The 72,089-nt window shown below is 39.9% G+C and overlaps 1 protein-coding gene across 2 annotated transcripts; it reads left to right on the top strand.

Annotated features, from left to right (window-relative positions):
* Positions 1-25,158: 25,158 nt before the first annotated feature.
* On the top strand, positions 25,159-64,980 carry rxfp2a (relaxin family peptide receptor 2a). 2 transcript variants are annotated; one of them, XM_030745515.1, is made up of 22 exons: positions 25,159-25,287; positions 25,422-25,544; positions 34,073-34,216; positions 37,887-37,970; positions 38,503-38,608; positions 42,128-42,199; positions 42,456-42,527; positions 42,958-43,029; positions 43,589-43,660; positions 51,053-51,127; positions 51,511-51,582; positions 54,238-54,309; positions 54,664-54,738; positions 57,684-57,755; positions 58,050-58,121; positions 58,251-58,480; positions 60,275-60,420; positions 60,969-61,064; positions 62,157-62,325; positions 62,588-62,806; positions 62,973-63,202; positions 63,307-64,980. In XM_030745515.1, exons 2-22 carry the CDS (start codon positions 25,490-25,492, stop codon positions 63,325-63,327), a joined length of 2,226 nt encoding a protein of 741 aa, XP_030601375.1. In that variant the 5' UTR covers positions 25,159-25,287; positions 25,422-25,489; the 3' UTR covers positions 63,328-64,980. The 2 variants fall into 2 exon arrangements, with proteins under 2 accessions (XP_030601375.1, XP_030601374.1); XM_030745514.1 differs by having other exon boundaries at positions 62,973-64,980.
* Positions 64,981-72,089: the final 7,109 nt, after the last annotated feature.

Below are 72,089 nucleotides of genomic sequence, written 5' to 3'. Positions count from 1 at the left end.
GCATCTGCAACTTTGTTTGTGTTATTTGTAATTTGTCCATTTATCTTAATTTCTAGAAGTTGTTTCCTTTTTATGTCCTGTCCTAAAAGTTTTTTCAGTTGGTTCCATATTGTTTTAGAATCCCCTTTTGCATTTTCTATTATAGTCAAGAAAAAATCTGCTTTAGCCTTGCGTATGGCTTTAACAGTTTTATTCCTCAGTGTTGTGAACAGATTTTTAGCACTAACTGAATTAGTTTTAATTGCATTTTTTAACGCAAGATCCCTCTCTTTCATTAGTTTGAGTATGTCAGAGCTCATCCAGGGAAGTATGTTTTTCTTGTGTTTGTGTTTAACTTTACAGCTAAAATCTTTTATTGTTCTCTCAATTGCAACTATAAAAGATTCACAGTCCATTTCACAATTTGTTCCCAGCAATATGTGATCCCAGTCAATCTGCTGGACAGCACTTTTAAATCCTTCCTGTTGGTTTTTTGGAATTCCAACATACTCACACTTTCTGACAGGATGAGTCCTTGTGGCCTCTTTTGGCCACAAGGATTAAATTGTGGTCAGAAAGACCAACTAACATATTATAAGACTTAATGATTCTCTCAGGTCGGTTGGTAAATGCTAAATCAATCTGGGTGCTACTTGATGTGGTGATTCTTGCGGGCCCTTTGATCATTTGGACTAGATCAAATTTGTCAGTTATTTTTTTAAGATTTTTTCTACATGATGTGTCTTCCCAGTTTATGTTGGTATCCCCCAAAATAATGGTCTCTTTGTTTAAGTTAGATTCTTTCAGTAGATTTTCAAACTTTTCATAAAAAGTGACACCTGAAGAGGTGGGGGAGGGGGGGGGGGGGGGCGATATATCACAACGATTGTGGAAGACATTTGTGGTGCTAGTATGATGTTTAAACCCAAGCATTCCAAATCATGATCATTCATCCACATAATTTCCTGACATTGAATATTGTTTTTTATGTATATCATGACACCACCACCCTTTGCTCCTTCTCTGTCTCTTCTGAACATATTATAGCCAGGGATGTTAAGTGCTGCAGAGGGAGCATTTTTATAGAGCCAGGTCTCAGATAGACAAAGATAGTCCAGATTTTAAGATTAAGATTAAGATAGTGTTTATTTGTCACATGCACAGTTATACACAGTACAATGCACAGTGAAATGTATTTTGTACCTGCAACCATATATACACACACATATAAATAAGAAGAATAAAAATAAAAAAAAGTAATTCACACTATACACTATACTCTATATACTATACACTATACACACTTTTTAAATTATAATATTTACATTGTGCAATAATGGTCCAGTTAGGGCTCAGAGTTGAGAAGACGGATGGCATGTGGGTAAAAACTCTTCTTCAACCTTTCAGTCTTAGTCCTCAGGCAGCGGTAACGCCGGCCTGATGGGAGCAGGGAGAAGAGAGAGTGTCCGGGGTGGCTGGGCTGTTTTAGGATCTTCATGGCCCTCAGCCTGCACTGCTTGGTGTAAATGTCCTGCAGGTTGGGGAGGGTGGTTCTGATGGTCCGTTCTGAATGAACCACCCTTTTTAGGGCCATGAAGTCCTGCTTGGTGCAGTTTCCCATCCAGGTGGTGATGCTCCCACGCATGATGCTCTCGATGGTGCAGGTGTAAAAGTTCCTGAGCACCTTGAGTGGGAGCTTGAAGTCTCTCAGCCGCCTGAGGAGGTAGAGACGCTGTCTGGCCTTCTTCACAGTGATGTTTATGTGATGAGTCCAGGACAGGTCCTGTGAGATGGTCACTCCCAGGTATTTGAAAGTGTCCACTCTTTCCACCTCAGCACCACTGATGACAAGTGGATGGTAGTCCCTCTGCTGCTTCCTGCTGAAGTCCACGATCAGTTCCTTTGTTTTGCTGACGTTGAGCAGGAGGTGGTTCTCCTGGCACCAGTTCTCCAGGCGGGAGACCTCTCTCCTGTAGGCTGTCTCCTCATTGTGAGAGATTAGTCCCACAACAGCAGTGTTGTCAGCAAACTTGATGATGATGTTGGACTCTGACGTGGCCTCGCAGTCATGGGTGTACAGTGAGTACAGCAGAGGGCTGAGCACACAGCCTTGGGGGGATCCAGTGTTGAGGGTGAGGGAGGATGAGGTGAGGTGACCCACTCGTACCACCTGTGGTCTGCTGGTCAGGAAGCTGTGAACCCACCTGCACAGGGATGGGCCCAGGCCCAGGTCCAGCAGCTTAGAGACCAGCCTGGAGGGAACTATGGTGTTGAATGCTGAGCTGTAATCTACAAACAGCACTCTACAAACAGCATTTGAGTTAAGCAGCAGGTGATTAACTTGTTCTATTTTTGACATGATGCTTCTTATATTTAAATGTCCACCTAGCAGACCTTTAGGCTTTGCTTTAGTGTCCCAAACTATTTTTGAGTGATTAACAGTTTGAAAGAACTCCCACTTCCGGTGTTTGGCTATTCCTGGATTGAGCCACTTCCTGTTTACGGTCGTTGCCATGGTGACGGAACGACCATTCAGAAAAGTTTGTTGTTGCGTGTCAGGATCATGCCTCCCGCTTCCATGCGAGGCCACGGTTGTATTGCGCAGTTGTCCCACGGACTCTCGACTGAAGCTTCTTCCCGACGCACCAACAGACACCCTCGGAACCAGAGTTTCCCCGACAGACCGTCCCGGTACCGCGCCATCCACACCATCGCCCTCGTCTCCCCGGACAGACAGCTCGGCCACAGTTGACAGCGGGCATAGAGGAAGGAGAGGATCAGGATGTTGTGCAGAGGAAGACGGAGATGTACCTGAGCATACCTGTAAGGTAGGAGCGTCGCGTTTGTCCTCTACGCGTGGGTTAGCCTCTCTTGGCGTCTCGAGGTGGTGCGGGCCCGGGCATGGGTGGATGTCCCCGGATAACATCAAACATATGGCGATAATAAGTCTAGTTGTGTCGGTGTAGTTGATTTAGTCTTCTTGGTAAACTTATTGTATAGTGATGGGTAAACCAACGTCACAGCCAGTGTGTAGGCTCCATAGCCGGTGCTTGCCTTTGCCAGTTCATTGTTTTTTTGTTTGTATCCCAGATCCTCATATTTTGACGAGTTGTCATTTAAATGAAACAATGGTAAGATGTTACCAACCATGTTGACATTTTTTTCTACACCTGATGCTGAATCCTCACAGAAAGACTTGAAACTTCCTAAACAAGTAACTGAACAGGCAGCGCATAGTGTTGCTGCAACTTCAGTAACCCTCTTTTTTTTTTTTTTCTATCGTCTACTTTAAAAAATGGCGTGATAATAACATCTTTTGCTGGAAAGACATTCCATAAGCTTTCAAAACTTCTCTATCGGGATTTGCTCCCATTAAGTCAGAAGCAATCATTGAGGGCAGACAATAAAAGTTGGCCAGTGCCTTACTCAGTGTTCCAGATGTTCCCAGCTGTGTTAACTGTGGTTGAGGTTGGGCTCTGTGTGAGCCACTTAAGTACTTTCACACTAGACTATTTCTTTCGTGACCTGTATTTGTTCAAACTCCTAAACCCATCATGTGCTTTTGCTGCTTGATTTACAGTGTCACAGTACACCAGCACTCGTATTGTTGACATCAGCCTGGCGTTTTATCCCCATCTGCATCGACTCTCTGCTGCTGTGACATCAAAATCAGTGGACGTAGCAATGTTAGGGTTATTCTGCCAATGCAAAACAGGAAGTGATTCAAAAATAATTAATAAATTAAGCAGTAGGAAGACAAGGAAGATAAGATAAACATGCAATACCAGTCAAAAGTTTGGACACACTTAGTATTTGATATTTGTAATTATTCTGATGACCAGGATTATTGATAGATGGTCAGCATCCACATTTTCTCAAACCTTAACTACATTAGTTTGAGTAAGGGTTTTGCTGCTGCAAAGCTGCAGTGGTTGCATGTCAGCTCTGCCTTTTTGCTTTTCTTTCATATTATAAGCTTTGTACTGTGTGTGATTTCAGTGTCTCCATCTTTGTATTTATTAATTTTTTTCTGTCAGTCAGGAATTTTTCAGCAGCACAAAAACCTATGTTGCTGTGCAAAGGCATGCTGTTGTTTGCAACAAAAGGTTAAGGAACAAATGTAGTCCACCCTGAGAAACTCATCTGCTGGCTATTATCATTAAAGACAGCACATTACAATCCAACTCAGAGGAGACCCTCGGGCATACCCAGAACCTGCTGGAGAGATTATATTTCTTGTCTGGCCTGGGAACAGCTCAGAATCCCCCGGGAGGAACTGTTAAGTATGGCTGGGGAGAAGCATGTCTTGAATCCTCTTAGCCTTTCACTGGCCTTGGACCTGAAAATGTCTTTTATAGATGTTTATTTAACATATTATATCTAAGTATCATAGTTAAAATGTTTGACTGGTCAACAAACAGATTCACAGACTTTTACAGTGAATGGAGCCGAGGTATGTTAGAGGTAGATTTTTGAACAGATATCTTTTTTTCCCCCTTCAGATCAAACTGGAACTGGCTTCATGTGTAATTTAACAATAAAATTCTTGTAAAAAATGCAGTAAAGTTGCAGTTTCACAAGTATCATTCTTAAATGGCTTATTTTGAATAACTGCATATATGTCAAAAGCTAAATAAATCCAAAAAATTAAATAAATGTAAAAACATGTAAAAATATGTTTAATTTGCTATATTTATTTTGACTATATTTACACTGTGTCAGAAGTGCATTTCTTGATGACACATTCACAGATTCACAGATATTCGGCAGAATAAATGGCTGATTATGTATACTGTGCTTTATAGAGTTCATCGCAGACAATAACATGTCTGTGCAATTCACATTAAGCTCTTAAGAAGCTTGAAATTTAAGGGTGAAAAAAAAGCAAATAGAAGTGTGAGACAGAGGGAAACAGAAAAGCTGGGAGTGTTTGTGATGAGCCGTGTACAGGAGAGGGAGGAGCTGCAGAGAAGAGATATTCATGTAGGATATCTCATAGATATTCTTATAGGTATTCATATAGGATCCAAAACTACATAGATATGATGAATACTGACATTCACATGAGTTTCAAACCTTTAGCTCTACATAACAACTTAACTGCATAGCTGTTTTCTGTTGTAGCTGCAACATTGTACACAAGGATTTAATTTCCTCCATTTCATTTTTAGTCATTCATACATTAATCACGACACAGTTTCTAACAGAATAAGATGAGGAGGTGGTGAAATTTTACATCCAAAAGGTCCAAGGGTAACTTCACAATGACATCACAAGTCTCTGGCCATTATTAAACTCAAACATTCAGGAACAGAAGGAGAGAGTGTGCTTTTTTGTCAGATGCTAATTGAGTGATACCGATCTTTTAAGCGAGTCTGGACGACAGTCTGGATATTATTGGCAGAGGCATGCGACTGCAAGGAGATAATTCTGGCTTTGAACCAATGAACCAGATCCCTCTGGATACGCAGTAGTACATGCTTCCATCAGAGCGAAATATGAGCTGAACAACCCATGAATTTCCAAATGTTTGAAAACAGCTGTTGTAACTAAAACTCTGATTTAGTTAGCTGATTTATTTGAAGGTGGTAATTTGATGTCATTCACACAACTTCAGACTAAATGCAGAATACAGCATAACCAGGTTTTTGGTTTTCTCCAGGTGAGATATTTTATAAAACCAAATCTTATATTTCCAACAGACCAGCCAATAGAAAGCCCACTCCACAGCTTTCATCTCAAATTTAACTGAATTGCCCATAATAGTAGTGATAAACTAAGCTCTACTATATAAATATAGTTATGGTATGAAGACTTGTGTAATTTGAAGTGTAATTTATGTTTTAATGCTGTAAGTATGTATGTGCAGTCCATTTTTATTTTATAGCTTGTGTCAGTATGTGCTGAAAAGCTCATTGTTAATGTAAAATCAATAAAATATAAGAAAAATTTAAAAAGCCATCTCTGTCTTTAATTACTTCTATCCTACACAAACAAGATGAGTGGGTTAAAAAGGTTGGACAGTCTTCTATTAACCATGTAATGCCAAATATATCACATTTGACTTTTTGTGAGTTTTTAAGATCTCTATATCATCAGTGTGATTTTCTCCCCCTGTGAAAAACCTATATAAATTGCACAATAGATTTTAAACAATAACCACGGCTGTAACAAATATGATGAAAATTAAAGCTCATATATGCAAAATGATATTTATTTTAAAAAATTTGCGAGAAGTTTCAATAAATACACAGTTTTTTTTTAAAAAAATGAAATTTTTTGGCAATTGTTTCATGGTTCAGGCTTTACAGGGTTAATATTCATAGGCTACATGTAGGCCGACATACTCCTGTGAGTTTCACACCACATAAATTTACAGCGCAGCGTTCAGGAATGAAGCTCAGACTGTTTCCATCCATATGTCAGTCATGATAGTCGATATTACTTGACACAGAAAGAAAAATTGAATGAGAAATTAGCTCATGGAATAAAAAGGTTTCACAGAGTGAATTACAGGCCAGTAAAGGAGACGTGCTTGTATAGCATTTTGAGATAAAGAGGTACAAAATATGCTCTGTTTGACACAGTGTTGTTTTCTTTTTCAAAAAGCTGGTTTGGTCTGGTGTCGCCTAACACTGAGACTCATTATCGGGTAGCATGTTCCACATTCCTTACTTGCGATTGTCCCCCTCCCTCTCTTCTCCTTGTTTTCCACTGTCTGCGCACTGCACGCGTATACTTTTAAAAGTTGAGCTGATAATTAACAAAAGCATTTCCGATGTTCCTGTAAACTGAGAACAGATCCCAAAGAAAGAATGCGGTCACTCTCTAAACAGTCATACTTTGGACTCACAGGCATGATGACAAGTCAGAGCAATGTCACTGTGTTGGTTGCACCACCTAATGTGACGCGACGTTGATTTGACAGCTTGTGCCTCTGGCTGAAAAGTACAGCGATGTTAATTGTTAAGCCATAATGACGTGACTGCAGTGCTGATTTCATGACATTATTCACGCTATGCTATATGAAATCACCACTTTCTGGCCAATCAATTCTCCGGAAAATAGCGTCACCATTCCTGGAGGATCCTTTGGGCACAGATAGCAAAAGAGCAGATTTTTGTGTCTGTAGTTAATATCTTGCGTAGATATTTAGATGTTGCTAAGAACAGTAGATAAGTGTGGAATGATGTGACGAATAGCACAGAGCACATACCTGCCAGAAACTAATAAACGAATACAACAAACTAATAACAGGCCCTTCATTATGAAAATGAAGCACCAGCACTAATAATTTTCATTACCTACTGTATCTGTCGATGATATCCTCGGTGAATCATTTTGTCCACAAAATATCAGAAATATCAGAAAACACTGTTATCATTTTCCACAGTCCAACATAAAAGACATAAAGCATCAAATGCTTTTGCATTTGGGGTTATTGCTTAACAGTTAATAAAAAAATTCTATCTGAGCATTAAAAATCTGCCTTTTCTCAATATTCAATTAACTGACTAATCGCTGCAGTTTCACAGCACAGTGAGCTGTTATGAGTGCAGCCCAATGTGTGTCCTTTTTAAAATGTGAGTTCCTGCACCTGTTTGTAAGCCTGGTGTACAGTATGTATGTAATTTTATTGCATGCATTGTTTTGTTTTCTGCATTAATGTTCTTCAGTCACCCCACCGTCCTCAGTGTAACCTTTTTTTAAAGTAAGATCTCATTAATTCTCAAGAATCTCTGCAGCTTCCTCAAAATATAAAATAAGTCTTCCCGTACTTGCTTTTCTTCGGTGATGAGCAGTTACGATTCGTGATAAGAATCCCTTATTTTGTTGAAGGACGGAATGAGGGTACACCAAAGAACTGAATAAAACTAGAATAACTCCTCGCATGAAACGAATACCGTGTCAAGATGTTTCGTTCACTGAGACATTAAGGCTGGAAATTTATGAGAGGTTTCAAAGTGAAAATGTCTGTGGCAGTGTGTCCCACTGATTCTCCAGAGCTTTTGACCGGTGACATTTGAAATAGAATCAGATATATTAGCGGAGTTAATAATCCATGATGCAGTGTGCAGAAGAGAGAACCAGGAGTTCCTGATAAAATGCCAATCTGCTGCATGGATGCAAAGCTTCTCTCTCTGATGCTGCACCCGTGTTTTTGCCTCACTGCTGATTTTCCAAGTTTGGTATTATAATCCATCCAGCTGCACGTGCACATGCCCCGTAAAAGTTCAAATTATATTTAACCGGACTGATAAAACGTAGGTGTCATTTGTGAATTACAATCACTTGTCTGTGGCCACTTATTTATTGCATGGCTTAGTGCTGGGTGTTCTCAGGGGAATAACAAATGATATTATCTATATGAATACCAGGTCCACATGTTATTTAGGGTTTACTGATGATGTGATTTTTAGGCCATTTTCACAGGTTCCAAAGTAACTGGACAAACTAACAATTTTATATATTTATAAATAATTTTAAATATATTTGTATATTAAATATAATGGTAAGTAGGGCTGTTTTTAATATGTGGATGAAAATACTTTGCAGTCAGCATCACCAAATACTGTATTTCCTCTCTTGAGCTGCTCTGACAGGCCTTTACTGCAGCTCATTGCATCTGCCTTCAGTTATGTCTTCAGTAACTGAAAAGCACGCTGTATGAGCAGGAGATCAGCTGACTGATTTGGCCAATGAAGAACATCCCATGCCTTTGCCTTGAGAACCTCTTGAGTTGCTTTTGCCGTATGCTTTGTGTCATTATCCTTTTGTACTGTGAAGCGCTGCACCATCAGTTTTGAAGCATTTGGCTAAATCTGAGCAGAGAGTATAGCCCTGTACACAGAATTCACTCTGCTGTTTCTATCAGCAGTCATATCATCAATAAACTCTAGTGACCTGGTTCCACTGGCAACCATGCATACCTGTGCCATAACACTGACTCCACCGTGTCAGACAGATTCTTGAATGTGTCTACTAATTGTAGACTTTGACAGTGATACACCTTCCTCCTCAAGAGTGTTCTTGACTGGGTTAAATGTTGGTTGCATTCTTTCTTTTTAAGGATGTATCAGATTGACCACAATGACTAATTGAAAGAGTTAGTGCAATGCTCTTGTTAAACCCCTTGAATTAAAGCTGAAAGTCTCCACTTCAATGATATATTGATTGTTAGATTTTAAACTTCATTGTGGTGTTTTACAAGGGAAAACTATAACATAAAAATAACTATAATACAACAAAACTATAATATAACAGTGTAACTTTATTCTTCCCTCAAAATAACTCAATATACAGCCATTAATGTCTAAACCAGCGGCAACAAAAGTGAGTACACCCCTAAGAGACTACACCCGTAAATGTCCAAATTGAGCACTGCTTGTCATTTCCCCTTCAAAATGTCATGTGACTCGTTAGTGTTACTAGGTCTCAGGTGTGCATAGGGAGCAGGTGTGTTCAATTTTGTAGTACAGCTCTCACACTCTCTCATACTGGTCACTGAAAGTTCCAACATGGCACCTCATGGCAAAGAACTCTCTGAGGATCTTAAAAGACAAATTGTTGCGCTACATGAAGACTGTTATATAAGCTGCACACAGACTACTTTTCATTGTGTCAAAGTGTCATTTTGTCAGTGTTCTCCCATGAAAAGATATACTTAAATACACTGCTCAAAAAAATAAAGGGAACACTTAAACAACACAATATAACTCCAAGTAAATCAAACTTCTGTGAAATCAAACTTTCCACTTAGGAAGCAGCACTGATTGACAATCAATTTCACATGATGTTGTGCAAGTGGAAACAGGTGGAAATTATTGGCAATTAGCAAGACACACTCAATAAAGGAGTGGTTCTGCAGGTGGGGACCACAGACCACTTCTCAGTACCTATGCTTTGTGGCTGATGTTTTGGTCACTTTTGAATGTTGGTGGTGCTTTCACACTCGTGGTAGCATGAGACGGACGCTACAACCCACACAAGTGGCTCAGGTAGTGCAGCTCATCCAGGATATCACATCAATGCGAGCTGTGGCAAGAAGGTTTGCTGTGTCTGTCAGCGTAGTGTCCAGAGGCTGGAGGCACTACCAGGAGACAGGCCAGTATACCAGGAGACGTGGAGGAGGTCGTAGGAGGGCAACAACCCAGCAGGAGAACCGCTACCTCTGCCTTTGTGCAAGGAGGAACAGGGGGAGCACTGCCAGAGCCCTGCAAAATGACCTCTAGCAGGCCACAAATGTGCATGTGTCTGCACAAACGGTTAGAAACCGACTCCATGAGGATGGTATGAGGGCCCGACGTCCACAGATGGGGGTTGTGCTCACAGCCCAACATCGTGCAGGACGCTTGGCATTTGCCAGAGAACACCAGGATTGGCAAATTCACCACTGGCGCACTGTGCTCTTCACAGATGAAAGCAGGTTCACACTCTGCACATGTGACAGACATGACAGAGTCTGGAGACGCCGTGGAGAGCGATCTGCTGCCTGCAACATCCTTCAGCATCAGTAATGGTGTGGGGTGGCATTTCTTTGGAGGGCCGCACAGCCCTCCATATGCTCGCCAGAGGTAGCATGACTGCCATTAGGTACCGAGATGAGATCCTCAGACCCCTTGTGAGACCATATGCTGGTGCGGTTGGCCCTGGCTTCCTCCTAATGCAGGACAATGCTAGACCTCATGTGGCTGGAGTGTGTCAGCAGTTCCTGCAAGATGAAGGCATTGAAGCTATGGACTGGTGCGCCCATTCCCCAGACCTGAATCCGACTGAGCACATCTGGGACATCATGTCTCGCTCCATTCACCAACGTCACGTTGCACCACAGACTGTCCAAGAGTTGGCGGATGCTTTAGTCCAGGTCTGGGAGAAGATCCCTCAGGAGACCATCCGCCACCTCATCGGGAGCATGCCCAGGCGTTGTAGGGAGGTCATACAGGCACATGGAGGCCACACACAATACTGAGCCTCATTTTGACTTGTTTTAAGGACATTACATCAAAGTTGGATCAGCCTGTAGTGTGTTTTTCCACTTTAATTTTGTGCGTGACTCCAAATCCAGGCCTCCATTGGTTAATAAATTTGATTTCCATTGATTATTTTTGTGTGATTTTGTTGTCAGCACATTCAACTTTGTACAGAACAAAGTATTCAATGAGAATATTTCATTCATTCAGATCTAGGATGTGGTTTTTGAATATTCCCTTTTTTTTTTTGAGCAGTGTATATGCAGACATGGGAGGCGTGTACTCACTTTTGTGATACACTGTACATATACATGATGTATACAGCTGTCGTTAAGCCAAAGCTGAAAACACGCACAGTGACTGATAAATGCAGCTTATTTCCTGCACGGGGATTCTGCAGCAGCAGTGGCAGACATACTTGCTCTTTAAACTAGTCGGCGTGGCAGTGGTCATCCGCCACCTGCATGCAGACTTCTTTTAGCTTCTTTTCGGTCCTTCTCGCAATCTTGTTGACTGCCTCTTGCTCCCTTCAGTGGAGAAGATAGTTTAACATTTTGTAACTGCTCTTAAACAGGATTAACCAGAATGTTCATTATTTTAAGGAAGAAGAGGATGCAGTAAATTCTCACCTTGCCTCCTGCTCCAGCTGTTCTTCCAGCTGTGCTATTTTGGCCTCCGGGGAAGTGATGGAGGCCTTGAACCTGTTCTTCACAGAACCCACAGCTCCTTGTTTGGCTGCGCTCTGAATTCAACCCTGTAGTCAGTGTCCATGGTGCAGTAAAAATCTGCACTGGAAATACAGAGAATCCAAGTGCCCCACTATCCTGGAGATGTAGGCCAAAAATGGCATCCATAGATTAACATGGTGAAAACAGAACTAACCCAGAAGAACAAGATAGCTTATTATGAATTTCGATTAAACACACCTCAATGACCCTCATACATTTTTGGGAGAATGTTGCATGGACTGATGAGCTGAAACTTGAAGGAGTGGGTGGAGGGGGTCCTTGGAGGGAGCAGATTCTTTGGTAATTCAGGGTGGCTGGGCATGATTGAGGAAAACACAACTTCTGCTTTTTCCCCAAACATTTATGAAGGGCAGTGTTGGATTTGAGCTGGAATGCCCAGAAATTGTTAAACTAGCTGAATCTTAATCTGCTGAATCAGCTAAAACAACTGAAAAGAAAAAAAATTTAAAAAGCAAAACGTCTCAAATTCTCAATGAAGTGCAGAAATTGAACTTAATTTCCTGAATGAGTTTATCCATCCATCCATCCATCCATCCATCCATCCACTTTCTGGGACTGGGTCACGCGAGCAGCAGCCTAAGCAGAGAAGCCCAGACCTCCCTCTCCCCAGCCACCTCCACCAGCTCATCCAGGATCTACTTTGAGCCCCTCCCAAATGGCTGCACTCCTCACCCTATCTCTAAGGGAGAGGCCAGCCACCCTTTGGAGAAAGCTCATTTCTGTCCTCTGTGAATCACCCTTTATTGTGGTGCAGTGTTAATTTCGTTGACGAAATATTTTCATCATAGTTTTTGTCAACAACCCTTTCAGTCTGGAGTGACCCCTGGGAAACCTGTCACTGTGCCCAGACGGCCAGTTGTGATGCCCAAGCTGAAAAAGGAGAGTCAGAAACAAGACATGACCCCGGCACCACAAACACAGGTATACATAACACCCAAAGACAAGCCAGTTCATCACTTCGACTTTGGGATACCTGTGAAGTACATCCAGGAGGCTGTGAGTAACAGCTCCCAGTCTGGAGTGACCCCTGGGAAGCCTGTCACTGTGCCCAGACGGCCAGTTGTGATGCCCAAGCTGAAAATGCCTCCCAGACCCCAGCCTGTCACGGCTACAGAACCCCAGCTGTGTACATCATCTGTTGCTGGGACCTCCGACTTAGGTAGCTAGAAGCAAAGAAGCAAAAAAGGCTGTCTTGCTCAAAGAACAACAAACTAACAACTAGCCCCAAACGGTCGCAGCAGATGACCGCCCCTCCCTGAGCCTGGTTCTGCCGGAGGTTTCTTCCTGTAAAAAGGGAGTTTTTCCTTCCCACCGTCGCCAAGTGCTTGCTCATAGGGGGTTGTTTTCACTGTTGGGTTTTCTGTGTAATTGTTGTGGGGTCTCACAATATAAAGCACATTGAGGCGAGTAGCCTCAAGGTGTGGCTTTATTTTATAAGGTAAAGAACCTACAGCAATTACACAGAAAACCAACCAACCAGCAGCAAAAACAATAATATTCACATCAGTAATGCATAATTCTTGATGTGATTTGGGGCTAAATAAATAAAATTGAACAAAGAAACAGCAATCAAAAAACAAAGACTATCAAATTAAGTGTATAAGATTTTAAATTCAAACATTAATAAATCAATTGGGCAAAAAAAAAAATTGTCTTGTCCTGTCTTGTTTTTTCTGTCCTGTGATTAGCGTTGCATTTCCTGTTTGGGTGCAACAGCTGAATTATTTGCAGCAGCTGCTTCTTTGAGGGGCAGTGCTGTTTACTCACTGTCAGAGGCCACGAGAAGATCATCTGTAACCTTCACTAATGATGTTTCTGTACTGTGATCACTTCTGAAACCTGACTGAAACTCTTCAACAAACCATTCCTCTGCTGTTGATCAGTTTCAAGGATTTGTGAGAGAAAAGGAAGGTTGAAGATTGGCCTGTAATTAGCTAAGACACCTTGGTCAAGTGATGACTTTTTATGTAATGCTTTAATTATTGCCACCTTAAAAGCCTGTGGTTCATAGCCAATAGGCATGGTGATGGTTTGGAGGAAGTAACTGTTGAAGTTAACTCAGAAAGATCAGTTGGAGAGAGTTTAAATAAATACCAGCAGTGCTGAAAGCAGCCAAACAAGTAGACATGTGGTTGAGATGGTTATGAATATTTTTTTTCTAATGGTTAAAGTTTTATTTGTGAAGAAATTCACAAAGTCACTAGAAAAAATCATTTCCTGCAGAAAATGCAATGTGAATGCTGAAAAAAAAGAAAAGAAAACCAAAGCAATGCTATGTGGTTGCATAATATTGTTATCTAACTGTGCATAAAGTGGTTGCAGTTTATCCACTTCAACCACTTTATGCACAGTTAGATAGTTTAGTTTAGTTAAGTGGTTCCCAACAGTCTGAAATATTCAATCATTTTTATCTCTGGGCTTTTAATGAAATCATGTAAAATGTTTAGAGGTGAAATCTCTCTGTGGTAGAAGTGCAGGAAAAGGGTCATCCAATCTTTAAATGAACCTACACTATATTTCCAAAAGTATTCACTCATCCATCTTAATCACTGAATTCAGGTGTTCCAGTCACTTCCATGGCCACAGGTGTATAAACCAAGCACCTAGGCATGCAGACTGCTCCTACAAACATTTGAGAAAGAATGGGTCGCTCTCAGGAGCTCAGTGAATTCCAGCGTGGTACCAAGCAACAAGTCCAGTCGTTAAATTTCCTCACTACTAAATATTCCACAGTGATTGGGAATGATAGTTCAGCTTACTCAGCATTAGCAAGTAATATTCACATACTAGGCAATTTTAAGTAATATGAATATTTTTTTTTGGGCAGCACGGTGGCGTAGTGGTTAGCACTGCTGCCTCACAGTTAGAATACCATCTGGAAGGCCTGGGTTCGATTCCACCTTGGCCCAGGCCTCTCCCTCTCTCTGTGTGGAGTTTGCATGTTCTCCCCGTGCTTGCGTGGGTTTCCTCCCACATGCCAAAGACATGCACTTACTGGGGTTAGGTTAATTGGCTAATCTAAATTGCCCATAGGTGTGAATGAGAGCGTGAATATGAGTGTGAAAGGTCGTCTGTCCCTCTGTGTTGGCCCTGCGACCTGTTCAGGGTGTACCCTGCCTCTCGCCCCATGACAGCTGGGATAGGCTCCAGCCCCCCCCCCCCCCCCCCCCCCCCCCCCCCGCGACCCTTAACAGGATGTGCGGAAGCGAATGGATGGATGAATATTTTTATTTCTAAGTAATATGTATATTTTTAAGTCGAATCAAAATCTGGGTTTACAGTGTGGAGACGCATTCTCTGGAATGATGAATCACTTAGTTCCAGTGAAAGGAACTCATAATGCTTCAGCATACCAAGACATTTTGGACAATTTCATGCTCTGAGTTCTGTGGGAACAGTGTGGGGATGGCCCCTTCCTGTTCCAACATGACTGCACACCAGTGAACAAAGCAATATATAAACAATAAAACCTGATAGAGCATTTTTGGCATGAATTTGAGCAGAGACTGTGACCAAGCCTTCTCACCCAACATTTCTTAACATGATTGGCCAGATGAGGTGTCAATCAAAGTGGGAGGGTCCAGCCTGCCATATAAAATGCACTACTGCCCTGGCGGCAGGACGTGGCCAGTTAACAGGCTACGACATGGGGTTTCCAGAGCCAATAATAACCAGAGGGGGTCACATAGTTTTTTCAGGTGATTTTGGTGCAGCCAGTTAACAGGTTAATGCCTGTCTGCGATACAGAATATCCCAATTCAAAGCAACGAGAGATTAACTAATTGTGTTTCATGATATTCTGCTCAATTTCAGCAACACAGCTTGAAAACACTGTTTATGATCGGAGATTTCATTTACGCTACACGAGAGTGCGTTCACCTGCAAAACACAGTGGATGCCAAGGGGACTGAGGTTTGAGAAAGTTTGGCGATGACAGAGAATGCGTGGAGGTGGTCATCAGTTATATTAGTGTACAGTGTGTGCAAACATCCCAGTTCCTTAAAAACTGAAAGAATATATTCCACATTGTCAAGTGCTCCTAATTTCTGCCTTATACAGGTGGGCAACAGTAAAAAAAGAAGAAAAAAATTTTTATATATATATATATATATATATATATATATATATATATATATATATATATATATATATATATATATATATATATACCAGCAAGAATTTAAAACTATTTTCACCCCTGCTCACAGCTAAGAAGAAATTTACAGCACAAAGTATGTAGACGTGCTCATTAGGAATTTGTCATTAAGCTAAAAGGAAAACTTATATTAACAATATATTATCAGTGGAAAAACTCAGCCAGCCAGTACAACAACAATAAGAACAGAATCAACCAGGACCCCCAAGAATAATTTACTGTATATAATGATAAAATAATAATAATATTCGCCAAACTTAAGTCTTCTCAAAGCATTGTTATATGATTGTCTTCTAAAGAAAAAAATAGATTATTACATTTCCAACTAATTTGCATATCCCGTAAAATAAACATTGATAAATTTCTTTTATCCAAGTTGCAGCTTTTAACCTAAGTATTTAATCTGGTAACTCTTAGTTTTCATTAATTTCAGTAAACATTATTTGTGTTGTCTTTACATGATGAAATCAGCTGGAATCATTTTGACCCCAATATAAAATTATTGAAATAAACATACAATCATCTCTCCTGAACCAACTCAGCTGGCTCAGATCAGCGCTCACACTCAGCTCTTTCTTCGCCACAACATACTGGCACAGTGTCTGCATTAGTGCACCAGTCCATCTGTCAGTCTCACTCTGCGCTCTCTCCTCACTTGTAAACAAGACCCTGAGGTCATAAACTCGATCTGGGGCAGCAACTTGTTTCTGGCCCAGACTTGGCACTCCTCCCTTTTCTGGCTGAGACTATGGCCTCAGACTTGGAGATCCCAAACCACTTCACACTCAGCTGCAAATCACCACAGTGTAGTGGTAAGTGCCTGATGACATCATCTGCAAAAAGCAGATCCTGAGACCACAAAATCCAACATCCTCCACCCCTCTGCTGTGTCTAAAATTCACTCTGTAACTATTATAAATAGAATCTGCGACAAAGGGCACCCCTGATGGAGAGCAGCATCCACTGAGGGACTGAGTCTGACTTGTACAGGGACTGGAAACAACTAAACACACAGTACAGGCAGTTATAGTGCACAATTTTCTTCATGCTTTGTGATCCAATAATAGATTACACTGCAGTGGGGAATAACAGTCATTCATTACTTCTAGGTTAGACTATTGTAATTCATTATTATCAGGTTGTTCTAATAATGCTGTGAAAAGCCTTCAGCTGATCCAAAATGCTGCAGCTAGAGTGCTGACAGGGACTAGAAAATGAGAGCAAATTTCTCCCATAGTGACTTATATTTTCACTCTCTATGTGTTTATACACCACTCCACATTTATTCATTAGTTATTAATCTCTGGATCTCTTCCACAGCATGTCTTTTGTCCTGCCTCTCTCCCCTCAGCCCCAACCACTGAGGGCAGGTAACTTATTCCTGTTAAAAGGGAGTTTTTCCTTCCCACTGTCGGCAAGTGCTTGCTCATAGAGGGTTATTTTGACTGGGTTTTCTCTGCAATTATTGTAGGCATTATTGAGGCAATTGTTGTTGTGATTTGGTGCTATATAAATAAAAGTAAGTTAATTATAATAATCTTTATGAAGGAAATCCATAGTAACTACATAAGGTAGCTAAAAAGTGCCCAACACCACAAAAAAATTGAAAACTGTTTTTTTTGTATCTACATATTATGCTAGATACAGAAATGAAGCGCATGTGTGGTGTGGCAAAAGTAATTTTAGTGTTTTGTGTTTTGTTGGGTTTTTTTCATACTTGCATGTTTTTAAACACATTTATTGCATGCTTTTATTGTTGGGTTTTAATTCCTGCCACATCAATCAGGGCAACACCTGCTGGGGCACCTTGATAAAGAGTGAAGGAGCAGCAGAGGGAGGTGCAGAGAGGACACAGAGAAATGGAGAGCATATACTGAGGTAATGGAGCTGACCCAAGTGAAAGAGGAGGACCGGCAGAGCTGATACACCAATGGCAATGGGAGAAAACAGCAAGGGACTTCATAATGTGGTGAAGGAAAAACAGAACAGTGTTGCAATGGCCATACTGTAGGGAAGTAAAAAAAAAAAAAATGAAATGCATACATGATGATTTGCTGGATTCCAAACTTGCCCTGTTTCAATTTTATTTTTAATAAATTGCATGCTTTTTACTTACTCCTTGGTTGCCTCCCACTTTTTTTTTTTAATTAAGCTGCCCTCTGCCTAATTTTAAATGAATGATATTCAAATAAACTGCCCCTCTTCCATGTAACACATGGAGTACGTTTTGTTGTTTGCACTTTCTACGTGATTTTTGCAAACCCATTAGAGGAAGGATTCAGCACTCTGGGGCACATTGAATGCATAATATGTAGATCCTCTGGTTTTATATGCAAAAAAGAAATATTGCTCTATTTTTTGTGGTTGCAGTTGTACTGGCATCTAAAAGCAGTTCACAGTTGGTTCCCTGGGACCCCAGAACATTTGTATTTTTAAAAAGCGCTAATCAAAGCAGACATCATTGGGAACAAAATGGCTGACAAATTCATGAAAAATTGGAATGATAAAAATAACAAATATGAGAAATGTAACTAAAATATACCTTTGGGGTTTGCATGGACCCAAGTCAGTATGATGAGGAATAAATGGAAAACATGTTTCTTGCTCATGTTTATTGATGCAGAAATCAGCAGTATTAGTATAATATTCAAGAACAGTGTGTGGAATAACGTACACACACACAAAAAATCCATCCATCTGTCCATTTTCTTTTGCTTATCCGGGGCCGGGTCACTGAGGCAGCAGCCTAAGCAGAGAAGCCCAGTCCTGCCTCTCTCCAGCCATCTCCACCAGCTCATCCAGGGGGACCCCGATGCATTCCCAGGCCAGCCTGCAGATATCGTGCATGTCCTGGGTCTGCCCCGTGGCCTCCTCCTGGCAGGACATCCCCGGAACATCTCAGCTGATGACGCCCAGGAGGCATCCCAGTCATACTGTATGCCCGAACCACCTCAACTGGCTCCTTTCCAAAAAAAAAAAAAGTCTTTGAGAAAATTATAGGGAGAGGATTCACTGTTGTGCAACACATGATTTGAAATTAATGGCAGTAATAAAACACTGCATTCCAAAGTTTAATGCATTTGGCATATTCATCCATCACCGCACTTCCCTTATAAGTCAGAGAACCCAGGAAAAGGTGAAGACCTGGTAGAGTATTAACGGTGGGTGAACTTCACTCTTGCTTCTGCCGTATTGTGATCCAGTTGTTGCAGCTCAGGGAGGGCTTTGTCAGCGCGTTTCTGTCATAGTTACAGGACTGAATGCACACAGAAGGAGAACCCCAAAGTCCATTGCACGTTTTTAAGCTCTTCTATTCTGACAGGCTCGTCTGGCAAAGAAACAGGTTAGTTTGTCTTTCAGCACAGGCACAAAGGCAGAAGTTACCAGGGAACCACCAGCAATTTGAGCAGTTTGCCAGAATTGTTAAGCTTGGTTTGAATCCTGTTTCCTCTTTTTGTTTCTTTCAGGAAGAACTCCACAAAGGTGGAAATCCAGCAAGGAATCAAGAGTTTATCTGGCCTTTTATCCACAGGATTTAGTGAGCTAATGATAGACAGGCGTGCTGGCTTCACTGAAGGCAGGAACACCCCGTCCCAGGGTGGGGCCGAGCACCAGGGCTTGACCCTACTCTACCAGAGAGAAAAAGAGACAGAGAGGAAGCAAAAGGAGCAGGTCTGCTGGGGGCACTATAGTTTCATCAGTTTTCTTTGGTTTCAGTGATTTGATCTATTTTCTGGTATTTTCTTTTATTGCTTCAGCTAGTATGCGCTGCTCCTGCCTCTATCTGGGTTTTTTAAATTGAGTCCTTCACCATCTGGAACAAAGACTGTTTTAATGCAGAGCATCATAAATGAATGTCTTCTGAACGTGCCCGAAGCCTCTTCAGCTGATGTTTTGGACCTTGGAAATTTAACCTTCTATTTATTTTCTTCTCCAAACTCCTACTTAATGCATTATGGATGTTCAGACAAACATTAGAAGTCTGGGTAAACAATCACCTGCTTATACTCCTACCTGCAATCAACAGATATCAGCACAGATCACCCATATTTTAACTGTATGAATTCAATATTTGTAAGATAAGATGTGTCTCAGTTTCTCACTTAATATTTGCTTTTCTCACTCCCTCTGTTAACGAAACACAGAGCGCCGCGCTCCAGAAAATAAACTCTAGTTTTGAAGGTTTCCACTGTAACACATTAAAAACATATGGCAGCTGTAAATTAAAACAAAACTGTGCAACTGAAGTATGAAAAAAGGTAAGAGGTTTAATTTTGCTTGCCGTAAAATCAGAATTTGGGTCCCATTTGCTTTTGACTTGGACTGCTCAGCCCTGTTGTCTCACTGGCATTTTGGTTTGCCAAACATGTTTTAGAAGAAATGTAAATTCTCCCTGTCTTTATCAATTTTGACAATATTGAAGTGCTTAAACCCACTAATAATGCTGTGTCTCTTGCTTAATACTCGCTGTCACTGCTTCTTCCTTCCTTACAACAGACTGAGTTCTTGAACATACCCCCAGAAACCACTTAATATTTTACTGTGACATGATTTTAGCATTTGTCTTGAAACATATTTGCTGTAAACAGAGCTTTGAAGAACATGGTTTGCTGGGAGTAGGAAGCCTTGCCTTTGGGATTTCAGAGGAAGTTAAAAAAAAGATAAAACACGCAGCTGTACATCAGAAGAACTGGACTTCATTAATGAAGGGAGTTGGTAATTTTTTACTGGGCCACTGAGACCAGTTTTTAATCCATGTCAAAATATTTGTAAAACTTAGAAGCCTAAAAAAGCCATTTTTACAGTCCATGAGAAAAGTTTTTTTTGGTTGCTATGTATGTCTCATTCTTTGCTTATTCAGGTGCTCCCTACGCAGGGCTGCAGTCATAACAATTCTCACTCGACCTTTCTTGATGGTGCAGAGGAGCAAAGCTACCTAGAATTGCACTCTGTAGAAATATCCATTAGCTGGAAACCTCTTAAGGAAATAAAATGGTTTTGAAATGTATTTATCACAGAAGAGTGCGTTGACAATGTCCAGTAACAGTTGTTTGCTTCTTGTCCCACCGATAAAGCGTTAATTATCAAAGCCCAAATCCTAGTTTCTATTATATTTTGTTTTTGGGTGCACTGATTATTACTAAGACTTGTTTATACTGATTTTTTTTTTGTCATGCAGAGACACAACAATGGCACAGAGGGATGCCAGCAGACACACAGAGAAAAAAAAAAACTAAATAAAACAACAACAAAACAGACACGATGGTGCTTATTGATTTGATCATGCCACACGAAGCCCCTGCTTATAGTTGTTGATAGTAAATTATGTTGGATGAAACATGCCGGTAAATTCGTGGGTAAGATGAAAGCTGATGTTTCCAAAGTGAAAAATTTGCAATATTTTTGACACAACAACTGATTAGACGTGTAATCCTGGCTTTGATATGGTTTATTGATATGTCTACAGCTGAATGATCGTTTAATAATCAAACACATTGCTCTTTGGTAGGAAAACGAAACATTGTAACAAAGCATAAATGTCCAGGTTAACTCTTAACACAGATCCCTGTTTTGTACTGTAAGACGTTTGTTGTGGGTCACAGTCAGAATCTTATTTAGGGCTGATCTCACAAATGTAACCACTTCATTTTTCTAAACACTGTTGTTTTTGTAAAACTGTGGTTGAATTATTCTTCCTTGGAGAAACAGATCTGTGAACCGGTGCTGTGGAGAGCAATGATCCCATGTTAGAAACAGGGAAGAGTTCATCTTTATGGTCAAGTCCCGTGTTTAAGAAATAAGCAAGAACACTTAAAGATTCTTTGCAGAACATTTGTCTAGAAGCAGCTCAGAGAAACATGCTTTCACAAACACAGAGCAAAGCTAAGTTCCTTTAAGCTAAATTAAATGCGCCAACATGACCTCACATAACTTAATGACTGGCAAAACTTGATTATTTATGTTATTCTGGTAAAATTATATAATTTTTTTTTGCCATACTTTTAAAGAAGCAATAAAATAAGGCGATTGTGTTGTCAATAGATATAAAAAGCATAAAATATATGAAAATCTTAAATAATTGGGGTTTTTTTCCTGTTTACTTCATTATCAGTAATTGTCTCTATTAAATTCTTAAATAATTTGCATTTGGGGTCTTTCAGAAGTCATTTCTCAAACTGAAGTTAGAAACAGTGTTAAATAATCTGCTCTATTTCAGTTTTTTTATGCTTGTTTTGGTTTTCTTTGTTTGTTTGTTTTTACTGGATATCCTGGAATGAGGAAGAGCGCACTGCTTTCTGCTCTCTCATGCTCATAAATCTTGATGGATGCGGCACTTCCCTCAATGAAAAGCAGAAAACAGTCTCCCCCTCCAGCTGTTCTCAAACTGCTCCTGAATATGAGCTGACATGATAAGCCCTTTCTAGCCCTTTGTCGTTCCAAATGAAATCCACTGCAGATGGTGGTGAGGACTGATCTCTGGTGAAAGTTAATTTGGCTGTGTTAATTCTAAATGGATGGCAGATGATTTTTATTGTGCCTCCATCCTCTGTTTTTTGTTTTTGTTTTTTTGTTTTTTGTATAAAAAAAGTTTCACCCAATTTTCTGCCAAATGCTAGAAAGCAGCACAAGCTTCAAGGCTGAATGTGATTTCGTGCGTTGATATATTGAATTCATGGGAAACCAAAACTAAATAAATGACAGGAAATAACTTCAACCAGTGAGAGTGATAACAGCAAAGACCAAAATGGAGCCTGAAGTTGTCTAAATGATCTACATTGTATCATATCATATTATTTTTATCACTCACTTGACTTCTTCAGGTGTGAAGTAACAGCACCATCTTTGAAATTTTATGATAAATGAACACGTACTCGTCTGAAATGTATCAAACTGTGCTTTCTGAGAAATCAGTGGGAAACTGAAGAAAAAGAACAAGAAAACAGAACAGCTATTTTTCAATCCTGTCATCTCACGAGGAGCATCCAGAGAAAGGTTACACTGTGCCAACTGATTTCCTGTCCCTCAGCGTCATAGAGGGAACATCCAGCACATAAAATATCTTTATTTCCAAAATATTCCTCGATCACAAACTCTGAAACTCCAGCTGGTCCTCATGAAGACAGATGCACAGTACACAAATATACAGAAACAGATTTCACCACATCTGAGGCTTCCAGGAATATTAAGCTACAGTTTTTTATTGGGGGAAAAAAAAAATCATCACAGGGTGCATTTTCTGAAGAGGTCATTGTTGTGTCATGGAGTGCTGTCATCACTGTCTCTTAACCACTGTGCCAGTTTAAGTACAAGTCACTGTTGACCTTAAATACAAGCTCTTTGACCCTGATATCAGTAAACTATCAATTAACATTTAAATATGTTGAACGTGTTTCTTTTGTTCCACTTTCATCCTAATATGGAATATTTTGTTCTTGTAAATATTAGGGGTGGGACTTTAACGCGTTAATTTCGATTAATTAATTACAGGGAAAATAACGAATTGAAAATTTTAACGCATTTTAATCGCACTTTGCACCGTGGAACGTTTCTCAGTGCACGAGTTCCAGGTATACAGATTATATCGACGCACAATGTCCAAATTCAGGGGCCGCATCGTTCGAAGCATAGACATATATACTATATCTATATATACTATGTATATACGTCTATGGTTCGAAGGACCCGGCCCACGTCCTTCGCAGTCCACGAAGCCCGCAAAGGCCGGAAGTGAGCGCAGCTAGCCTTCATATCAGCTGCCCTCACCTCTGCTTAGCTTATGTCGCCTAGCAACGTGAGTGCGAAGCACAGCTGTGTAAAAGCAGCTGGTTACATTTTCTCCTTTTTGTGGTTTATTTTAATTATTTTATTCAAAATAAGCTGTTACAACAAGCATGACACATTTCAACATCATAGAATACAGCTGAGCGAATGATTAATTTCCAACTATATTAAGTGAGACATTAATGTTGAATAAAACTTTATGATGCTTAACTTTAATTTCAGGAGTTTGCTTATCACAGGAGCACTTCCACCCTTCGTTGGTCTGTGTAGTAGACTGGTGAGAAAATAAACAAAATTTTGAAGTTTAAGCTTAGGTATATTGATTCATTCATCAACCAAACTTAAATTAATATTTATCATGTTCAATATTTAAATGTGATTAAAATGCGATTAATTTTGATTAGTTAATTACAAAGCTCTTAATTAATTAGATTAATTTTTTTAATCGACTCCCACCCCTAGTAAATATTTTAGAAATGTGTAGAGCAGAAATATACACATGCTCACTCATTCAAAATAAAGCATCCAACTTTTAATCATCTTAACTTCAGCGCCCCGGACACAGGCCAATCCAAACCCTCCACAGCAGAGACCAGAAAAGTTTTCCATGTGTCAGTGGGTGAGGAGATCAGCTGCCCTCTTTCAGACACACTTGGTACAATCTCGTTACACAAAGGGAAAAACAAAGAACAATCACTGAAAGGAGGAAACTAAAGGCAAAACTGATTACACAGAGTACACAGCGGACAGGTCGCACTCACATTCACACCTATGGATAATTTAGAAACCCCAGTTAACCTAACCTAACCTGTCTTTGGACTGTGGGAGGAAGCTGGAGTACCCAGAAAAAAACCCACACAGACATGGGGAGAACATGCAAACTCCACACAGAAAAGCCCCAGCCAGATAGTGGATTCAAACCCAGGACCTTATTGCTGTGAGGCAACAATACTAACCACCACCACCACCACCACCATCATCATCATCATCATCATCAAGGAGAGACTTCCTGTGCACAAACTGAAAAGGGAGACATGAAAATCCAGAACCTTGTTAGCAGGTGAGGCTGAGACAGAGACTCACCTCCACTGTGAATTTGGTCGTGGTGAACATTAATTTATTAAATTCAACTTTGTAATACGGGGCTGCAGGAGCAGTGAATGACCAACAACCACATAACCACACAATGCACACACTGGTTTTTGCACACTGAATAAAGGAAAACTGCAAAGAAGTCTCCTTCTGGTGAGAATCGGGTATTCTATTAACTTCTAGAATTTCATATTCATTTTTAATCAATTCATTACAATGGAGTCACGTTGTATCTTAATTTTATTTTGACATTGGGCTTGAGTCTTGCGTGGCCTATTTTAATCATTTTAACCTCTGGTGAAAGGTTAGGTCAGAGGTGAGGCTAAGTGGGAGCAGGCTGCGTCATGGGGGTGGGGCTAATTTGCAGCCGTGCATATTAAATAAGGCAAAGGTGAAGATCTGCACGTAAACACGAATATTTGATCTTTTAGGGAGGCTCTTAATCTTCATCCCAATAAAGCCCACCCACTGGGAGAGAGGGGCGATCTTCAGTGAGCTCCGGGAAGTCCAGAGTAGTGTGAGGATGTATTTGAGCACCAGCTCGCTTTAACTTTGCACGGTACAGGCTCAACCTAATAATCCCAAGCCTTTTTTTTTTTTTTTTTTTTTTTTTTTTCTAAATGCCAAATGTCGGATATGCTTTGAGACACTGATCGGACTGGGACTTCTCCTGTCTTATCTGGTGAAATGCAGGTTCGTAATTTGGTCTGAGCCATCGCAGCCGGAGCGACGTGGGAGTGGGAAAACTTCACAGCCTCAGGATGAATATACCTGTCATCATGTTGCTCATCCACCTGACTCACATTCAGATGAAAGGTAAAGATACAGGGCGCATAACATTTTAACAGATGCAACAGGCAATTTATATTATTTATTGTATTCTAAAACTTTTCATTTTAGTTCAAACTGCCGCAGCAGGTCAGACGGACACGAATATCCATTATTTACAGTGTTAACTGCAAAAATTAATTCATGCGCTCCACAGAACCCGCCACATAAGTCTTCTGGTGATCTCATGTTATTACTATCTTGCTCGCTCGCAGTCTGTTTCACGCTTTTTCACCTGAAAAAGCGTGAAACAGACTGCGAGCGTTCATTTGAATATCACCAAAGTCCGGAGACAAACAAAAGCTAGAATTCAGGATGCTCTTCGGGGACTGTTAGGTCTGAAATTGCATTATGGACAGTTCTAAATAACCGACTGAGACCACTGTGGAAGCTGTATCAATCAGTAGTAAATATGAAATAATTATAGATGATATTATCTTACATTTTGCAGACCTTTCTTCATTCTCTTGCAAAGTGAAACCGTCCATGCTGTCCTGTGATTTGATGTTGAAGGTGGAAAACTGCCACCCCGCAGGCCTGTTTACATTTCCTCCACAGCCTCTGGCTAAGACACTCACCTTCACACCTCCTACTGCCTCAGAAAAGTTTCTTTGCATGAGCTTTTCTATATATTTCTCAATGCAAGGGAAATGAAAACCGTTACTGTGAAATGCAAGCCAAAGCACTGATCTTTGATTTTGCTTGGTTTGTGTTATACTGACTGGATTTCACCACAATTAACTGCTAATGTTTAGTTTTATTGCTTATAACACATCTGTATACAATCACCATTTACAAATATCAAAAGAAAGAAATTATATAGATTTTACACCATAATTTTTCTTAATTAAAGGGGGAAGTTAATAAAGAACAGAGATAACATCGTGGCAGAGGCATGCATGAGCCAGTACGTATCAAACAAGAGACTACACCACATCCACACTGCGGGACGTCTCAGCTGCATTTAAATATTTCACATAGAAGAGTTTATTTAATTCATGTTTATTAAATGAACCACTTTAATGCTTTAGAGTTTACGGCTCAGTCATTGATCAATAAGCAGCCACAGATTCAGAAAACTGCTAACAGCACAGGTTGCATGATTCCTCATATTTTTGAGAAAGCTCACCTGCAGCGCAGATGTTTCCAGTTGTGAGATCACAGAGGTTCAACTACAGACAATAATTCAAGAACAAGAATTCAGCCAGCCGTAAAGCTCATTATGATTTTTACATTTCAGTATTTTGGGCTCATTTAGGTTTTATCAGTGTATGCTGACAGATTCTTATATTGATCTGTCAGCATAACCTTATTAATCAGAGGTTCCTCAGCTTATTTCAACATCATGCTCATTTTTATGCTGTTTGACTTTGTTAATATCTGTATTACAATTTATGAAAATGCAGTCATCATCATTTAAGCATATTAAAGCTAATAATTTATCCATTGGTTACTGCATATATACACTTGAGGTGAAAAGACAGCAGCAAGGCAGGCATGATGTCACTTTTTATTATTTCTGCGCTGCAGTCTCCATTTGCGACTCCTCGCTGCCTCGGGCAGAGGTGTGAAATTAAATCTATCTTTATGGTTACAGGAAGACTCTCGAGACATCGGTAGACTGATTCTTTTCCATGATTGTCTCGGTGGAGGTGGAAACTTTGACACGCAATCTTAAAATAATTACATTTCAAGTGAAGTAGTTTGCATCTCTCTTTCTGCATTTGTCATACACAAAAATGGAGCAGCTTATGGACCGCCTGATGGAAGTGACCCGTAATTCACCCACCAAACAGCTAATTTACTTGGAGCTGGGTGTAGAGCAGGAGTGTGCTGCATTTTCTTTTCTCAGAGGTCATACTGACATACATGAATTAAAATATGATGCACACAGTGATGACTTATATTAAGCTACATGAATTTTGGTAAAGTAAGTCCTGGTTTCAAAAACAAAAACGTTTTGTTTAATAAGACTATGAACTTAAAAGAATCCATTAAAATGCTAAATAGCTTTTAATTTTTTCCACATGCAGTGCCATGAAAAAGTTGCCCCCTTCCTGATTTCTTAGTTTTTTTGCATCAGTTTTTAAAGGATGATTTATTTAATAAGGGGAAAAAGCTGCCCAAACCCACCTGCACCTGGAATTGCCCCCTTGTGAAAACATGAATTAACTGGTATTAACACCACATTTTTCTGGAAAGCTGAGTTCAGTTTCATTAACCAGACTCAGGCCTGATTACTGCCAGACCTGCTGAATCAAGAAATCACTTAAATAGAGCCTGTCTGACAAAGTGAAGCCGGCTAAAAGATCTCAAAGAGCAACAGATTATGTCACGATCTAAAGAAACAGCTGAGAAGCAAAATTATCAACATCTATCATTTCTAATGCTTTGGGACTCCAGCGAACCACCGTGAGAACCGTTATCCACAAATGGAGAAAACTTGCAACAGTGGTGAACCTTCCCAGGAATGACCAGCCTACCAAATTTCTCCAAGAGAGCATCAACGACTCATCCAGGAGGTCACAAAAGAACCCTGAAGAGCATCTAAAGAACTGCAGGCCTCACTCGGCTCAGTTAAGGTCAGAGTTCATGATTCAACAATAAGAAAGAGACTGGATAAAAATGGCATCCATGGGAGAGTTCCAAGGAGGAAACCACTGCTGACCAAAAAGAACACAAAGGCTCCTCTCACATTTGTCTAAAAACATCTGGAACATCCCCCAAACTTTTGGGAAAATATTCTATGGACTGATGAGACAGAAGTTGAACTTTTCAGAAGGTTTGAGCCCCGTTACATTTTCATAAAACTAACAGCATTTCATAAAAAGAACCTCAGAGCAACAGTCAAACATGGTGGTGGTAGTGTGATCATCTGGGGCTGCTTTGCTGCTTCTTGCTGTTATTGATGGATCCTGAATTCTGCTCTCTACCAGAAAATCCTGAAAGAGAATGTCCGACTATCAGTTCTTGCCCTGCAGCTCAAACTCACTTGAGTTATGCAGCAGAACAATGACAGAAACACCCCAACAGGTCCACCTCTGAATGGCTCAAAAAAACAGAATGAAGGTTTTTGGAGCGGTCGAGTCAAAGTCCAGACTTAAATATTATTGAGATACTGTGGAATGATCTTAAACAGGTCATTCATGCTGGAAAACTCTCCAGTGTGACTGAATTAAAACAATTCTGCAAAGAAGAGTGGACTAAAATTCCTCCACAGTGATGTGAAAGACTCTTTGCCAGTTCTCACAAATGCTTCATTGCCGTTCTTGCTGCCAAAGGGTGGAACAGCCAGTTATTAAGTTTAGGGAGCAATTATTTTTTCACACAGGGCAGGTAGGTTTGGACAACTTTTTTTCCCTTAATAAGTGAAATCATTATTTAAAACTGCATTTTGTATTTACTCAGTTTATCTTTGGCTAATAATAAAATTAGTTTTTTATGGTCTGGTTAGCACTACTGCCTCACAGTTACAATGACATCTAGAAGGCCTCTCTGTGTGGAGTTTGCATGTTCTCCCCATGTCTGTGTGGGTTTCCTGCCACAGTCCAAAGACATGCAGATACTGGGGTTAGTTTAATTGGTCACTCTAAATTGCCTATATGTGTGAATGCGAGTGTGACTGGCTGTCTGTCTGTCTGTGTTGGCCCTGTGACAGGCTGGTGACCTGTACAGGGTGTACCCTGCCTCTCACCCTATGTCAGCTGGGATTTTTTTTCAGGTTGGTTTGTTGCAGGATTTCAGGCGCCAGATTGAGATGGTTCATGGTTTGGTTCTGAGCCTTGAGCAATATTTTTCCTATGTGTGCCCATGAGAGTTTTTCTTTCACTGTCAGACCAAAGTATCTGAAAAGACACAACAACAGCAACAGTTTAGACGTACTGAAGCAGGCATTCGTGAAAAGAAGGTGTCACAACCACATTTTTATTTTAAGAAGTTGCTGTGAAATCGGTGGCAAAGAGGATTCTGCACCAAGAGGCACAACTTTTACTTTGAAGGAAAAAGGTTTCTGTTTCTGGTTTGTGTCACACTCAAACTCAAACACACACAAACTATGGGCAACCGTGGCAATCTGTTCATGCAATCACAAGTTTGGTGCAACACCATATACCTCTTTGTGCACAATTTCACCTAGCAACAGCAGGCAGCCTCCAGCAACCATTTGCTAACTGGTTGGCGAATTATCACTTTTCCCTTGTAACCAGTGGTTACCAGGAAGTTAATGACAGGTCAATAAACTTTAGCGACTGCCAGAAACCTCCTGCAATCACTCGCAACTGGTCAGGGAATATTCACTTTTTCCTAGTGACCATCCTCGTGGTTGCCAGTAGGTTACCAACCAATCTCCAGGTTTGTGTGACTGGGGTCTTACATGTGGTGCATTTTAGCCAAAATCAGATAAGCAGGGATATCAAACATGAAGTTCTCTTATAATTTGTAATTCCAGAGCCCAGAGGCAGTAACAGAGAAACCCCGGTAAGCATAATTCTAGGCAAGAGGCGGCTACTGACTACTGACAGAGGTTTTTGGGAGGATGACTCAATGACCGGGAAGCAAAATATAACACTGACTCATTTAGTTTTCAGGGGGTTTACATCTGTATTGTGATAACAGTGAGAGAATTTCAGAGTGAACGTCATCATTTTTACTTCACCATCAGTGTTTAATATGGGGCTAGTTAATGCATTCGTCTTATATACAAAAGATCCTCAGTTTGAGACTTTGAGGAGAGACAAACTCTGCCTCGGGGGTCATAAGCTAGTGAACCCCTAGTGCTGGTCCCAAGCCTAGATAAATGGGAGAGTTGCATCAGGAAGGGTATCCAGTGTAAAATCAGTGCCAAATCAAACATGCAGATACATGTGCTGTGGCAACCCCTCGAGAAAAAAGGGAGCAGGCAAAAGTACCTCATCAGTGTTTAATTTTGACTATAATTTCAAAAGGCAAACATATAAGATTACAAATGATTCGTACAGATTCCAAATGTTTCTGAGCTGTTTTAAAAATTTGATGGCCTTTCAAATTCCTGATGAGGAAAACATTTCAAACTGAACAAATACCTCACTGCTTCTTTGTCCTGAGGACTCAATCTGTTCATTTTCATGCATGACATGGACCGAAGGTTATTACCTCCACACGTGTGTGTGTGTGTGTGTGTGTGCGCGTGTGATTCTGTCTGTAAACACAAAAGCTCAAAATGTTTTGAATGAATTCTGATAAAACTGTGCAGAGGTGCAGAGTGGGGTCATGCTAACAATTCATTAAAATTTGGCTTACATCCACCGAGGTCTACAAGGTCAACTTCATGATTTATTGGTCCAAAACTGACAAAAAGGCATATAGGGAATGATATATGGGGATTATCATATCATTTACTTTGGACCTCTGACCTCTTCTTCAAGGTCAAATACGGTCAAACTTTCATAAAATGTCTTTAATCTTTAAATCTCTGCTTAAAATTCTCCTGCCTTTGTTTGTATTGGCAACATTTAGGAAATGATACTGGTATATGGGGTTATAAATATCACATTATAGTTTACATCCAAATATCTTGTCACATTTGACCTCTGACCTCACTTTTACATTTCACATCTGCCTTTCTTTCAAGTTGCCCCCAAAATGTGTTCTATCTTTAAAGAAGGTTTTGTCAAGAGAGGGAGAATGAGCTGCCTGTTAGTCAGAAATATACTGTAGTATAATATTATATAATGAGCTCAAGTTATTCATGTTATTTACAAATCAATGCCTATTATTATCATATACATTACATAGTCTTACGTAACATTTGTGTAATCAGAGTAAACACCTGTCACACTATCCTTATTACAAACATCTTAAAGTGCGTTTAAAAAGAACAAAGAAAACAAAATGAATATATAGAAAATACAGCACTAGTCTTTTAAAAGAATCCTGCTCAGAGAGTGCGCTGCCTTGGTGGAGGTTTGCGCTCTCTGAGTGCTTCTTGTATTGTAGATGTTCGATGAACTGTGATCACTGCCGTGACAGCTTAAACGGTTATTGTTCACTCCCGCTGTGTTCCTCTATATGGAAGTCAGTATGAAAAGAACAAAACAAAATTACACTGAGTAATGAAAAGTCGCTCAGGAATGAAAATGTGAGTCACAGAAGCGCATGTTTTTTTTTTAAGTGTTTGATTTAAATGTTGAAACTTTTAGAGACCTGCTTTGATTAACCAAGAACGGGATTTTGAAATGTTCCCATGTGTCCGCGAGAAAAACAATTTTTTATAATGTACATTTTAAAGCAGCTATAACAGATACTCTTAGTGTGTGTGTGTGTGTGTGTGTGTACATACTGGAACATTTAGCAGCTTACAGAGCCAGATGTGTCTCTCAGGACTTGGTAGTGACTGAAAACAGAAATAAAAGATAATTAATAATTATATGCAACATAGCCAAAAAAATAATTTATTCCAGGTTGAAATGTTGCATATTTTTTGTGAGATAATGACACTGAATTAGAAAATTACATCAGGATAAAGAAGAGCGCTCTCACTTCCCGTACATGTTGTCTCATTCATTTTAAAACGTATTTAGTTTTTTAACAGTTTGATTCCTGATTATGAGCAGCATGAACACGGTGACGCTTTGGCTTGCTTAAATATTCTCAGTAAGTGTTGCATAATTATACAGCCCCTCATGTCCACTGTTGATTGTTGTTTTACACAGATTTTACACAGTCTGATGGAGCAGATGCTGCTTCTGCAGCTCATTTAATTCCTGTCCTGCTGTTAATTTTGCTTGTTAAGCATTTTAACAGTGTTAGTGTCAGACCTAAATAAATTCCATGAGTATGATGAGCAAATGTATGAAATCTGACAGCTCTGATGTAAAGCTGTCACTGTAGAACTAAATGAAGGCATTATTGTAAATTATATTTATGTGTGAATTTACTTAGTTGGGCTTAACAGTCTTCTCCCACATCACATGTCAGCATTTCAGTACATTTAAGCATGTGGAACTGGTCAAGACAACGAGGCAGAAAGGTGATTGAAGTGACTCTGAACATGGCATAGCTGTTGGTGTTGGTGTGAGTATTTCAGAACAACCCGCTGGAATTTTCCCACACAACCATCTCCGGGGTTTACAGAGAACGGTCTGAAACACAGAAGCTATCCAGTGAGCGGCAGTTCTCTGGAGTCTTGTTAATGTCAGAGGTCAGGGGCGCATGGCCAGATTGCTTCAAGCTGATAGAAAAGTATAAAAAAAAAAAAAAAACACTTGTTAAAACCAAGATATGCAGAATAGCATCTCTGACTACTCAGTTAAGAACAGGAAAAAGAGGCTCTAATTTGCACAGGCTCACCAAAATTGGACAACAGAAGACTGGAAAAGTTGGCTGGTCTGATGAGCCTCCGTTGCTGCTGCAACATTCAGATGGTTGAATCAGAATTTGGCATAAACAACATGAAAGCATGGATCGAGCCTGCTTTGTATCAAGGTTCAGGCCGCTGGTAGTGTAATGATGTGGGGGTTGTTTTAAACTCCACAGCCCACCTGTGTGTTGTTGCTGACCGTGTCCATCCATTTATGACCACAGTGTACCCATCTTCTGATAGCAGCAGAATAATTTGCCATTTCTCAAAGGTCAAATCATCTCAAACTGGTTTCTGGAACATGACAATGAGTTCACTGCACTCCACAACCAGCAGATTTCAATCCAACAGAGCACCTTTGGGATGTGGTGGAACAAGAGATTCACATCATGGATGTGCAGCCAACAAATCTGCAACAAATATTTTTCCCATAATACTTGAAAACAATAGAAAAAGCCACTGAGGACACTGTATATTTGTATTAGATTACTGGTGAAACTAATGAAGAAAAAAGCACTTAAAGAACTGAATGTTTTCATTAGATGCGAGGAAAAGGTCTGTATTTAGTAATACATGCTTCATTTCTACTGGCAGCAAATAAAAGAGGGATTTCTTTCTGGTTTGTTTTATAGTACTTTCTGCTAACTAAAAACTTATGTGGGTGACTCACAAGACTGTGACATAAATGAATTCTCTGCTCAGGCACAGTGGTTTTTATGTGTGGGACACAGTAAAACACAGTAACAGTAATGGCAGATATTTGAATTATTCAGTCTAGTTAAACTCTCAGAGACATCTTTGAAAGATTCATTAAGGAGTGTTTTGGATTGTTTTTACAGTATTAGGTTACTTACTTACTATGTATGATTTTAAAAAGTACACAGATATTAAGAGAAAAATGTGTGAGTTGTGAGTTTTCTTTAATCCACTTGAATAAATCAGGCATTTTCAATCAATAGTGAAAAATATTTTGAGCTGCACCCTAAATTTTTGCCCTGAGCTACATGAGCTGTGCTTGTCAGTCTCACAGGTATCAGTGTGTATGTCAGATTATGCAGAGTGGAAAATTAATGTTAAGCTAATTTTTATCGCTTATTTTCAAAGATCAAATTTTGACATTGTTGGAGAAGCACTTGGATGGATTCACTCGTCCTTTTGTTTTCCTCTCTCTGTCCCTCAGCTCTGGAGACCAGCATGGTGGAAGGAGAGGCTAGATGCCCTCTTGGTCAGTTCCCGTGTGGAAACATGAGCGAGTGCCTCCCTCAGGCTTTGCAGTGTAACGGACACAAAGACTGTCCAAATGGAGCTGATGAGAGGCAGTGTGGTAAGTGTGTGTGTCTATAACAGTGGGGGTAAACAAAATGGCCTCAGGGAGTGTTTCAGGTGACCAAGCCAAAAAAAAAAAAGTGATAAAAATAATGATTTATGTTTTTAAAAACACAAGTTATTGTTGAGGTTTCATTTCCTAAACGAGCTCAATGCAGTCTCACTCATAAAGGTTTCTGCCAATCTCACAGGTTACTGAAACTAGATATTTATGTAGGTTAAAGCACCTCATATTACACTTTCACTTATCAGCTTACCCTTTTCACTGATCGCTGGGAGGGAAATTTTTATTTTGTGCATCTAAGTCAGTGAACATCTTAAAAAGACTCATTTGGCATAAGCCAAACGCAGAAAGCTAAAAAATATTTCTCTCACCACAAGTGTGGATTTCACAGATGCATCCACACTATTGAGTTCTACATATAACACGTATTAATAAACACAATATGTACAAGGAAGCAGAAACCACTTTGAACACATTTTACTGCTTTGGTGCAAATGAAAGAGGGCAGGTGCCACAGACCATTGCTCTCTCTGTATCCCTGATTTTTCTCTAGCTTTGCTTTTTTGCTAGTGTCCGTGTGACTACTGATCGCACAACCTGCACCCCATTAAGTTTTCACAGGTAGTTCAGCTCCTCCAAGATGGCACATCCATATGTGCAGTTGCAAGAATGCTTGCATGAAAATGTCTCCCAGCACAGTCTCAAGAGTGTGGAGGAGATTCCAGAAGACCGGCTGTTACACAAGAAGAGTTGGACAGGGCTGTAGAAGGGCATCAACCATGCAGCAGGACCGGAGCAATGCCAGAGTCCTCATGTGCATATTTCTGACCATGACCATGGCATTATATCCTGATGTCACTGACCCACTGCCACTGAGTGTCATAATGCAGCAGTGAAGTAGCCCATGATATGTGCAAGTGCTGGCTTCTGTTTATTATACAGTGATAATTAAGGGTGACATACTCCTTAAACAAAGGAAGAGTTTTTTTCATCCTTCTGTGGGTCTCCAGACCCAATGGAGCCTCGCTTTCCTGCAACCTTTCAGGATTCCTGGAGTAATCGCCACTGGATTATACTTCTCATGACAGTCTTCCTGCAACTGTGAATCAACTGGCAGGGCATGGGCATGAAGACAGAGTAACATTAATAACCTCCAGAACATTAGAAGAAGATTAAAGTACTTGAGCCAAGTCTAATTTTCCAAATGAAACATTGTTTTTGCCAAGTTCTGTTTCAAATTATCATTCAAGACCAGGCTCATCATCTGCTGGATATTACCTCTGTTGTGTAAAAGGATACTTTAAATGTTACCGCAACCACTGAGAAAAATCTATTTCTTCTAATTAGGAGTCAAGATTTGCTACGCCATGCAAATATTTGTCCGTCATTGTCAATTAAAATGCCGATGTGTTTGTAAGTATTTTGCAAACGCTCACTAGGATGCTCATTATGGTATTAGTCCTGCAGTAAACATGCTCGAGTATTTTTTTTAAAGGCCAGCATTAATCATTTCAAACCTTTTTAGAAACACTTTCATTTCTGCACAGCATACTTTTCTCATCACCCAGGTCGAGAAGGAGCACAAGTTAGTTTCAGTCTACGATGGCGTGCTAGCTAACAGAAACCCACTGCGTTATGTTACTTCTGCATTCTCCTTGCCTGCCTCACCAGCACGCTATGCAACACTGCCATAACGACAACAAGGACTGAAGTAGAAAAGCTCACTTTATGCTCTTTATGATCTTCAGCTTCTTCGTCATATTTTGTTAGGAAAATGGGTGCAGCAGTTTATTGAACCACGTGCGTGGAAATACAGTGTAGAAGGCAACAACAGAGTTAAAAAATCAATATTTGATATGATTGCCTTTATTCTTTTACACAGCCTGAACTCGCTTAGTGAAGCTTTCTTGTAATTTCTTCAGGAATAGCATCCCATTGAGTGTTTTTCTATCCAGGTTTGCTTTTACTGAGCAGGCAGTGTGCAGATCTCCAGCACCACTGGATAAAATGCAGTCCAAGCCATGACAGAGCCTCCACCCTGTTTTACAGATGGCTGCAGATACTCACTGTTGCACCTCTCTCCTGACTTCCTCTGTATAAACTGCATACAAAACGTTTGTGTGTTTGCAGATATTTGAGAAATTGGAAATGTTGCATTTGAAATTATTCGCCACTAAAAATCATTACCCTCTCTATGCTCGCTCTTCTCGTGTAGCCCCAGCTAGAAGCTGAAAAACTGCACCTTATGGACATCAGCACCAAAACCGCTGTTCCTGATCATTTTGAATGATGCATAAATTATATGTTTTTGCCTCTTTGTATGCAATAAATAATGGATATACTGATAAGATTATCCTTTATGTGGTATTTCAGCTCAAACCCATTTAATAACTGAAGGTGAGCAGTGCTGGGAAATAAAAACTTCCCTCAAGGGCGTTTAAAGTAAGGAGCCTGTTTTGAACATATAAGGAGTAAAAAGTAGAGATATTTGTAGATTAAAATGTGGGGATTAAAGTTGCCAGAAAACTACAGATATCTAAAAATTCTACTCTGATAATGTTGCATACCTCAGCTTCTCTACAGCCCCGTTCCACTGAGAGTATTTGTGTTGAGGCTTCTACTGTTTCTGAAAGACATGACTGTTCATCTGCTGTAGATTTTTTTTTATGCCTGACACTTCTTCTTTTGTCCGCCACTTATCCAATTTATTCAAAATTACTAAGGGCACACTGTGACAAGCTGCTAGTAACAAAGTGCCGAAAGATTCTATTTAACTAACAAGCAATCCTTGGAAAATGGTCAGGTACAAGGACCAGACTGAAAATAGATGAAAACGTAACCAATGTCCAAAGAGAAAAATTGAAAGCCCTTCAGAAAACCTGGAGAATTATTGCTTAAGAAGCAAAATATTTTTTAAAAAATGAGGGGAGGCTTAAGACTTTTGGACAACACTGTAATAATGATGGGCATAGTTTACAATCTAACAGAGAAGCATCCTAACAGACACGTTTTGTTTTTGCACTATAGCTAGCTCAGCTATGGTATATAAGCCTTTAGAGTTTATTTTCAGAACAATCCAGGATAAAATAGCTCCACAAAGTAGCTCAGTTCCATAAAACTGAAAATATTGCTCCACCACTTCTGCACCTCATCAGCATTAATTCTTCAAGGCCGCTTCTGGTCTGCGTTCACTTAAAGTCTCCAGTATAGCAACAGGGATGCTTTTAAAATGTTTTTAATGATCCAAGGATGTGTCAGGTTATTTGGCATAATATGATGCTTGTGTTCTGGTAGTGGCTCTATGATGAGGTGGTTAACACAAACCGCCTTACATGCAAAAGATCCCTGATTTGGGACTGGGAAGAGACACAAACCCAGCATCGGGGGTCAAGACCTAGTGTACATCTAGTGCCGGGCCTGAGCCTGGATTGCATCGGGAAGGGCATCTGGTGTCTGTGCCAAATCAACCACGTGGATCCATCCACTGTGATGAGATATTTTACAATAAGGGAGCAGCTGAAAGTACCATAATACCCATGTGCAGATGATTTTAATTTATTAAGTCTCTTCTGTACTTTCATTACCAGTCAAGTGATTTTCACTGCATGATTTTTGCATGTCTGCAGGCTACAGATAACTATTGCTGTTTGTTTGGTTTTGGCAGGGGACAACATTGGATGGGCAGATCTTTTTGGCCGCGCACTCCAGAAAGCCAGTCCTGTGGACCAGCGCTTCCTCAATGAGTGTTGTAAGTGTGTCTGTGGATTATTACACATTGTCTGTGCAGGTTCTCAGTCATCCAGGTCAAGGTAGTCTCAGGAGCTTGAAAAAGGCGACTGGACTTTTTTTTCCACCTCCCATCGGATGAGCGGTGCAACACCTTCATCAAACTTAAAGAAGTCCAGTCCTCTTTTTCAAGCTCTGGAGATTATCACACATTGTGTCTGCATGTGTGTTTTCAAATATTTATCAGAGACATCACACAATGGTTTGTAAGTGTTAGTGAGCGATGTGATATGATATGAAAAATATGATCAGCTTTTGATGTCAGCGAGCAAATAATGTGGATAATGTGACTGAGAGAACAAGAAGTTGAATGACCAAATATGAATCCACAGCAATGAACAGATTCTGATACCTCAAATCACTCCATTAATAATGATACCAGTAGACCTACAGCTGGATCCCGCACAGAGCTCACTGATTCATTTACAACCTCTGAAGAAAAGCCCATAATGCAGTGTGTGTGTGTGTGTGTGTGTGTGTGTGTGTGCTTGCAGTGTTGCAGGAGTTTCCAGAGAGCTGTGATTGCATACAGACAGATGTTGAGTGTGTGGAGGTCAGCCTGCAGGATGTTCCGTCGCTCTCACCAAATGTTACCTGGCTGTAAGTGTCCTCTGACTCCAAGCTCTCTGACACAGCCCTCATCGAGGGTCTACTGGATGTATTTATTTTATTTTATTTTATTTTCACGGTGAGGTTGTTACCAGCTCTAACGGTGTGGCTGGTAACAACCAAGCCGCATAACTTTGTGTGTGTGTGTGTGAGTGTGTGTATGTGTGTGTGTGTGTGTGTTTTGGGGGGTGGGGGGTCATTATAGCAAAATATGGCCCTGGAGACATGTACACACCAAGAACAACAACAGGCAGTTTATATGTTTGTCTGTCTGTGGACAAATTACATCATCACACCCCCACAACCTTACAGCGTGCAGTCACAGAAGTTTACAGGGTTGGAGTCTCGGTCCAGCCCATAAATACTGAGTTAGGGGAGAAAAACCTTTGCTTGGCTCTACTTTGCGTGTCACTCAGATCACTATTTCTTTAACTTTGCTTTTGTCATTCTATCTTTTGAGTATAAAACTAATTATGTGATTTAAAACACACACACACACACACACACACACACACACACACACACACACACACACACACACACACACACACACACACACACACACACACACACACAAATATTGATCTGTCTCACTTTGGGGGTTTTTTTGTGAACCTACTTTAGTTTGAGACCCTGTTGCTCAACTGCAGCATCAACTGTTTACAAGCTGAATAATTAAAATGTGTTGAACTATCTGAGCAGCTTCTCTGTGTCAGAGCTCTAAAATGCTTGTCGGATATTTTTACAGAATTTTATATTCATTAATTTCCATCAATATCAGTTAAACCTCAATTATTAAGCCTTGTTTAAAGATGCTACTGTGGTGGAGTAGTCCTCTAAACAATGAACTTTCACTGTAGATCATTACAGTTTGCCATCATCAGTAAACAGCCTTCCTATATTGTTTAAAGTTTCCTCTTCATCATCTAGTGATGAACACCTACACAATGTCAAAAATCAGCAGCTTTCTCTGTGTTTGCACTAGCTGGAAATTAACATTCGGGTGCTCTTTGTTCTCGTTTTCCTTTACTGATGATCTTTGAGGCACTTGAGATTTGCGATTTATATAAAAATACTGAAGCACAGTTTAAAATCCTGTGAAAACCAGGACATGATTTTCAGTAATCTAATTCTACCTACATTTTTTTTTTTTACTGTTAAAGCTCTTTTAAATTCAAACTTCCCTGTTATTCTGTCTTTTATTAGTCATTGAGTATTTAAATTTAACTGAGGCATCTCTTTAAAGAACTGTGTAGTTTCCCTTTCTTGTGCAAAATATGCAGCACATATAATCTTGTGAGCGCCTACATTTTCTGTTTTCTTCTTCACAGTCACATGCATAAGCTAATAAGGCATAATAAGCAGGCATAATGAGCAGGCATAATCAAATCCTACAGTTAATAAGGTCTCATATAAAAAAAACAAAGAAGCAAACAGCAGTTGATCAGCACATGTGATGTGCTGATCAACTGCTGTTTTTCACGAGATATATTAAAAGTGTTTACAGGTTTTACACATCAAAATAAGATTAGCAAAATTTCCCCTCTGTGGGACAATAAAGGCTGTTTCTTCTTCTTCTAGCAGTCTTATGACTACTCAAAGGCACTGAGGTGCCGCAGGGTTACCTTCGTTTGAGCTTCACAGGTTCCAGTTTTACCATTTGTCTTGGTGATTAAGTCGTATTTCTGTGTGTGTGTGTGTGTGTGTGTGTGTGTGTGTGTGTGTGTGTGTGTGTGTGTGTGTGTGTGTGTGTGTGTGTGTGTGTGTGTAAAGATACCTGGGAAGGGAAACTAAATCATTCAAACCCACCTGGCACGTGTGAAAAAGTAACTCACTAAATCTAATAACTGATTGTTCCATCTGACATTCAGAGGTGGACCTACTGGTGTGTTTTGGATCTTTGTCCTGCTGCATAATCCAAGTGAGTTTGAGCTTCCGGACACAAACTGATGGTCAGACATTCTCCTTCAGGATTTTCTGGTAGAAAGCAGAATTCACGGTTCCATCAATCACAGCAAGTCGTGCTGAAGCAGCAAAGCAGCCCCAGACCATCACACTACCACCACCATGTTTGACTGTTGCTATGATGTTCTTTTTATGTTAGTTTTATGATGTAACGGGACTCAGACCTTCAGCTTCTGTCTCATCACTCCACAGAATATTTTCCCAAAAGTCTCGGGGATCATCAAGGTGGTTTTTTTGGAAATGTGAGAGGAGCCTTTGTGTTCTTTTTGGTCAGCAGTGGTTTTCTCCTTGGAACTCTCCCATGGATGCCATTTTTATCCAGTCTCTTTCTTATTGTTGAATCATGAACTCTGACCTTAACTGAGCCGAGTGAGGCCTGCAGTTCTTTGATGCTCTTCAGGGTTCTTTTGTGACCTCCTGGGTGAGTCATCAGTGCTGTCTTGGAGTAATTTTGATATGTCAGCAACTCCTGGGAAGGTTCACCACCATTCCAAATTTTAACCATTTGTGGATAATGGCTCTCACGGTAGTTCTCTGGAGTCCCAAAACCTTAGAAATGGCTTTGCAACCCTTCCCAGACTGAGTGATGTCAGTGGCTTTGTTTCTCAGCTCTTTTAATCTGCTTCACTTTGTCAGGCAGATTCTATTTAAGTGATTTCTTGATTCAACAGGTCTGAACAGGTTGAACTCAGCTTTCCAAACAAAGGCTGTTGTTCACAGCTAATTCACGATTCAAGGGAATCAGTTTTAGTAGTACACAGCAAAACACATTTATAGCTCTGAATAATTCCCAGAACTGCATCTGAGCTATAAACCATTCTGCCTCCTCAACAACTCTTCTTTGAAACTTAGCATTTCACAGGACTCTAATTTGGACCTCCATTTGAAGCTGACAATATAAAGACTTCAGCCCAACCTTAGATTTACTGAGCAAACACAATCAAGAGTATAGTTATCTAACTCCGGCTGTTACCACGGGACATTTTATAGGCCTTTTGTGTTTCTTGGAATTCTTTTAATCGTTTCCTTTTCGCTGCTCATTTAGTCTTTGTAAGCGTGTAAGCGTCATTTGAAAAAGTGCCATATGAATCTGAGCTCACAATGATTAATTATTAAAGAGCGGTGCTAGATTTATCTTCATTTCCCTCAGAATATTTAGTATCATTATTATTTCTAAAGATAGTACAGCTGTGTTATCACTGTGTTATCTTGTTTATCATATCCATTAGGCTGTTTGTGTACATGTATACAACTTTTTTCTTTTGCTCCACCAATGATTGAACCAGCTGTGGTTTAAAATACACAACACACCCAAAATTTTATTTACATTATTTTTATTTATTATTATTTGCATATTATTATTATTGTTGAAACTACTTAATTGCAAAAATACTCAACAAGCCAATCCTGGGTTTGTGTGATGCTTTATTCCACATTATGTGTCAGACACTTCATCGTTCCTCTTTCGCTCTCGTTCTCTTTAACTCTTTATGCAAAACCTATGTTTGTGTTGCTAACAGCGCCGTATCACGGGTTGTGTTACAGGTCACTGAGGAGCAACGAGATCCGAGTCTTATCCGATTTTGTTTTCTCAGAATACTCTGCCCTGGAGAGACTGTGAGTATTTTCATGCTGTGTGCTTTTATCTGTTTGTCCCCGTGTATTGTCCCTCAGGTAGTGATGTGGACAAAAGGAGTCTAAAGTGAAATTTCTTCATAATCATGGGATATAGTATGACAACAATATTTCTCTGACAGCTGGAAAAAGCTTTTTACATTGAATCCAAGGGCCTGTTAAAGTTTCTTTTTAACAATTCCTTTGCCTCACACAGTTTCAGATAAAAGAGCATTTATTTTTTTTATTCTGTTCTCAGGTTTCTGCAGAACAACAGCCTCCAGCTTGTATCTAAACATGCCTTCAGCGGTCTGCACAATCTAAAAAGGCTGTAAGTATCCTGCTCAGCTCATTTATGTCTGCTGAAGAGAATGCGGAAATTTTTGTTTTCCTTCACGCCTCTTTTGTGTTTGAGTTTGACTCTGGGCTTTTTCTGTGGAGTCTGTTGGACTGTGCAAAACTGTGTTTGCATAGTTGCATAAAATTTGAGAACCGTAGTGAAAAGAAAAAAAAAAAGCAGGGTGCTTTTTGCAGGCCACAATTTCTGTGCTTAGTTAATGAAATGTCAAAAAAATACAATTTGTGGAAATAAACGCCACCATTTGTTCACATTTTCTAAGATCAATTCAATTTTCATCTGACCAAAAAATCTGTTAATCATCCTGTTATTGTACCCCGGCTATATTTTGTTACTTGCAAATGTAGTCATTATAGTTCTGCATTTTATGACCAACCTTCCATGATTTCATGCTTTCTCTCAGGTTTCTCAGTGAGAACTTAATCTCCTTCCTCAGCCCTGGTGTGTTCAGGGATCTGAATCAATTAGAGTGGCTGTAAGTGACGCGTGCGCACACACACACACACACACACACACACACACACACACACACACACACACACACACACACACACACACACACACACACACACACTTATTTTGCTTTTAAATTTAACGTTTGAGATACAGAAACTGTCCATTTCATCCATAAGTTGGAAACAAATCCTCTACATGGCCATAAAATGATTTATTTAAACAGCAGAGTGCAGAAGTGGAAGCAGTGCAACAATAACAAGTTTAAATGGTGCACAGATGTGTGGATTGAGCTTTATTTTACCCATGAAATCCTATTTGAGTCAAGTAGTTCCTTTTACTTTCCTAAATTCCTAAGTACTTTATATCTGTTCTCTTTAAAACAGAAGAGTTAATGTTGCTGCTGTGTAATACTGAAAATCTGCTTTTTTTTTGTCATATTGGGGCCAAGTAGTAACACTTATCTAAAGAAATCGTAATCACCAGAGTCTGAATCTTCGCAATGAAGGGAAAATGCCAAAATGTTTTGTTTAATATGATTAAGCAGTCAAATGACTGGATAATCTTGTTTTTCACGTCAGGATGTTGGATCATAACCCGCTAAGCAGCTTGTCCCAGGACACCTTCATTGGGCTCCAGTCACTCATGTATCTGTGAGTTGCGTTTTGTTTCCTTTTAAATCTTATGTATTCATTCTGACTTGGCTTTGATTTTTTAATCTCAGTCTCCTCTGAGTTCATCACTTTATCTACAATTCGATAGCAAGAAAACCAAAAGTCCTTAAACTCTTGCAAACCTGAAAGCACTCTGCAGCGTTGGTACTCAGCTGTGTTTTATATGCCATTCATCAACTTACAAAAGTTGTTTAGTGGAACGCTTTGAATATATATCACTCATTAATATGTATGCTTCTATTTATTGCAGAAGAAATCAAAAATCTTTCATTTTTGCTCAATGTTTAGCTATTTATTAAAGGGGTTACTGCATGGATGACAGTCTTTATTTTATGAACCATAATTCAGATGTACTGTATATAAACAGGACCTGAACAAGTCCTTTACACAGACAACAGTAAAATAACAGCCATTAAAATAACAAGGCTCAGGCTATGGACGAAGTCCCAGACTGAAAGGCCCATTTGAACTGTTTCAGCTCAAAGTGATTTGAACTGACTTATCTTTAAATACTCCAAGATTTAGTCTGTTCTCAATTAGGCTTTTTGCAAGAGGAAGGATCGGAGTTAAAGTAGGACTAAACTCAAGCTTAAGCTTAATCCTTCCAGGATACACGTTCAGCTTCGTATTCGTGTGGTTTGTGTCCCTCAGACGTCGGTCAGATAAATGTAAAGCCATTAATTCCACTGCACTTCTGATCTCTTTGTGATCTTTGCCATCTGGAAACTTTCAGGGTGAACGTGGTTTAACATCCAGAGGTTGCATGTGCTCTGTTGCTACACCCAGTCATTGGAGTCATTAGTTTTTCTTTTTTACTTTTTTAAATTTTGCTGCTCCACAACTGCACTCACTTTAACTGACATAAGGTTCTCCCACAGAAGGTTTGCCTCTAAGAATTGTTTTTTCAAAATAATATCAAATATAAAACTAATAGTGATGATAATGAAGATATTAAACTTGTGGTTACATTTTCATTTGCACCAAATTTACTGACAAATGGATTCCCCTCTTTTTCTTTTTTCTTTTTTTTGCTCAGTAGAAGTAATGTGGTTTTGATTATCAACAACAATTTGATGGCTTGACAATTTGTTTTATTAGCCTTGAATTAATTTTTGCCTTTGCCTCTGATTTTCCATTAGATTTCCATTTGGGGTTTTTATGAATGCTACTCTCAGGCCAACATACCAACAGCAGGAGGCCTAATCCAGCTGTTGTCATTTTGGCTTACACCAGGGCCGATAATACGATCACTGGCGATCAGGATAAATGGTCACACAAGCTGGTTATCAGCTCACTTAGTTGACCCAGGGCTTTTCACTGTGTGTTCACATAAGTGGGGTGGTCTTGGCAGCATTTGACCAGTCTAAAAGATCTTCTTCTACAAGAAATGATCCTTATGAGTGCCACCTGCTTTATCACATTATCAAATGGTGATTACAAATCTATTAAGAAAACTACTTAAAAATATACCAGTAAAATGTAGCAGTGCTGTGAAAAGGACAAAAGATGAATGCTGCAACAAATCATTAATCTGGTGATTTAGTGCACAGAGAGCAATAAAATATACAATTTAATTTCAGTTCATTTTAATCGCTGAGTGCTCTCTCAGTGCTACTGTTTATTTGTGAGGTAAGAGCAGCACATTAGAGCTCTGAAGCCTTCAGCTGAATGCATTTCAACATTCGAGGTGACTGTCGCACAGCCTGATAAAGAAAACGTGGAAATCGCTTCAGTGTCTCAGCAGATTTAAGTGAAATTAATTTGATTGATTGAACAGATATTCTTGGCGTGTGTTCTACTGTATGTTTTAGAAGATGTGATACTAGCACATTTCCGCACATTTCCATGACAAGGAAGCACACACTTTGTGCTTTATTGACTAGTTTTAGTGAGGTACGACTTAAGAAGATGCACATATAAAATGCCCTGTTCTTAAAACATGCCGTAAATAAAAGAATCAGTGAAAACATGTCGCTTCCAGATGATTTTAAACTAATCTTGGAATGTGATCTGCTCCCACAGTTTTAGTTTAGGGGTGTTTAGAGGTTTGAGAGTAAAGGTTAAATTTATCAACAGAATTCAAACATAAGCTTAGTCTACGTACAAATTTGTTGAGGATCATAACACTTATAGAATAATAAAGTTGTTGTAAAATAGTTTGCTGCCAACAGAAAATAAATAAATGAAATCAAGGAATAAAGTTGCATATAAGAATCTATATTTATTACTGATGCTCTTCAGGGAAACACTTTAGATCCTCCTGCTCTCCCCTCAGAGGTCCAAGAGATAAAAGTCCAGAAATTGTGATGCTGATTGGTCAGTAGGCAGTGATTTCATACTTATTGATCTCTGTATGCTGTATAAGTTACCATGGCCATTTACCCCAGTAAGAAGTGGATAGTAGAGAAAACCCAGGGTTAACCATGAAGTAACCCAGGTAAACCAAAACCCTAGCTTCATAGTACAGGCCTTGGGACACCATACTGTCATAATGCTGGTTTAAGGATCTAAATGCAGACTCATGAGGCAAATTGACTGAACAGCAGGGAAATCCTTTATGACGGCTGGTAGCAGAATCAAAATGAAATCCAAATTCTTCAGTTGAGCACACGGAAGATTCAACAGGCGCCATGACAAAGAAACGGGCAGGAGAATTTACATACACATAACGTAATCAGGATAAGTGGAAACAGAAGTTAAACAAGTCACAGCTGAAGACAATCACATCAGCAAGACAAGATGAGTCAAAGTTAACACAGAAGACACAGGGGACAAATAACTACCAAGCTAAACCAGGAAGTGAGAAACAACTAAGCAAGGAACTATATAAATAAACTTGGCATGAAACACTACAAACAAGAGGACAAACAACCTCTAATACAAACAGAAACTGGAACTAAGAACTAAAGACTCCGAAGGCTAAAGAAGTACAGATTATACCCAAACTAAGAAACAAACAAGAACGTAAAAGTCCAAAAGCTCAGAACCCTGAGTCTGAGATCCAGGACCACGACACATACTTCTGATTAACTAAGCCAACTTTAGGACAGCTGATAGTAGTTTAACTACTGCGCATTAAGGCCCACTCCTGGCTTAATCTTTATTGAGAAAAGTATAAGGTGCAGAAAAGCCTAAATGTAATGTCCCCATATAAGGATGCACGGTCTCAGAAGGTAAAGTCTTAAAACAGTGAATTAATTAGCATCAGGTAATGCTCAGTCTCTGTTTATCCATTTTCCTCCCATCATTTTCTTGCTATTACTTCCTGCTTCTCTGTTCACTTTGATTCGTAGACCTGACCTCGATCAACCCTGGCTGCTGCTCTTTACACGATACTAAGAATGTGGTTTTGTTCTGCAGTCTGTTTCACACCTGTCAGTCTGAGCCGTCCCTGCTCGACTCATTCTCTGCATGTTTTCTTAAAATCCACCCACAACAGGTATCCTTCTCACGAAATGTCCTTTTAAAGTTTACGCTTCAGACATAAAAGCCTTGTAAATGGGTTCTCACTCTGTCTGCCTCTTCAAAGAGTGTTTGTACCTCCAAGGAGTGACTCTTAGACGGGAATGACCATGTGTCTCTCATTTGAGTCTCTGTTCAGCTTTGGAATCAGAGTCCTTTGCTCTTGCTGCTTGCTGAAGTGTTGCCACCCAAAATATCAAGCATTGTTTTGATATGGAAACTGTTTCAGAGTTGAGGTCTGCCTGTGCCATAATTCATAAGCAAACAGTGACAATGTCACTGTATGAAAGCATTTTACCACATAAGCAAAAAAAATTATTTATACAGTTGGCTTCATTGCCAGACTTTTTTTTTTTTATTTAAAGTAAAGGCTTTTTGATTTTGATTTTCAGACTTTTCAGTTTTGTTCAGATCGGAATCAGCAGACACCTGAAAAAGAGAAAATTATGGTGAATGATTTGGTACAATTATTTTATTATTGTTTGGTACTGCAGTTGTAAGCCAATGTCACTCCGTATGCATATAGCCTATCTTTGAAGAATGGACGGCTACTTCTCACCGGTCAGACTTCAGTACCACTGTCCAACTCCGGAATTGGCAAAACACCCCTACACTTGAATATTCCTACCACATCATTTAATTGTGGGCTTGGTGCATTTCCATGTCATTCCCTGTCTTGTACAGCTCATACTTCTATTACTGACAGAAACCACACACTTGGATTCATCAGAAAACAGTTTTCAAGGCATCCGCTGTGAAATGCAGATACGTCTTAGCCCACCCAAAGCATCTGAGAACTGATTTAAACCACAACTTGTCTGCTAGAGACCTTTTGAATGAGTAATGAGAGGCTTGCATTAGTTTTCTCTTAGTGAACAAAGCTTGATGTGTATCTTCTGATGAGGTGGGAGCTGCTGGTCTGATCGTGCTTTGGAAGTTGTTTTTATAGCAGGTGAGCAATGGACACAGGGTCATTCAGTTAAAAAGTCTAATAAATGCACCTGTGTGTGATCAGAGCAAAGGAGCTGGACCTTTGTACAAAGGAGGTAACAGGGTCGGTGCCACAATCGGTTTGATTGTCACCCTAGAAATCGTGCAGAATCTTGAATGATTTTTCCTTTAATTGTCATAACTTCTGGTGTTAGATGTTTCAAAATCCTCAGAATTTCTGATTATCTCTAGATTTAAGTTCAAAATTTGACCTTATATTAAAAGGCTCTTGGGTGGACATTCTTTTGTACATGCAGTTATGTTAACCTTTGGTTTAAAATGTATTTAAAAGTTCCAGGAACACAGTTTGATAGGAGGCAATAATTGTTTTTATTAAATTAAAGCTATCTTTAAGTTAGATAAACTCCCTGTTTTAACTCCCTCTTTCGTTTTTTATTTATTTATTCTTTATAATATAAAAAGATAAACTCCCTGTGTGATATTATAATGTATGTACTAACTTTATTTCCAGACACTGATAGCAAATTAACAGCCTGCCTCTCTGTTATTTTAACAGGGCAGGGAGGCAGGCTGTAAAACAAAGTAAGATATTAACATGATATGAGTCAGGTATATGACATGTGAATCGCTTTCATTACAAATGCATGTACAGTGGGGGAAATCGTTATTTAATCCCAGGCTGAATTTGTAACTTTGCTTACTTACAAAGAAACTAACAGTTTCTCATTTTTTAGTTTCATGGAGAGAGACAGAATATTATCAGAAATCCAGACAAAAAAAAACACATTATATAAAAAAACATCTAAACTGATTTGCATGTCATTCTGTGAATTAAATATTTGAGCACACCTGTGCAGAGAATCAGGTTTTTTAGGGACTAATGGACAGACCCATGTACCATAAATCTTGGACAAGAACCTCCTTCTTTCAACTAGAACACTAAAGAGGGGTCATGGATGGGGCTTCCAGCATGACAGCGACCCAAAATATACCACCAAGCCAACAAAGGAAGGGCTAAAGACGAAGCACATTAAGGTCATGGAATGGCCTAGCCATTCTCCGGACCTCACTCCCATAGAAAATCTGTGGAGGGAGCCGAAGCTTTGAGTTGCCAAGCGGCAGCCAAGAAACCTAAAGGATTTGGAGTGTCTGTAAAGAGGAGTAGTCCAGAATCCCTCCTGAGATGTGTGCGAACCCAGTGACCAACTATAAAATATGTTGGTGCTTGCAACCTTGGAAAGCACATACGTTCTTCAGTTCTGCCAACAATGTTGGCAAGCACAGTGCAAGGGCTTCTCCACCAAGTACTAAGTCCTGTTTTGCTTGGTGATCAAATACTTATTTCACTCAGTGACATGCAAGTCAATTTATTACTTTTGTGTAATGTGTTTTTACTATTCCGTCTCTCTCCATTAAAATGAAACTAATATAAAAATGAGAGACGGTTAGTTTCTTTGTAAATGAGCAAACTCACAAATTCAGCAGGGGATCAAATAACTATTTCTCCCAGCTTTGCACATCTTGGCAATTTCTCAGTCAGCTTTATGAGGTACTCACCTGGAATGGCTTTAAGTTAACAGCTGTGCCTTGTCAAGAGTTAATTACTTGATTTTCTTGCCCTCTTGGTGTGTTTGAGACCATCAGTTGTGCGATGAAGAGGTAGCGTTGGTATACAGTGAAAAGCTCTATTTGAGTAATGCTCTAATCCATATTATGGCAAGAACTACTCAACTAAGTAAAGAAAAACAACAGTCTGTCATTACTTGAAAGTATCCTCAAGTGCAGTCGCAAAGACCATCAAACGTTACAATGAAACTAGCTCTCATCAGGACCACCCCAGGAAAGGAAGACCAAGAGTTTCCTCTGTTTCACAGGATCAGTTCATCAGAGTTACCAGCCTCAGAAACCAGCAAGTTAAGAGCCCACCTAAATGCTGCACAGAATTCAAGTAGCACACACATCTCAACATTAACTGACTGCTTAACATACTGACTGATTAACTGCGTGAATCTGAACTTTACGGTCAAGTTGCTGTAAAGTAGCAGCTTCTAAGGAAGAAGACCAAGAGGAAGAGAATGGCTTGGACCAAGGAACACAAGGGATGGACTTTAGGTGAGTGGGAATCTGTCCTTTGTTCTGATGAGTCCAAATTTGAGATTTCTGGTTCCAAACATTGTAAGATGTAGAAAAAGTGCATTTTCCCACATGTGTAGTTCCCACTGTGAACTATGGAGGAGGAAGTGTGATGTATGGGGGCGCTTTCCTGTTGACACTGTTGGCGATTTATTCAAAATCCAAGGCACATTTAACCAGCATGGCTACCACAGCATTCTGCAGCATCATGCCATCCCATCTGGGTTTGCGCTTAGTGGGACCATCAACAGGACAATGACCCCCAAACACACCTCCAGGCTATGTAAGGGCTATTTGACCAAGAAAGATCTGATCTGAACCCAACTGAGATGGTTTGGGATGAGTTGGATCGCAGAGTGAAGGCAAAGCAGCCAACAAGTTCTCAGCACCTCTGGGAACTCCTTCAAGACTGTTGGAAAACCATTTCAGGTGATTACCTCATGAAGCTGATTGAGAAAATGCCAAGAGTGTGCAAAGCTGTAATAAAAGTAAAAGGTGCCGACTTTGAAGAATCTAAAATCTGAAACATATTTTGGTTTGTTTAACACTTTTAGGTTTACTATATGATTCCTTATGTGTTCCTTTATAATCTGGATTACTTCAGTATTAATTTACAAAGTAAGAGAAAAAGAAAAAAATTGAATGAGAAGGTGTGTCCAAAATTTTGACTGGTACTGTGTATTTTCAAACAGTTTTGTTCTGTGCTGTTTAGTTTTGCAATTATAAAGTGCTTACTTGTGTACAGCACTTTGGCCACTGGCACTGATTTTAAAGTCCTTTATAAATAAAGTTGAGTTGAGTTAAATGTCCTGCTTCTCTCTTCAGATCCATGGTGAACGCTTCACTCCAGCAGCTTCCTCATCCAAGCTTCTGTCAGCACATGCCTGCCTTGGACTGGCTGTGAGTCTGCTCTGAGAGTGTACTTGTGTGCATGCAGGTGTGTAGTGCATGTGATGTTAGTGCACTAACAACCAGTTATGCTGATGTGTGTTTGTGCTTGTGTTCAGATCTAAAAACAGATTGGACAGGTATTATAGAGGTGAAAGGGAGTTGCACAACTGACATTTTTGAAGGTAGCTACAACTGATCTCTCTGGGGCTGCTCAGATTTGGGTTTTTTTTTTGTTTTTTTAGAGCAGACCAAGTACAAGATAAATGTTCTATTTTATTTCTCTTTTATAAGTTTTATAAGAATATATTTAAAGAAAATCATACATGTGGGCTTGTATTTCTGTGCTTAGTAAATGTACATTTTATTTTTCCTGCCTGTTTTTCTACCCTCAGGGATCTTGAGGGAAACCATATTCAAACTCTTAACTACTCTATCTTAAAGACATGCAGCAAGCTTGAAGTTCTGTGAGTATAATGATGTTTTAAAAAATGCAATAAAACATTTAAAACTCAAGGTGGAGTCTGCACACCACACAGGACGTTTCCCAAGCTAAAGAAGAGGGGTGCTTTGATCTTCTAGATGCTGAATATAAACTCACCAGACACGTTTTGAGATACACCTGTTCAAATGCTTGTTAACATAAATATCTAATCAGCCAATCACATGGCAGCAATGTCGGCACGGTCAAGACGACCTGCTGAAGTTCAAACTGAGCATCAGAATGGGGAAGAAAGGCTTTGAACGTGGCATGGTTGTTGGTGCCAGACGGGCTGGTCTGAGTATTCCAGAAACTGCTGATCTGCTGGGATTCTTCCACACAACCATCTCGAGGGTTTACAGGGAATGGTCTGAAAAAGAGAAAATATCCAGTGAGCGGCAGTTCTCTGGTCAGAGCAGCTGATGGGAAGGCAGCTAGAGTTCAAATAACTACTTGTTCCAACTGAGGTATGCAGACCAGCATCTCTGAATGCTCATGTCAAACCTTGAAGCAGCCAAAGACCCCACCGCTAAGAACAGGAAACCGAGGCTACAGTTCATAGAGGCTCACTGAAATCAGAACAGTTTGGAAAAACGTTGCATGGCCTAAGCTTCCATTTGTGCAACATTTGGATGGAAGAATCAGAATTTTGCCCAAACAACACGAAAGTGTAGATTCATCCTGCTTTCATCAATGATTCATGATGTGTCGCTGTATTAACTTTCCCACTGGAGTTTAAATTGTACAGAATCACTTTTTGAAAACGTGCACATGTCAGAACTATAGCAGAGTGTGATGTAGATACAGTATTACAACTGCTGCACTACTAATCAACAGAATGTGATCAAATTAAGTTGTATACTAATGATGATGTGCTTGTGCATGCTTAGCATATGTCTGGCATCTCAGTGGTGTGTAAAAGCAATCTGGATTTAATGTTCCTGTTTTATTTATGGAAATGCATAAGAAAAGCATAGACTTCGCTTACATTTTATCAGCTCTACTGCAGCTAGTTAATCATCTTTAAGGCAAATTCATTTGAATTCAAGAGTTTACAAACATTTGTATTTAAATCCTTTGATTATGTTTACTTCATTTTATTTTTATTTAAGTTTATCTTCCTTTTTCAGTCCTTTGCGAGCGCTCACACACTCAGACACACTTGTCTATTTTAATTTATTTTATTAAAAACACAAGAACACATGCTTAGGAGCATGCCCCTGTGCAATAACGTTTCTAAAAGTGGATCAAGCAAGCATACAAATAATCACATTGCCTCTTGAGGACAACCAGATCTGGCCTTAAAAATGTTGCCATAAAATAACTTGGAAACTTGGCTCAAAGCTCCCAGTCCAACCCTTACACTGAGCTAAGCAGGCCTGCTGATCTTGGCTGAATTCTCACCAGTTCTTGCTGTGGACATGCTTGTAGTTTTGGAGCTGGCCTCTGCATGCGATCATGTCACTAAGCCAGCAGCCGCTGCGGGTGTGCTCAAGTAAAGCTTTTCCTGAATACATCACACTCTTCAATCACCTTTATCCCAGATGTGGAGATTCATTGGGCCAAAATAGAACAAACATAAACAGCTTGGACCAAGAAATGAATGCTGTGGGTTTCAGTCTGCCAGGAGATCTTGTTCTCCACTACAACCCCCCCCCCCCCCTCCCCCCATTTTGTGCTTTCTTCAAACTATACAACCATCACCTTCCTTCCCGACACCTGGCCACACTTCCTCCAAGTCTATCCCTACCATGGGCCGTGATAGTGAGCTTGTGGAATTGCACCTACTGGTGCACTTGTCATCATGCTTACCAGAACCCCATGTCTGAGGCTCTGCCATTGCTTGGCCTGGGCTCTCCACTACTTTTCTGCTTGTGTGAGCATAAATTTAAGCTGGGAACCTGCCAGGAAAGGTGGGCTCGTCCACTTCAGTAAGCCACATCTCATGTTCCTTGGTAGTTGCTTAGGTTGATAGTGCACCCCTGACCTCTTTACTGTTGGGCATTGCAGTGCCATCTATATAATAGACAGTCAAGTCCTCTTTAGGTCCTACTAGAAGAGCTCATGTTCCTCAGAAGACATTAAGCTGAGATGTAGACACGAGCGGAATCGAGATTCCTTACAAATGAATGTCCTCAAATGAAAAAAGAAGACAAGGCTGGGAGAAGAAGAGCCAGGAGGTTTGGCACTGAAACGAGCCGGGGAACTGGCAGAAGAGAATCACACAAAGTTCAGTGAGTGGGGCTGGTGGCTGGTGCAAACTAGGAGCATGTGGTTAACATTCAATGATCAAAAATAAACAGATATTCAGATTAAACATACAGAGCTCCTCACTCGTTTATATCAGCTTCAGACTGAGTTTAAAATGTGTGTAGTATTTGGGTGGCTGAGGCTCAGGAGGTAGAGCAGGTCCTCTACTAATCGTAAGATTGGTGGTTCGATTCCTGGCTGCTCTAGTCTGTGTGCCAAAGTGTCCTTGAGAAAGACACTGAACCCCGAGTTGCTCCTGTCAGTGTCAGTGTTAACAGCTCAGTGGTTATGATTTGTTCAGACACTGCATTAAATGAGATTGCGTCCAGTCACGCCAGGTTTCCACGACAGAGAGCTGAACAGCACTTTGCACCTCTCTGCCCTTTTTCAGGTTACTGATGGACAACAAGATCAGCAGAATTCCCGAAAACACCTTCCAGTCTCTGTGGAAGCTGGCCGAACTGTGAGTAAGATCCAATTCACAGAAAGTCCATAAAACTTTTTTTTTTTTAACACACTGTCCTGAACAAAAGTTCTTTTCTGCTGAGATATGAAGGGTTTTTAGTGTTTTTTATAGTGTCAGTGATGCTCAAACTAATAGACTATATTGATGATTTTCTGCAATCCCTCCATTAAAAAATGAGTAAAGAAAGAAACTTCTTTATATTTTCATGCAAACATTATTTATGTATTCATTTAAAGAATTTGCTGCTGTTTATGTGCATTTACACTGTGCGTGTTTAGAGAAAAATATAAATGTTCCCCAAACCAATCAGCAGCTTTTATATTTCCCTTATTTCTCTTTCACTCTCTTTAGGGATCTGTCTGGAAACAGGATTAGGGAGCTGCCAAAAAATACCTTTAAGAGCCTCTCCAAATCCCTCCTTAAACTGTGAGTAAATGATAGGGTGGAAAATTATTCTTCATTGTGTGGCTTTTGTAACAGGAATGAATTAAGACAAAGTCTAAGGTAGGATTAAGAAAAGTAACCTTCTGTATTTTGTGGGAATAGAACTTATTGTTAATGGAATAAATTGTGACTATAACCATATGCAGAATAACAGCTTTTGTTGGAGACTTTGATATGAAGGAAGTGCTTTAGTAAAAAGAAATAAAGATCAAACAAGAAACTGTCACACGGAAATAATGAGTACAAGCATCGTATTCGTACATTTGGAGTCAGAGTCAAGTTTGTGAGATGAGTTTAGTTATTTGCAAGTTGTATATAATCCTCCATTAAAGATGCAGTGATGCAAAGATAACTCAGTACATTCACTTTAATTTTATGGTATTTTATGCTACTCCTCCATTAGATGTTTGAGGAAAATGTTCATTTTATCCCACAGCATTTATTCAAAAGTTATGTGAGAGTTATTAATCTTTTTGAAAACACTGAGATGTTAATGATTGCTGAATGTGTGACATTGTTTGTGCAAAGTTTCATTAAGATTAACCCACCCGTCAAGGAGGAGGCAGAGTACATACAGACATATATACATACATATGTTACAATCATAGTAAGATTTGTGTGACCTGTATGAGTATCCTTGAAGAGGCGTCAAAGCCAAAAATAGCAAACTTGTTTTTTTAGATACACTACTGTTACAAAAGAAACAGCTACAACACAATGAAGAAACTCCGTGTCATTCACACTGAGAACCATAAAAAAATATCCAAAAATTGAGACTACATCGGTTCATCTGTGCCATGTATGATTGTAGGACGTTGTTCAAAATGAGCTACAAAATAACAAAAAAAAAAAAAGAACCCCAACAAAATTCAGAAACATGCAACAATATATTCGCTTTGCTGCTTCTGCTGGAATAAACTGAAGCTATTTGGGACACAGGAGCTGTTCCTCTTAAGCCTGATCCTCCATGTAACTCTCAGTCTCACTGCTGTAACCTTTAAGAATATTTTCCACGTGAAAACGGCTGCATATGCTCATCTGAGACGTTCTGTCCTCAGTTTACGAAGAGGCATATTTGCCGCTTCGATTTTGTAGTATTAACCGCACATATAAAAATGTCTCAGCCTTTTCTATGCATGCTCAAACCTTCCACTTATTACGCAAAACCGAAAAACTGTGCTTTTGCCTTTTGGTACTGAAGGGGGGAAAAAATGAATAAAATGAATGAACCTTAAGAAAAACCTGCTGTTGATTTTGGGAAAGGAGGGGCCAGGACTGCTGATGCTGTCAGTCAGAGTAATTGCACATGAATAATGCTTTCATAAAACTGTTGAGCTCCAGTTTGTTTATTAGAGGTGTGTGAAGAAGTGGGGACAAAATAAAGCTCTCATACTTTATAACCTTATACTAGCTTGTCATTAAAATGGGATAATCTCCAGGCTTTAAATCATATTTGACACAAGTTTGGCTTGAAGTGTGAACTAGCTCGACCAAAGGCTTCTCGCAGTCGTCATGTTTGTGTGGTTTTCGAGGCTGAAGACTGAGTCATGAACTGAAGCTGCAGGTTGCTCTTTGGAAGCTGCCCACCAGTCACAACTGTTTTCAGTCTCAGCCTAGTCTATAATTTCCCTCAAATAAAATATAATATTAACGCACCCTCATCAACCTTGTAAATCTGCAAATACAGTGTTTTGAGATTAATCAGCTGTTTTTCTTGGCCTCTCTCATCATGAATTAAGAAGTTTTGTTAATACTTTGAAACTGGGCCATTTTTACATAATGCAGCTGTAAGAGAGGACATGCCGGTCACATCAGAATTTAGTGTTCCAGCAGCAACGATGATGATGATCCCGCTCGCCTCACATTCAAACGCAGGTGCACACAGACATCAAGAAAAATACAAAAACCGCTCACATTTTACTTACCAGGAAAAGAGCGCTCCCATGTTTGCATGAGATTCTTTTGGAAAATTAATTTTATCATGACTGAGACCAAACTGGAATAATGAGATCAGGCCATTTTCCACAGCATGAGCCATGGAAATGCCCTTGAGTCTTTTGAATCTCACATCTCGAAGGACGCAGGAGGAAAGGGCTGATTAGGGACCTGCTGCCTGCCCTCAGTTCCCGCACCGCAAGGGTTTATTCAGCTGTTTATTGAGACTATTGGGGCAATCTGCACCCCTTATACAGCGTCATGTAATACACATAATATTTAACTTTGTGCTGGTAACACATCACATAGCAACACATCCAATGAAGAGCATGTGTATTTGTGGTTTTATATTGCGAGAGGTATTCAACATCTGTTTGATTTGCTGTTGTGATGATGCCACATTTTAGACCTTTGGTTCGAACTTCTCCGAATTTCTTTCTTTTTTTGTTTGTTTGTTTTTTTACAAATTTATCCTTCGTGTGTTACCAGGCTGAAAAACAGCACTATAAATAGCTGAGCCAAACACCGAGATAAAGCCTGTAAAAACAACCTCGGGGCTCATTTACTGAACTGCACGCAATCCAAGAAAGAAGTGCAGGCAAACGCTCCCACAGATCACTGCCGTCAAGTGTGAACTGACTTTGAAAAATGAGGAAGAAATGAATTAAATCTTTCAAAGTATCAAAATGTGATACTCTGCTATTGCAGAAATCTATCCTGCCACTCTTTATTGTTACATTTATACAGTAATAGACAAAATACCATGTTATCTTTTACTACAAAGGTTCTGTAATGTGGCTTTTTAGTAATCCAGCCCCCCACAGAAGAGTTTAAACATATGTAATCTGACCAGGGGAAAAGTACACGTTGCCTTCTGTTGTCAGCTGTAATTGGACACAGACCTGTTTTTCAGACCATCAGGACTTTACTGCCATTTGTTGCATTTCACGAAGACGAGCTTTGTTGTGTTTATCATCTGTTCCTTGTTGCAGAAATATCTCCCATAATCCCCTCCTCCGCATTCACTCAAGCCACTTCCACCACCTGACACATCTTCAGTCTCTGTAAGTACTCTGACATTCACGCGTTTGCCTTTTTATACTTGTGTGGACCCTCATTGCCCTAAGCCTTAAACATCACAACTACATGCTTCATTTTAATAACCTTCCCGTGAACTTAATTCTAACCTTAATCTTGAAACCTAGTTTGAATCTTCAAACACTCCTTTGAAGTCATGGGGACTTTCCAGAATTTATTTCGAATGCATTAATGGCTGCTTCACTTTGATGTCTGAAATTGGTCCTCGCAGTTTGCCATAGCCTGTGCGGTGATGAAATCCTTTTTTTTTTCCCCTGCAGAGCACTAGAGGGGATTGAGATACCAGATATCCAAACTAAGGTGTTTCTTCCCATGAAGAACCTCTCCCACATGTATGTACAATTCTTTACAATGAATACAAACAAACACACACAAAATCATCCCAGAATTCATGTTTCTTCATCTCTTCTTTTTGGTCTTGTTCTCTTCTTTTATTCCTGCTCCCACTCTTTCTCTGCCAGCTATTTTAAGAAGTTCCAGTACTGTTCCTATGCACCTCATGTCAGGTCCTGTAAACCCAACACAGATGGCATCTCATCTTTTGAAGACCTACTGGCTAACATGGTGCTGCGGGTGTCTGTCTGGGTCATGGCCTTCATTACCTGCTTTGGTAACCTCTTTGTCATCGGCATGAGGTCACTGATTCGTGCTGAGAACAATCTGCATGCTGCCTGCATCAAAGTTCTCTGCTGTGAGTAACAACATAGTGCCGTGTGAGACACTCACAAAATGCATGTACTCAATATCAAATGGTTCTTTTAAAAAGTGAATAAGTCAGACGGCCTTGGTTCTTTCCACTAAAATCTCAAAGAGAAAATGATGAAGAAAATGTCAGTCATGCCTGATCAACCTGGGAGGCAAATAAAAGTTTGTTTTGCTGGGATGGGCTCAAACTGCTTGGAGACCTCCAAGATACACTGAGCACTTCTCCTTCATTCTCCTCTTTCACACTCCCCGTGCATTTCTGTGCCGCTGTTGTATATATTCTTTTCTCTTTTCTCTCCTGTACAACTCCGATTCCCCAAAAGTTGAGACGCCGTGTAAAATGGAAATAAAAACAGAATTTGCAAATCTCATGAACCCGTATTTGTTGAGAACATCGAAAGCATACCAGATGTTTAAACTGAGAAATGTACCAGAGAAAATATTAGCTTGTTTTGAATTTAATGGCAGCAGCATGTCTCCCCAAATCGTTGGAACAGGGCCCTGTTTGCCACTGTGTAGCATCCCCTCTTCTTTTAACAATAGTCCATAAAAATCTGGGAACTATGGAGAATAGTTGCTAGATTTTTTTTTAGGAGAGGAATGTTGTCCAATTCTTGTTTGATAAAGGACTGTAGCTGCTCAACAGTCCTGGGTCTAATGTACCCCCATACCATCAGCAATGCAGGCTTTTTAACTGAAAGCTGACAATGAGCTGGATGCTCAATTTCCGCTTTAATCTGGAGGATGCAGCATCCATGTTTTCCAAAAGGAATTTTCAATTTCAATTTGTCACACGACACTTTTTCACTTTGCCTCAATCTGTTCTCAATTAGCTTTTGCCCAGAAAAGATGGCAGCATTTCTGGATCATGTTCACATATGGCTTCTTCTTTGTATCACAGAGCTCTAACCCACATTTGTGAATGGTACAGTGAACTGTGTTCATAGACAGTGATTTCTGGAAGTGTTCCTGAGCCCATGCACTGATTTCCATGACAGAATCATGCCTGTTTTTAATGCAGTGAAGTCTGTCTCATTTCCTGGTTTGTTTCCATTTATTTATATTCCCAGGATTTGGTTTCTTGGTTCATGTTCATGGTTTCAGTGTACTCAGTTCAGACTTCACCACTGACTGCAATGATTTTTAGGATAATCAGAAACACCGTCATATTCCAGCAAATAATTGATTCAAAAGAAGAGGCTGGAATACACTCGGGAAGGTTTCTCTAAAATGATGCACATATCTATTTTGACTTCCTTATTTAAGTGACATTTGAACACTCTGTTTGGTTCTGTTTTGTATGCTTTTTTTTCCCCCTTTGTTGACATCTGCCGTTGTATCCCTGTCCCTACTTAGCTCACCTTCTCTGTGGTCCTCTATCAAATCTTTATATTGATTTTATCCCCAGTTCACTCCCCCTTCTGAAACTTCATTCATCATATATTTTTTCAAATGCACTCCAGCTTCAAGTCTTGAAGAATTAAGCTGGTCATACATTTAATCATATTAATCTTATTTTCTGGTTTTCACTCAAATATTTCATGCACACTTTCACTAAAGGGGGGGGGGGGGGGGGGGGGGGGGGGCAAAGCAAAACAACCCACCCACCTTCATATAGCAACACCCAAATATGTCCCACAGATTCCATTTACTCTTTCCTGCTGTCATGACTAAAAATTTTATGAAACCTTTTTGGGAAGGCTGCAGCTGAGATTCATCGAGTATAATCACACAGGGCATATCCCTCTGCAAATGGACTCACAGATGTCTTATCATCCAGGTGCTGACTGCCTCATGGGTGTGTATCTGTTTTTTGTCGGCGTGTTTGATGTAAAATTCCGTGGTCAGTACAACCGTAACGCTCTGCTGTGGATGGAGAGTGTGGAGTGTCGGACCATTGGATTCCTGGCCATGCTCTCCTCAGAGGTATTTGAATATTCTGCATACGTATAGCCCACTTGCGGCCACACAGGCAAACATGTGTGTACTTTTGCCCTACTGTTTCCCTCTAAGCAGCTTCAAAATTAAAATCAACTTTTGCTCTCCTAACTGACCCTATCAGCTTGTTTCAGCTCTGCATTGTATAAGTATTGTGTTCTCACAGTGAAATTCTCAAACCCTGCCCTCTTTGTTAAAAACAGATTTATATTTCACTCTCTGAGTCTCAAGACCACATTCATTGCGTTTAGTTGGCATAAACGTAGACATAACAATCTCAGATGGAGTTTAACAGCCCATTTCAGCGCTTAATGCACATTCAAGGACAAGCCATCATTAGTTGCTTAAGACTGCATAAGTAGCAATTAATAAAATTGACATGATCTGCACCAAATTTCCATCCTTTGCATGTTGAGTCTCTGTCAAATAGAGGAACTACTAATGGCAGTGAAAACACTAAAGCCGGTGTTCACAGCAGAGTTACTGTGTTCAAGTTAAAACACGTTGCTTTACTTACAGTGCACGTTTCCCCTCAGGTGTCTGTTCTCCTCCTGACCTACCTGACTCTGGAGAAGTTCCTGGTCATTGTTTTTCCTTTCAATAATTTGCGCCCAGGCAAACTTCAGACAGGGGTAAGTATCACTATTAACAAGAAGCACTCCAAGAGCACAAACCTCCACCAAGGCAGCTCACTCTCTGAGCAGCATTTACTTTTAAAGGAATAGTATTGTATTTTCTATATATTTATTTTGTTTTCTTTCTTCTTTTTAAACATACTTTAGAAGTTTGTAGTGCAGTAAAAACAGGTGCAACATGCGGGCTTTTGTTAATTGCCCTGCTGAAACCCATTTTAATATACTCAATATAATTTTGACTGTGAGTACTTGTTATTTTTTATTTATATCCAATAATTCTCTTTCTCCTGACAATACTTTCTTTAAAGATACAACACATTTTGGGGGTCAGTTTGAAAGAAAGGCAGATGTGAAATGTAAAAAAGGTCAGAGGTCAAATATGACATGAGATTTGGATGCAAAATATAATGCTGTTTAGAATCCTCATATAGCAGTATCATTTCCTAAATGTTGCCAGTACAAACAATGGCAGTAAGAAACACAGTTTTAATTAGCTCTATATAGCATTATTATCACTTCTGATCAATCTATTATCTAAATGTGGCATGACCATTTAAATCTTTATACAGTACTTTCTATATGTTGACATTACACACCACATTTGTAAGAATCATAGTTTATAAGTTATAAGACTTCAATTTTTAACCAATAAATCATGAAGGTGACCTTGCAGACCTTGGTGGATGTAAACCAAATTTTAATGGATTGATGACACGTGTGTGTGTGTGTGTGTGTGTGTGTGTGTGTGTGTGTGTGTGTGTGTGTGTGTGTGTGTGTGTGTGTGTGTGTGTGTGTGTGTGTGTGTGTGTGTAGTTAGACATCCACTTTAAATACTCCTTCACCCATCTCAGTGAATGAATGTTTCTGTGCTCAATGGGAAAGCTCTGCCACCTACAACTTGTTTTCACAGATATTTCACCCTGAGATAGAGAATTAAAATGACTTGTCAGTCAGCAGGAGACAACTAGTGTAAACTAAATGTTTGGAGTCTGGCCAATTAAATATCAGGGAGCGTGTGGAAATCAAAGCAATCATCAGTTTTCTAAATGTGGGGATTTGAAGAGTACTTGTATGTTGTCTTGCTTTAAGGTGGTTCTGGCTTCTATCTGGCTGCTGGGGTTCATTATTGCTGCCGTGCCCCTAATGAACGAGGACGCCTTTGGGAACTACTATGGACGCAATGGGGTCTGCTTTCCCCTGCACTCTGACAGGCAAGAAAAACCTACTGCCAAAGGATATTCCACAGGGATTTTTCTGGGTAAATTCAAGATTTCTTTTTGACAATTTTCCCTCTAAACTTGTCAGCTTGACACCCAAAAACACACATAAAGTTGTCCATTATCACAAAATACAGAAAATATAAATAAAAGTACAAAAATGATGTAATACAAATTTGTGAAGCAGAACTGTTTTTTTTTTTTTCCCTTTCATCCAGTTTCAGTCAGAAACCACTGAACTAAACTACATAACTGTATATTTTGCAATCATAACTAGCGTGAAAAGCATTTGCATCTCTTTAGGTCTAAACCTGGTGGCATTCCTGGTGATTGTATTCTCCTACTCCAGTATGTTCTACTCCATCTATAAGACTGGAATCAATGCCACAGACCTGAGGAGCAGACTGCACAAAGATGTGGCTGTGGCCAACAGGTTTTTCTTCATAGTGTTCTCAGATGCCCTCTGCTGGATTCCCATATTTTTGGTGAAAGTCCTCTCACTGTTGGAGGTGGAGATACCTGGTAAGCATGAAACAGCACCCTGTCTTTTAGGTTACAGTATCTTAGAGGTTTTGCAATTATTTTTAATAGGTCATTTTGTTATTCTGTGGAATAACTTACTAAAAAAGGATCAACATAATTATATTTCTTAAAATATTAACCACTTGGTACCCGTTTGCTCCTCTAGGCACTATCTCCAGCTGGGTGGTCATCTTCATCCTACCTATCAACAGTGCCTTGAACCCCATTCTGTACACCTTGACCACCAGCTTCTTCAGAGAGCAGGTGGAAGTTTTACTCTGTCACTGGCAGAGGAGACATATGCTGAAAAAAGACCGCAAAAGCCTTACCTCCTCTGCAATCTTTATGGCGACTTCACGGGCTCCTTGCTACCAGCAGCCCATTTACCTCCAGCAGGTGTCACTAATCAGCGCAGATCCTTGCTATGCCTGATAATGTTTTTGTAAAAATACAGCTTTTTATAAGCTACTAGTCCTTTTTTGGTTTTGTTCTATCTTTAGGAACAAAGCGTGCTTCGATGAGACCTGGGAATAATGAGCAGTTACTGTGCTGTCTCATCACATTCGGACATTTATAAAATGTGATAACAACCCCACCGACACATGCCAACCACCACCAGCAGATGAATGTCTCTGTGATTCAAGCTACTTGTTGACCTTATATTTGCAAGATGATGAAGCCACATATTGAATATTGTTCTGTGTGATGATAAACTGAAACAAATCCATCTATTCACTCATCTTGTTCCCCTTAGCTGTCACAGGGTGATGCAGGTTCATCAGATACATCTTGGAAAGGTCACCAGTCTATCACAGGATATAATATGGAGAGGCAGAAACCCATTCAAGCTCACCTTCACACCTACAGCCAATATAAAATAACCTAACAGGAATGTATTTGGAGGAAGCTGGAGTACCCAAATAGAACCCACACAGGCATGGGGAGAACATGCAAACCCCACACAGAAAGGCCCCAGGCAGCCGGTGGATTCAAACCCAGGACCTTCTTGCTCTGATGCAACAGCGCTAACCACTGCAGCACTGAAAAAAAAAAGAATATAATATTAATGGTCAAGATGTGAAAACTGGTACAATGATAAATTGGAGCATATACTGTTAATGTCACTGCATCCTGAGGATGACACAGGCCTTAAAATGTCTTTAGTCTATCAAGAAAAGTGCTTATATTACTCTTGTTAAGTGCAGAGAGTGGGCTGAAGGGTGGGCTGAAAAGTTCATAGGCTGACCTCGATGCAATGGTCAAACTTGACCAAATATGTTTTATTTTTCAACATAGTCTCCCCTGCGGTCCACACACTTCTTCCATCGGTGTTGCAGGGCTTGGATTCCCGTGACCCTCAACATTAGAGATGACCTCATCATCGGTCTGATACTGCTTCCCAGCCAAAGTGTTTTTTTCATGTTGGGGAACAGAAAATAGTCAGATGGTGCCAAATCAGGAGAATACGGAGGGTGATCAACCAGCTCAAAGCTACAGTCACGCACAGCAGCCATTGCAACCACGGACTTGTGTGCAGGAGCATTGTCCTGGTGAAACAGGACCTCCTTCGTCAGTTTTCCAGGCTGTTTTGACTTGATTGCCTTTCGCAGTTGCCTCAGCAAGTTGGCATACACTGTAAACCCGGATAAGTTGAATCTACTTAATAAAAAAACAAGGCAATTTGTTGCCTTAAATTTTTTAAGTAATGAGCATCAGCTGAATAAGTGCAGTGGACTATGTTCTTATGTCATCCCAGCTGACATAAGGCAAGATGCAGGGTACGCCCCATACAGGTTGTTAGTCTGCTGCACGGCTAACACAGCCAGAGACAGCCAACCATTCACACCTGTGGGCAAATTAGAGTGACCAATTAACCTAACCCGATTAACTGCATGTTTTCAGATCCACACAGACACGGGGAGAACATGCAAACTCTGCACAGCAAGAGGCCCGGGCCAAGGTGGAATCAAACCCAGATTATCAGATAGCTATTCTAGCTGTGAGGCAGCAGTGCTAACACCACACCATCGTGCTGCCTGTAGCAATGATATTTTTTACAATGTTGAACTGTGTCTGTTTAAATTTATAGATAAACAAACATGATAAAACTCAGCCCTGCTGAACACTGGTACATTAACATTTACAAATAACATTTGTCCATGGAACAATGAAAAACTGTACAAGTAGAGAACCAGAGGGTCAACAAAAAATAAACACAAAGACCAAATATGTACTCTTTCAAACTCCACACAGCAAGAGGCCTGAGCCAAGGTGGAATCAAACCCAGACCTTTTAGGTGTCATTTTAGCTGTGAGGTAATACTGCTAAACACCACGCCACCGCGCTGCTGCTCATAATCCTGTCTGTTAAAACCAGTATCAACTAGATTTTCAGCAGGTGCAAAACCTGATGATATTAAGTTGTTTGAACTCAAACACATAATTACAATAAGATAGTAATGTTGTGAAACAACAGATGTTTAAGTAATATAAACTCAGTTTATTTCAGTAGGAGCTGTTGATTGGACTTAAAACACAATTACAATAAAAAAGGACATGAAACAGTTCAGCTTACTCAGCATTAACAAGTAATGTTCACATACCAGGCAATTTTAAGTAATATGAACTCAATATTTTTAAGTCGAATCAAATTCTGGGTTTACAGTGTAGTATTCTCCATTGACAGTATGGTCTTTTTGAAGGTAGTCAATGAACACGATGCCCTTTGCATCCCAGAAGACGGAGACTATCACCTTCCCTGCCAATGACACCACCTTGGCCTTCTTTGGTGGGGGAGAAGATGGGTGCTTCCGCTGCATGGACTGCCATTTGGTCTCTAGCTCAAAGTGGGGAACCCAAAATTTGTCGTGGGTGAGGAAACGTTCAATAAAAACAGCTGGATTTGCTTCAAAAAGTATCAAGTTAGCTTCTACGTGACCAGCCTGGTGCTGATATTTGATAACACCATGGTGCCAAATTTTGATCCATTTTCACAAAATGTTTCTAGTACTACTTTTCCAAGTCCTCAGTTCTGTATCCACTGTGGGTTTATCTGGAAAGAAAACATGCAATTAGCATCAGAAAAGGTTGAATTTAAGGCATGCCAAATCTAATTACTATATAACTCCTTCTTAGTCAGCCTATGAACTTTTCAGCCCACCCTCGTAAGAGCATAACCCATCACTGTGCTGAACTCTCTGTGACTTCAGAAGCTGTGAGACAAGCAGACATTTTTTTTCAGTCAGAGACATCCCTGTGTCTCTTGTACAGTGAGACTGAGGGATCTCATTTTAATAAACTCAGTGGCACATTATGAAATAATAACATAATTTTGTATACACATAAGCTATTCAAGTAAGCCCTCCTCACCTGATTTTTCTTCTCTTTTAATTTCTCCTTCACCATCAGTTTTTGGGTGGATTTAACTCTCCTTATTAGACTTCCTTTCATGTAGTGCTCTTCCGTTTACATGTACAGTTTGTGCTTTGACTAATAATGAAATTGAACTGGTGTCCTGCAGGCTCTTTGTGCCATAGTCATGCTGTTCATCACGACTGCTCAGAACTCCTTATTTGACTGACTTGAACTGGATGAAAGCATTTTGTAAAAGCACGCCGTGTTGCATGTACTTTACTAACTCACAAATAAGGAGATCAAATTTTGTGACAGTCTGCACATAAGACTTTGCCTGGACTACTCTAGTTCTCTTTTATGTTTTGATTCAGATTTTTTTTTTTTTTTTTAAATATGAATACACAATATACCTTTTAGCACCTGTTTTAACCTAGTGGCAATAATTAAACATGTATGAGTTTTAGAGACTGTAGATATGAAAAAGAAAGGTGCACAGATGAATAAAAATGGTTGTTTAATGGTTGTAGAAATTTCTCATTAATATCCCACAAGATCGTTATTTCCTGTTATGCTGTATAGACGTGTGTTTACTGTATAAAATTTGGTACAGACCTCAGTGTAAGTTGTGTGTTCTGTCATTGTGTTTGTTGGTGTCAGGCTGGGTATTTGATGCCCTACTGATTTTTTCTTTTTTTAAACTGAAATACTAATAATAAAAAGACAAGAAGGAATGTGAAGTACATTTAAATATTTTGCCTTTTTGTTTGGAAGTAAGGTCATCCATTAAGGTTTTCTGTAACCTAAAAGGAACACAGCACAAGCAAAATAAGCAGTGGCGTGTTTTTATGTGGTTTATAAGGAGCTAAACTGACTAATGAAACAGAAACATGCATAAAACACTCTATAAATGCATCCTATTAAAAACGGATTCTTACGTTTGCTGCTAGTTGAGCTCTGTATGCATGAAGCTTAACTCCTTAAGATTCTGTCAACTATAGGAAAATTTATGGGAATTATTGTTTTTTGCCAAAACAAAATAGCAGTAAGTTATCTTTCAACTCTGGATTTCCTGTGAGCTCTCAAAACTGTATCAGAATTATTTTCTGTCCAGCCTTGTCCAGTAAGTGATGGTTTAATACATCAGACACAAGTTCCACTGGCTGACAAACTTGCCAGATGTTTCAGAAAGACGCACATAGTATAGCAATTAATAATCTAACAAATTTAAGAAAACATGGATGGATATCCACACCACTGCATGCACAAGAGAGGTTGTTTCACGTAGGCATTTGTTCATGCAGCTGCTCATCGTAAGCGTGGCTATTATCCTGCTACCGCGTGTCCTTTGACTCGCTTTCTACAGTTCTTTCACCGCTTGATTTGGCCTCACCTGCGGTTCTCAGCATCCTTCCCTAGCAGGTGTCCTGTCCTTGGTTCAAGGTGCGCCCCTAGCGACACGTTTATGGACACAGCTACTAACCAATAGGAAGCGTGTCTTGCCTCAGTTTCCAGCTTCTTGCCATCCGATTGGTTGCTAAGGGCGGAGCACTGACATCCCGAGCAGTAGTGCTGTCAGCTGAGGCGGCACGACTCCTGGAGGAGAGAGACGAGGAGGATTGATGAAAACAAGCCACTGAATCACATAAACAAAGAACTGGTGCGAGGAAATGACCCTGTAGTCGCTGAGGTCGACGCAGAAAAGGTACGGTTAAACTAAATGCTACGCCAGTGCTGTGTCCGGTGTTGTTTAATGACTCAGTGTTAACCACAAAGGCAAACCGAGCAATTTCTTAATACAGCATCGATAGCTCCAACTACCACGGGGGGCTTCTACTAGCTCTTTAGCTGGCGAGTTAGCTATAGGCTTAGCTGGTTACAGTGGTAGGCCATTAAAAGAAAGAAAAGAAAATGGGACTAAACCTAAACTCGTTTCCTAGTTTCCTTAGTAGCACCGACACAGCGAACAATGCCGAGCGTCTTTGTGAGGCAGCTTAGCTAAAGCAACAGTCTTTATCTTAACAGCGGCGCTCATAGTAAATCACACTTTATGATGGCTACGCTACATTTAGCTGTCAGGAGGGAGCTAATGTAAATAGCAGCAGTGCTATTTGCCAATGATTACATTCTGGGGCATTTGAATAAAATGATGCTCTGTCTGGGCCTTCTGGTCCACACTCACTGATGAGATGTTTTTCCTCACAGAGTAGACGTACAGAGTTATGGGTCGTGTTTTAAAATATAGCCCAGAGATAATAAAATGTAAATTTGCTAGGGTCCAGGGGTCCCAGTGGTCTCCCACTTTTATTTTTCCACAGCTGAGATGTCCAGGAGGACTCAGCTTGGATGTTTTATAAGAGAAAGCCTGTGTTTACGAATGTGTTAGAGCAGGCAGCAGCACTTCTTCATTCACTTTTATCTGGCAGAATGGACATTCTTTTTTTTAAAAAAAACATTACTCTGCTTTTTGATTGAGAGACAATTTTAAATAGTTTGTCATTTAATTGATATTGTGTCGGGTCTTTTTCTGTTGTGTACTGTACTTTGGTGAGCGTGCTGTCCAGTTTTCCTCCCAAGTCTGATCTGTTCATGCTTGTATCTCAGGCACATTCCTCCTTATTCCACCCTTTACTCTCCCTCCCTTGCCTCCTCATGAATCATACTCCTCTTCATCACTCCAGCTTTTTGGCACAGCCAGCCAGTCAGCAGCAGCAGCAGCAGCGACCCAGTTAACTCTATTGTTCTGTGTCTGGACTTACGCTACAAGTAACGCACGCAGACAGCTTGCCATGTGTGTCACTGTACCGTGCTTCTCCAAGGTTCCTCCAACTCTTTTAGTTTAATTTACAAATCCTGAAATCCTGACTGTTTTTATGAAATATCTCTCCTCTACACCAGCCTAATTTGATTTCACTTTTAAATAAGCATAGTGCAATTTCACTTATACTGTAGGTATTACTATTAATATAGATTTAATGCTGACTTAAGGAATTAATTTGTTCTCGTTTAAAATCTTATACACTTTTCTTGTGCATGTTATTAATTATGTGGAGGTGGATTATAATGCACTGGATGAACCACTGGGCTGCAGTAGCTCCTTTGCCTTTGTAGCAGGTACAGTATGTACATCACACCACTAGAGTGGAGCAAAAATTCACTCCATTTATTACCTTTTAGCAACATCAAACCATGATGAAAAAAAAGCACAATAGTAATAATATTAATAAAGAAGCATTTTGAAAGAAATGTGTTTATATAAAAATTATAATTGCATTTTGGTTCCTTGCATTTAGCATAAAGACATCAACATAATGAGCAGCACTTTGAATGTATATGCATATTCAAACAAAGGCTTTACTATGAGCCACTATACATTTGATAGTATCCAGGTTTTAAAAGGTCAGAGTTTTGTACTCCTGTATGTTAGATCATTTTAAAATTTGTGGTCCTCTATCATCAAGAATTGGTCCAGTTTTATAGAGAAGCCCTCTTTAACCCCTTGCTGATCCTTGAGGCTGTATGTTTTGCCATGTTAATGGAAATGGTTGAGCTCTTTTAAGATGTACCATCTATTTGTAGACAGGCTCTTTAATTCTGCACGTCATATCAGAATTAGTCATTGATCAGCTCATAATGAGTGGATCAAACAACTTTCAACATGAGTGACAGAGATTAATCTGGTATAATTTTGCAAAATCTATTTTCAGAAGTTTAATTAAGGTGGTGCAGTGATTGAGTCTGGCCATCCTTCCACCTGCAAGAAAGCAACTGCCCAACCATCTTCAGCTGGATGAGATGAGACAGTCAAAGTAATGTCTTCTAAGTTTGTTCTAATTTTGTTTTTTGTTAAAATAAATAAAAGGAAACCTTGTTGCAAGGTTGCTGAGCTTCATCCACACACACGCATGTGAGAGCAGCAGAAAGTGCGACCTCACACTCTGGACTGGTGAACCTCAGTCAGATGGTGAGCTCTCTGTCTTTGTTCCCATAGATACCATTAGACACCTCACTCCCACTGGCTTACATAACGTGGTTCTTCTGCCATAGACACACAAATCTACTCATATACTGAAAATACATCAATAACCACACAGTCCTTACCATCACGCTCCCTCTTTGTTTTGCCCCAGGTGCTAGGCTGGGGCTGCTCTCCTGAATGTTGCTTAGAGAGCAGCCAAATAGTTTTTGCCTATTTGAGCTGTATGTTGATGTATTGTTTTATCAGAGAATTAATTTACTTGTGTGTTTGTTTTAAGATTTCAGAAAATTGTTGAGGGAGTGCTGTTTCACAGTTATTAGATCTGATGGAGCTCTGAGGCTGTTTGATTATGCATTAGCCTGCACATTGGAGACCCCTGAGATACTGTTACATAACACAACTCTATATGGAAAGGCATACTGGCATGTGTGTGTGTGTACACTTCAGTGGCTGGTGTGATGTAATGCACTGATGCATTTTCCATAATTGACATCTTAATGCCTGATTGTTTTTAAAATCAGGCCGTTCAGTTAGTGTTTTTATCTTTTCTGAGCTGCAGGCAAAGCTAACTGTGTCTGAAACAAATTTGTCAATGCACAAACTAACAAAACTGACCTCCTCCGGAAGAAATGTAATGTGTAAGCACAGCTATTGTTTCTATAATGGGCTCAAGAGGGCACCATTGTAGAGCCAATGTTTGGGGTTGATGAAAAACAAAAATGGAAGATAATACACTGTTAAACTACTGCAGTAAACACTACAGCTACAATAAGTCTTGCGCAGCCCTTCACGTCTTTGTATTTTGCAGGGAAAATATAAAGTAGGTGCAGTGATTTATCGAAACGTGTGCAAACATACACGGAAATGCAGAATATAAAGCAGAAACAGAGTTTGTACAAATCTAACCTGCTTGAAAGTCAATATTTGGTGTAACCACCTTTATTCTTCAACACAGCCGGAACGCTCTGTAGCAGTTTTCTTGTCATTTCTTGGAGTAGACTTCAGGAATAGTTCTCCAGCATATTGGCTGGCTTTTGTTCTGTTCTCTGTCAAGATGATCCCACACTGCCTCAATAATGTTGAGGTCCGCGGTCTGCAGAGGCCAGTCAGTGACTCCACTGTTTTTCTATCCAGGTATGCTTTGACTGCATCTGGAATCATTGTCATGCTGAAAAATGAAGCTGCTGCCAATCAGATGGTACTTCTCTGCATTCATAATTCCATCCAGTTTGACAAGATCTCCAACATCACTGGTTGAAATGCAGCCCCAATGAGACTTTAGTGAACAGTAGACAGATCGACTGAAGGGTTAGGTTCTAAGTGAGAGCATCGCTGGATTTTTTTTCCCCTATTTCATAAGGACATGACTTTCAGATACTCTGTTGTGGATAGTTTTTTGTTTTGTTTTGTTGTTTGTTTGTTTGTTTTTTTGGGGGGGGAGTCCCACTCCTTCTTTTGTCCTCCATATGTCCAGTGTCCTCAGATTTTTTTAAGGACACGCTGTACTCTGTCTCATTTTTATGCCTGTAAAACTGTGTTGGCTTTGAATTTTTTTTTTTTTTTGCAACTAGCTGCTTGTAATAAAGTGTTTAAAAGATTGGTTCTTTGCTAAGCTGTCTGCTGTGCGTAGATGCAACACTGGTTCATCCCTTGAGTTGCCTTTTTTAAACCTGAAGGATTCATAGCTCAGTGTTAAGTGGCTTAGCAACAACATAAAATGATTATATGCAAGGACTGGACTGAAATGAGTGAAAAAGCAGCCAAGCTCAAGACCATTAAAAAAAAAAATTACAAGACTCCAGCAGGTGCTGAAGCACTATGACAACAATTTTTGTACTTTTGTACAATTTTTCTACTTAATAATTGAACTGAAAATGTGAATAATTTTAAACTGCAGCTATTACACATTTTCAGTTGTATAATGTGTTTTCTCAAAATCCAGGATTGTTTTTTT

Source organism: Archocentrus centrarchus, chromosome 14 (assembly GCF_007364275.1).
Source record: "Archocentrus centrarchus isolate MPI-CPG fArcCen1 chromosome 14, fArcCen1, whole genome shotgun sequence".
Lineage (NCBI taxonomy): Eukaryota > Metazoa > Chordata > Actinopteri > Cichliformes > Cichlidae > Archocentrus > Archocentrus centrarchus.
Note: the sequence above shows the minus strand (reverse complement) of the source record. Positions and strands in the feature narration are given on the sequence as shown.

Excerpts from the sequence above, each read along its gene's own strand:
- rxfp2a (XM_030745514.1), top strand. The coding sequence starts at position 25,490 with ATGAATATACCTGTCATCATGTTGCTCATCCACCTGACTCACATTCAG. Across the intron at positions 58,481-60,274 it reads CTGCATCAAAGTTCTCTGCT|GTGCTGACTGCCTCATGGGT; the intron begins GTGAGTAACAAC and ends CTTATCATCCAG. Across the intron at positions 60,421-60,968 it reads TGGCCATGCTCTCCTCAGAG|GTGTCTGTTCTCCTCCTGAC; the intron begins GTATTTGAATAT and ends GTTTCCCCTCAG.